We start from the raw sequence: 71367 nt of genomic DNA, 5'->3' as shown, positions 1-71367 counted from the left end.
AGATCCAACAAATTTATCAACTTGTAACCACTCAAAATAGTTTGGATTTGGTGTTTGGGTGTTGTTGATCATCACCATAGGAGATTCAGGTGGAACAGTTCCATCAACAAAACCATAGAGGTTTGTACATATAAGAATGGAAGAAATCTGATCTTTCCATACAAGATAATTTGAGCCATCTAATTTATCAGAAACAAAATTATTTATGTTTTGAAAAGGAATTGTAAATCTTGGCTGAAAAACAAACTGATTGTAGAAGGAAGACTGTAATGGAGGTTGTATTTGAGGTTGTTGTGTTTGAAATTTAGGAAAGTAAAAACGATGAAGATTTTGAGAAGGTAATGTATGTTGTGGAATCTGTATTGGTGTGTGATGAAGATGTTGTTGTTGTGGTGTAGTAAAAGGCGGTCGTGGTGATGATTGTTGAGTTACAGATGGTGGTGGTGGTGGTGGTTGAGATGAAGAAGAAGAAGGTAAAGAAGTTGATTGTTGAGGTTGTGGTGATGATAATGGTGGAAACAGCTGTGAATTGTTGATGTTTAGTGTGTTGTTATTGACAGCGGAAGATGATGCGGTGTTTCGTTGAGTGGTTCTCACCATTTTAGGGTTAAAGTTGCAGGTTTAATGGTGATTTGAAGGTTGTTACAGGTGAGGATCAGAGAGAAGTTGAAGTTCCCTTTTTGGTATCTGATACCATGTAAGAACTTTGTTTGTATTCAATGAATGTTAACTTTACAATAGAACAGGACTAAGTCTTATATAGACGCACAGACTCAACTACAAAACAAATTTTACAGGAGGTGACTGATATTACAGGCGGTGAATGACAGACTGTAACAGCTGTAACAAAAACTAAATCATGTGGCTATGATAACAGTAAGAGAGTAGTCCGTACAGAGTACGGATGCTTGACTCAGTCTAACACTTGTGGAAAGAAAAAAAACCCACAATTTTGAATGTATTATTTTGCTCTCTGTTTACAAGGAAAAAAAAGGAAGAACGATGAGTTTGCAACTTATCTCTGCTCCTACGCACTGCACATGCCTATTACACCTGCTCCCGCACCTACTTGTCAATTATACTCTACTGCAACATGACTACACCTTCATCAATGCCTATTGCGACAACAAATGCTTTCTACAACTGCACCGACTGCAACTACTAAGACAATCTTCCATATTCCATCTGCAACAATGACTACCAGTCTACCCATCTGGCTTGTCCAATTTTTTGTTCATGTCTGCGACAATTCAATTCGTAACTGTATAGTTTTGAGACTTGGATGTATAGTTAAAATGTTAAATTTTGAACAAGAAAGGGTCTTTTTAAATCCACGGAACCAAATAGAAATGACTATTGCATTACTGTACAGAAGGAAATTGTTGCATTACTGAGACAAGCATAGTTGTTTTGTTTGAGTTCCATTAGGTAATTTATTCATTTTGACATCAAGTTCACACTAAATACGATGCAGAGTGAAGTACATATCCGTATTAATTCGACAAAGTAAAATTCAGTACATATGTTTTAGCATAAGTTTCTGAAAACAAAATGGTTAAATTGAACCATAAGAAGTCTGACAACAAATGTTGAGAACAACACTTGCTAACATTTCTTTGGGAAATATTTGACAACTCACTGTAACACTGTCTAGCAGATGGGTCGTTGTCATTTGGGATTAAATCACCAGAAGTGTCGAACACAACTTCGCTTGTAGCTATTCTAGACCATCTTTTTAAGTAGTACTGCGGAGGCATATTTTTGTACTGCAAGTCATGGAAGACTATTGGTGCATGGGTGCAAAGAATTCCACTAAATTCGAACTTCCTACAAGAACATGAAACTGAATTCTCGATGCTATTGTATGTGGGTGTACGTATCCTTCTCAAATCGTCAATATCGTTTTCCTTATAGATACGAATGCCTCCATCTTCTTTTTCCATTTCCAATAACAACCCAACAATTAACTTAAGCTCTTCTTGAAAGATACTGAACATTTTCTCCTCCAATACCTTAGAATTTAGCTGCTTCACGCGCTACATTCTAATAAAAAAAACACATCAGGTGATGTTTGTTGCGTTTTAAACTGCTCCTCCAATACCTTTTCTCGTCGATCAGTCATGGCCTTCGAATATTTATGAAAAATTTGTCGCAGAAGAATTTTCCATCACAGAAATAGGAGGAAAGAAAAGAAAAATCGTAGGAATTACCTCCATTATTGAATCTTCATGAGGAACATTATCGGCATTGACTTCATAAAATTCTTTGCACATCATGTTGCTGCTAGGGTTTTGAAAACTGATAGAGAATCAGTCGACCTTCGGTAATCTTCTTCCTTTTTTGGGGGCGAAAAGAGAGATAAACAAGGCATTAATCGGAGATAATACGGCATTAATTGACTTTAATTTCTCTCTCATATTTTAAATATAATTCAAGATAAAGAAAATCAAAACAAAAATTAAAAGGGACAACCAGAAACCAGACTAGGCGACGTGGAACAATGAGAGGAGCAGGAACATGCACCTCGGTATTAAAGGGGTGCACAAATTTGCACTCTCTTCACAGTCACAGACAGTAGAAAGAAGTACTGATCATCACTTCACTTTTGAGAGAGAGAGAGGGGGGGGTTGTTACTGAACATTTCAGTACACTGAGCAGCAGTACTCTCTCTACTTACTTATCTCAAGGGCGTTCATATACCCATCATACATCATGTCTCAGTAGAACATTAAACCAACACAAGTTAACTCGATTACAGTGTAGATAGAAATACTCCATTTCTCTCCAAATTACAATTCTACTTTTTTGCTCATTTTTCTATAGTTTCTCCTCTCATGAATCATGACCTCATCATCTCTCACCCTTCCTTTTTACTAAGTAAGAAAAAAAGTTCAGACTTCATACACATGGTAATAGCATCTATTTTAACCTCTTATATCTAAACTCAATTTCATATCTAATGCTATCAATATTAAATTAAGACTAAGCTCGCCATATTAGAGAAAAATACAAATACAAAAAAAGGAAAATGAAAAGTCATGCTCATGACCCATCAGTGGTCAAATAAGAAATCCTTACTCCATCCCATCATAGGGATCATCATTTGGCAGAGTAAATATCCAGCCCCGTACATTCTACATACATTCTATATAGGCCGCCGATTAGTAGCACATAAAAAATGTAGAGTCTTTCCTGCGGCATTGCACTTTTTCGTGTCTCCACTCTCCAGTTCAAATGAATAATCAAATTAAAATAGTGGGAAATGGAAAAATATACTCCATCTTTCACTAATTGAATCTAAAAAAACATAATAATCATAATATATTTCTTGAGTAATTAAAAACAAACACAGAGAATCAATACTCATTTACTTGTCATTATTCTAGCTAGCTAGCTATTTCCTCCTAAACTTTCACAACAAAAGCACAACCAAAAGACTGTGTTGTAGATTTGGTTCAGTTCCCCTACTACTTTTACTCCTTCTGCCCGCTGTTCCGACAACTACAATAGCTAGCTAGCTAGCTAGCTAGAGACAGAAACTAGAGTGGAGACAAAAGAAACTAATTAAAACAGAGAAATTAACAATAATTAATCCATTCTCCAATGCCTGAAACAAAAAGTACTACAATGCCTTAATGATAAGAAGAAAGCTTGAGAGACAAATCAAGAAATTCATGATCATGAGTAGTAGTAGTATTAGACTGTGATGATGATGATATATTATCATGAGCAGCAGCTCCATTTCTAACTGATGAACATGCAGCACCTGATTCTTCCATGATACAAGAAGAAGACGAGTAATTCGATGAGTAGTACTGCTGCTGCTGATCATAATAATCTGCTTTCTTATAACCTCCTATAGCAGCAGTATGATTACCTTTTATACCACCAGTTGTTAATGATAAGAATTCGTAAAAATTACTCGATGAAGATGATAATGATGATTTCCCCTTAGTAGTAACTCCAGAATAACCGGTGGTGGGTACTAATCCTGGTGTAGCAGCTGTAGAAGAAGAAGAAGTAAATTCCTTTTTGAGTTGACGTCCATTAACATTATTATAATTACTATTCCAGTTACGTCCAAGATCAGACTCTAGGAAATCTGATTTGTTATTAGGTCTTGTAAATCCTCCTATATTCTCGCCATTGTTAAGATTTTTCTGCAACAAATAGTAAAAAGATATAGATATATTCAGTACAAGATAATATTTATAATTAAGCAAGATTTTAAAACAAAATAAGAAATGTTCAAAATGACCATTAAAAGTTGATTCACCTGGTTATTGAGCCAAATATGATCAGAATGTTGAGATAAACAATAATTTTGGTGCTGTTTTTGGGTTGAAGAGAGCTCTGCGACTTCCTGCCGAGAGTTATAACCAGCACCAATACTATTATTCCCATGTTGACGAACAGTACCAGAACCTGCATTTTGATTATAATAACCAGCTTCCTTGTTCCCATGTTGCTGCTGCTGCTGCTGATGAAGAACATAAGATTGTTGAGCATGAGAGTTGAACATCAGTTGATTATTAAGACCTCCATTACTGACATTTGTAGCTGTTGATGACGAACCATATTTCATAACTTGATCATAACCTTTGTTCTCATGGATATTTGCATTAGGTACATGGTTCAAGTCCAACTGACCACCATCAAAGACATGTTTTGCATTAGCATCTCCATTAACGACTGATGAGGATGATGAAAATATAGTACTAGTCTGTTTCTGTTGTTGATGTTTCAGAAAGGGGTAGTTATGATGAGATGGAATAATGGGCTGATGAGAATGATTGTATGTTGTTGTTGGTATTATTTCAGCTACTGCTGTTGTTGGATATCCATGATAAACTTGTCGATCTGCTGCTGCTGCTGCTAACAGTGAATTTTTCTGCTTAATAGTCTCTTCTAACTTGGCAATACCTACTCCTCTTTTGGGGGTTTTCTTCTCTGGTTTCTTCTGGCAGGTTCTACCACCACATTTCTTATTAGCTTTAGTTTTCGTAGTAGCAGTAGTATTTTGATGATGATCATCATCTTCAAACCTTGTCATACTCCTCATCATATTCATCTCCTGTTCTTGACCACCTTCATTATATCTTCTTCCTCCAATTCCTGAATAATTCTGCTCATCAAACTTCATCGCACTCCTGCTCATCATATTCATCTCCTGTTCTTGACCACCTTGATTATATCCTCTTCTTCCTCCTCCTCCTCTTATATTCTGGTCGTCATCAATAATGGATGAAATATCTGTAATATTACTCCAAAACCAAAATGAATCCGCCATTAAAAACAAAATCGATCTCAGATACTACAACCACAATCTTTCCTTATATTTCCAGAGAGAGAGAGAGATTTTTGGAATGAGAAAATTTTAGAAAAACATGCCTTTTACAACTACAGAATCCTTCTCTCTTTCAAAACTCCCCAGTACAAAACATGCCTTTATAACGTTTTTTTTGTTGTTTCAAATTTACGAAATGTTCGATCTAACGGCTGAAATTACCACCGAGAAGTACTGTAGTGGTCCCTGCGTTATTCCTGTCGAACCCACCACCTATTTCGACCACCCAACCTTGCCATCTCTGGTCGCCGGCCGGTTGGGACATGAATATGACTGCCCATTAGAAGTCACACTTTGTATGATGATGATTAAATGTGTGACCAAATTGGACGGATCATTATAATTGTATGGTATATATGTATAGATTTTAGTACTAAGTTTTTGTATCCAAAATTCAAGGCTAAATATAATGGATAATATACTTGAAGATTTGGACATTTAGCTTATAATTATATGGCAAGTCTTTATTAATAGCTGATCTGCATGAGATTAGAATAAGCATAGATACTTTCATATTAAGTGCATAATAATAAATGATTTCCTAGGACACTTTTGGTATGACAACTCTGGTAAAAAAACTGCCATAAAACATAGTAATTGAGTTTGTTTTGGAATTTAATGTTTTGGGTTTTGATCAGTGTAATTGGTCGCATTTAGTGTTAGTTAGCATGCAAGGAGAGTGCCGTCCAGTGGAATCATCAGAAGAATTATGCATGACACACCCACCTAACAACTAGCATGAATCCAATCCAAGCCGGTAAGATTTCATTACAATACATAAAATCCCTCTCCTAGATTTTTCTGTTTTAAACCACCACCGCCACAATCTACTACCGTTTCCACCGCACCAGTCTCCTCCTCCCCAACGGACCCCACTGTAACTGGCTTTCCGAAGTGGTCCCCGAGGTGGCACGACGCGTGGGATATAGAGTCCGGCGTGGCAGTGGTGGGACCATTCTCGTACGAGATTATGAAGGAGCTTCATATTATATAGCCTCTCCTCTCCTCTCCCATTGTTGAAGAAGTACACAGGCAGGAGAGAGAAGAAGAGTATCATTGTGATTATGAATTTAGCTGCTAGTGTGTACGACTAAGTAGTTTTATGGCGGCTAAGCAAAGCGACAGTTTGAATTCCACACCGTTGGATTTCATGGGATTAAGGGGGGAGGAGCAAGATTTTTCATAGTTTATTGGTTTTCTTGTTATGAGCAGACAATGGAGGATTCTTTGTTTTCTGTGAACAGATCGTATCACTGCATAGAATGATTGGTTTTTTGTAGCTTCATTTTTTTTTAGTCAGAGAGAATTCAGACTTCAGAGGCGGAAGAAGAAAAAAAAAACAGCGGGACCCACACACGTGATGGGATTCCGGAACACCTTCTGCCACCTCTCTTACACTCTCTCTGCCTCCTACACTGTTGGTCAATTACCATAATACCCCTTGATGTTGTGAAGTGAAACTAATAATCCTGTACCAGGTGTTCTTTCAGGTGAGTAAAAGAACAGTGTTCTTAACTACTTAAAACCACCCTATTTAAGCAGCTATGTGTGGAAAAGGAGGTAGGGATAGTTTTGGAAAACAGGGGAGGTGTAGTAAGTTGTAAGTTGTTTTCCTAATGGTGGGTCTATAATCCTGGGTAGATTGCTATAAAGAACCTAGAGGTTAGGGGACCTAAGAGTAACAGTTTAGGTCTGTTTTTATGCAAGTTGTTGCAAAACCTTTTATCTACTTTCAGGGTTAAAATCGCAAAAGACCTGTACACCCTTCAGCTTAAGTAGATGACCTTAAAATGGGAAAACACCAGGGAAACTGTTTTTGTATTGAAGGATTGATTTATAGAATATGGAAAAGAGACAAAGTAAGAGTCTGTACTTGAGAGAGACAGAGATGGAAACAGAGAGAAAGAAAGAGAACCCTTGAGAGACACGATTTTTGGATCAGGGAACTGAGATACGGCCTCTAATAATCATCATCATAACTCACTATCTCTCTCTCTCTCTCTCTGTTTCTCTGTAAGTGTCCTGAACCTGGAATATGAATGAGCAAGTTAGATAAATACCCACGCCACAATAATGATCAGACAAATATATAGAACCAGTCAGAGTTAGCCAGTCAGACTTCCGTTGTTGTTCATTTCTCATTTTCATCTCACTATATAACAAGAGTAGTCAATCTGCATAGTGGGAATCCCAAATACATTTTTGATACAGAGATGTCCTAGATGATGATCCATGAGTTCAATAATTCAAACATATAATAGAATTTCAAAAATTAATAGGTATAAATGTCTATTTGTTTTACTCTTGTTTGCACAGGGTGGTAAATGTTAAATCCTGAAAAGAAACAAAACCCGAAAGACCTACTCGAGTGCATGGAATGCTCAATATAGAAAACTCTTACTAGTTACTCCTTTTCTTTTGAGGGAGAGGAAGAGTAGCAAACTCTTATGCTGGAAGGAATTTAAAGAGTCTATGCTATCATCAATATTGGATACCAGAAGAATTGCTACAATTGCGTGCCTGTATAAAACATATCGTCGGTATTACTAAATCTATGCCTACTTGGTGATCACTGATCAGACAGATTTTTCCTCTCCGGTCCACAAAGATTTCGCAAGAGTGGTTGTACATAATAAGATCACAATATCTTGCAAAAAAAAATATCGAGTAATAATAAAAATGAAATAGATTGAGATCTTACAGACTACACAGTTATCTATCTAACCATACATAACGAATTTATCAACACAAAATCTTCATCTGGGTGTTGATGGAACTCGGCTAACTAATTGTACTTTCTCGCATGCATTGATTGATTGAGTCATACTCCTTGTATGTCACCTAGAGTACTAAAATATTAGTGTAGTGAAAAAATAATCAGAATAACATGACTTTACCACAGATATGTATGGCAAAAAAGTGAAAAAACTCGAAAAACAAATTGGAAACTATCCATAAGGAAGCATTTTCTATAATTTATAACTTGCATGGAATGGCACGTCCAGAGATTTCGAATAAATCCCTTGGTGTACAAGTAGATTGGGAACCACAGAAAATGTGGTCCAAGTCTGTACAACGAGTCCTTTGGATTCATAATATAGAGATGTCCTAGATAGATATAAGTTCAATAATTCAAACACATTTTACTCTCAAAGCTAGCACCATGAAGAAAATTGATGAGATCACCAACACTAGAGAAGTATGAGATGTTTTATAAGATCTGGACTTTTCTGTGTTTTGTGGTCCTATGATGTAAGAACAAGCTCTAAGAATAATAGCTAGGGTATCCAAACTTAGTAACCTAATTGTTCATTGTTTTACATTTGCAGAGTAAGACCTAATAAATCAGTTGTCTAAGGATATGTTATTTTGTCCCAAAATACAAGTTGAGGTGATCACATCCTTATTCTACAATTGGGTATCATCATGCTAGTGTTTCCAATATGGTACGAACTTGGTCAAGTTTGTTCCATTTGTCTCAATCAAAGTATGAACATCATAAGTGTTATAGACTCTACTTTCGATGATGGGACATTGTTATTACCAGTAAGTTACAAAATCAGAACCTTTATATAAATACACTAGTAGAACGGTTAATATATCCACATCAAGTGCTGAACATAAGCAATTTCTATGTGTTGTCCCATAGTCAAAGTAACAGCTCAATGAACTCACTACGCAAAACGTCAAATAAACAACTCAATATTTGTAGACATTAAACATGTGGACCACACTAGAACATTTGTAAATAGAAAAGGTATCTCGAGTTTTTCACAAAACCTAGGAAAAGCTTAATATTTACTCAAACATTTCCATTTTACAGTGAGTAGAGACACCAAAGGAAGTGTTACTTACCTGTATTAACTATGATTTGCAAATGCTATAATCTCTGGAAGAAACAAATGAAGCACATAGCATCAATTTCCTGGCGGCACAATGGCGGACCCTATGCATGTCTACCTCAACAAGAACCTCCTTCAGCGTGATCCTTATCCTCTGCAGTAATAAAGAATTACTCCTATAAGTTATGCACTTGGTGGTGTTGAAACTGTCCAAAAGCAATATATAATGCACTTGATTTCATCTAGACCCGGTGAAAGCCAATCTTGGGATCTAATGCATTTCCATGTATACGGATCATGGGTATTGTTAAAATCATCCCCTTGGCCGCTTTATGAATATGACCCTAACTGCATCTACAAGGAAAAAAAGAAAAAGAGAGAGAGAACAACTTCATCATACTCATTCTTGGAGGTGAGTCCCTAAGTTCAAATTTATGTATTTAACTAAGGCAAACGGCCAAACAAATTTGGCCTTGGGAAAAAAAGTACAAGACAGAAATTCGATAATTAATTCATCAGTCACGAAAAATGACAAAGATGATCGAAGACAAAGTACCAGCAGATATCCAGAAAATAGTTGACATCAAGATATGAATTTTTTGTCCAGGGAATTGGGAACTCACATGAGTAATCAGGCACCAATAAAAAGGAAAGACATGGTACGGGGCTTGTTCGCCCATGCTGTCCATGGATAAAGTGATTGAAGTCCATAACAACTACTCGTACATTCACCTCTCTATCACCCGAACAACAGGATCCCTTTCCATAGACTTTCGATGACCACACTAGGCTACATAACTCTAGCTTTACATTACTCTGCAATTCAATTTGAAAGTATAGACAAGTTAGACAACTAACTCCATTTCTGAACAACTAGAAAGATACTACAAGAAACTAAGTTTATATGAATCATGCCCACAACTCGGGTGCTAATTATTGAATGCTACTTGCAAGAATATGAAACAAAAATTTAGTGACTCCCAGTTAGAAGGTCAGTCCTTTAATTGCACTCAAATATCGATTTCCGCTGTCTACAGGTGGAGATAGAGCATCTTTTAAGCTGACTTAAACTTAAACACCACAACTATATCAAAAAACCAAAATTAGAAAGCAAATAACATAAAAGCTGTATTTCGTTCAACAATTTTTGGAAAACCCACGTAGCCAAGACTTTTTTTAAGTGCAAAAGAACAAAAAAAGAGTTGAATTCAGTACCCAAATTTAACATTCAAAAAGATGGAATAAAAAACAACGAAAATAATCAATTAAGTACAGGTGATATCAACGAGAAAGGACGAGAATTCAGAAGACAAAGAAAAGAAGTAAAATAAATTATCATCGTTGAAGGATGAGAGCCCAAACAGCTTCTGAGAAAAGGCAGGTGAAGGTGGTTTTGGGCAAGGGTGCTGTTGTGGGATGCAATCCATGCAGAAATTTATCTTTTGGTGGGATGAGGTTGTTCCAGATGAATTTTTGAAGGGAGGGTTGAGTTTGTGGGTTTGTTGAAGGTGGGTAAGAAGAATAAGGTAGGCAGTTTTAACTGAAAATCAACCTTTGGGTGATGTGACCAGGACATGGTATCAGGTAAATTGGTGAAAGTGGGTGGGAAGAGAGGTGAGTGTTTAAGAAAGTAGCAAGGACTTAAGCTCATCTCTAAGATCATCAGTCTTGTTTTAATAAACCATTTTTGAGATACGCTATTCTAAAAAGAGAATAAGAAATTCAAAATAATCTTTGAGAGAAAGCCAGGGGTCATCCCAAGAGGATAGAGATGCACCTGATTCAATAGAGAAAGAGCAGCAGCTGTAGGTGAAAGGGACTTGCATTGTGATTCCTTTCCAGTATGAACACCTTTGAGAAACAGAATTCATCTGATTATATGTATTTCTGAGGGAAACAAAAAAGAAACTGTTGATGGAACATAAACAAATGAATGCTCAGTTACCTGGGCTTCGAATAATACGCAGGAACTGCAGGTTTACTGATAAAAATTAAGAAAGTTTTCCTTCCAAAAGATGAAGAACGCACCGATCCATCAAAAAACTTGTTTACTCCGCACTGTGAAATTCAGGAGAACTGAAACGGCTATCTCCATGCACTATTCGAGTCTGATCAACCAAGGACTGGTGGTTTTAGTTTCATTCTGCAACATAATCTCACCTTGTACAACTTTCACCAGTAATCTCCACAAGAACACTTCCCATCCTTGAAATGGTGAAATCTGCTAACATCCCTCATAACTATTTCTCTCCCAACAATTTCGGATATAAACTTAGTAGCCGTGTGACAATCCACACATACTCGAAGGTTCTTCGTAACCCTAATAGTTGTTCCAGAAGGTGTACTAATGATTCCGAAAGCAATTGCCAACCTCTCACTATGACTACATAATAAGTTTCTTTTCTGTTCCTCTTCAACATCATGGAGCACGTTATCAGTGTTAAGCACATACCCTTTACGCTCCATTCGCTCCAGCATAACTTTCAAAGCCTCATTTATTCTATCATAATATGGATGTGATTTGTCTCCTGCCACAAATGCGTGTATCTTATTCTTAACTTCTATCCAAGTGCAAGCTGGTTTCTTTGTCATCCCTCTGCCCTTCATAGCCACCCTCATTTTTGCTGCCTCTTTCCATCTCCCAGCAGATGAATATATGTTTGACATAAGTATATAAGCTCCGATATTCTCAGGATCAATCTGGAATACTTTTTCTCCAACCCTTTCAGCCAGCTCAATGTTCTTGTGGACTCTACAAGAAGATAGCAGGGTTGCCCAAACAGAACCAGTTGGTCTTATATGCATTTTAGAGATGAACTCATACGCTTCCTCCAACTTTCCGGCGCGTCCAAGGAGATCTGCAACTGCTGCATAGTGCTCTAAACCAGGACAAATGCCATAATCTTCAGTCATGCAATTAAATAGCATCCGAGCTTCATCCACTAATCCACCATGGCTACAAGCAGTCAAAGCAGCTACAAATGCAACATAATTTGGTCTCACGTTCTCCATCTTCATCTTGTGGAATAAAAGCAGGGCTTCATTTGCATGCCCATGTAACGCATACCCCATGATCATGGCCGTCCATGAAACCATATCAGGTGAATCCATCTTATCAAAAATGCTTCGAGCAATTCGAATATTCCCACATTTGGCATACATGTCCACTAAAGCACTTGCAATAAACACGTTTTTATCAAACCCATTCCGAGTTATGTACCCATGAAGTTGCTTTCCAAGGTGCAGGGTCGTCAAGTGAGCACATGCTGGCATTATACTTGAAAATGTTAGACTACTAGGCTTAACTTTTGCTGTTAGCATCTGACGAAACAATTTCAGACCTTCATCAAACAAGCCATTCTGCACACATCCAGCAATAATAGAATTCCATGAGATCACATCAAGTTGAGGTAATAAATGAAAAATTCGAAGTGAATCATCCACTCTAGTGCACTTTGCATACATGTCAATCAAACTACTAGCTATAAAATCATCGGAATCAAATCCATGTCTAAGTGTGTACCCGTGAATCTCTTTTCCTCTAGAGATGTCTACGTACTCTGCAAATATAGGAAGGATGCTAGACAAAGTGAAGGAGTCTGGCATTAAATTAGTCTTCCCTATCTCCCTAACCGTTCTTAAAGCTTCTTCACACATTCCATTATGTACATACCCTGCAATTACAGTATTCCAAGACACAATATCCTTATGGGGCATCATATCGAAAACTTTCTTTACACTCTCTATATAAACCATATCTCTCCGTCGCCGCGGAGTAACACCACCACTTACCAAGAGTTGATTCTGATTTTTTCCAAGAACTTTTAAGGACCTAGGATGAGGGTCCTTTTCTATATCGACCTCACTATCTAAACTCCTCTCAAAATTTCTTTCAGGAATTTTCTCATACACTAAGTCTACACTCCCAGAACTAAACCTCTGACTATCAAAACCTTCATCCATACTTTGGAATTTAGAATACATGTTCATAAGAGCATTACCTGTATACAAATCAGCATCAACACCGAGTCTGATAATACTCCCATGAACAGACTCACCAAGTTTGAAATCCATTAAACCAGTACAAGATTTAAGAACAGAAGGAAATACATTATGATCTGGGTGTTTTCCTGAAGCCCTCATATTTGAAAAACAAGTCAATGAATCTTCGAATAAACCATGGTAAGTGTAACATCTAATGATTGATTTCCATGCAATAACGGTAGGAAGAGAAGTAAAAGTGTTGAAAATGATAAGTGATTCATGTAAAAATCCTAAATGTGAGTAAATTGAAAGAATGGTAGCCATAAGAGAGGATGAAGAACCTTCAGTTTTCAGGACCTGGGCATGGAGTTGCTTAGCGTGGTGTTTTGATTTTATGGTGGATGGGTTTTGCAAGAGTGATCTCAGAGGTATCGCAATAGAGCTCATTTTTGCTGTTTGAAATTGCAACTATTCCCACAGCTGCACCATTTAGCAGTAACTGCAGATGATGTTGTCGCATTTCTTAAATGATGTGTTCCATCAGAGCTCCAATAACCAACAAGTCAGTTTGGCCGAGTGGTCTAAGGCGCCAGACTCAAGTTCTGGTCTTCGAAAGAGGGCGTGGGTTCAAATCCCACAGCTGACAGTTTTAATTTTTTTGCAAAATCAAAGCTTTAAAATTTTCTGTCCTTTCTATGTTGATTCGCGCATGCTACAGATTCACTTGCCAGACTATACTTCTATTCTCGGAACCTCCATTGTAATCTGCAGTTAGGGCTGTCAACGGATAAATGTCCGTCGGATATTAGACAATCCGATAAGGTTAAGGTTAAGAATTATCGGATATCCGATATCCGTTAACATCCGGCGGATATCAAAAATACAAACCGATATCGTTAACGTTAATCTATCGGATAACGGATATTTATCCGTTAAAATCCGATAACGCCTGTCACAGAAGCAAATGCAGAAATGCTGAAAATTTAGGTTGTTTTTCAAGTTTTTTGACAGTCTTTTTTGTTCAGGTGTAAGAAATACAAACCACACAAACACCTCAGTCACATCACACATGAAAAAACAAACAACAACAGAGTCTGCAACTACAAACAAAAAACTACACTCAAACAGGCTAGATCTTCTTTGCTGGTTTCATTTTGCATCAACTTCAGTCGACGACTTCCATATCTGCATTCACAATCACAAAAACCTGGTTAGGGTAGCTCAATACTTGGACACTATATTAGCTCATCTACTAGCGTATGAGATCTAATATGCTTTTACATGTTACAGTTCTAATTACAGTTCTGGAACAAGTGCAATATGGTAGCTCATCTAATGTTACAGTTCTAATATGGTAGCTCATCTAATATTAATATTGTTACAGTTCTAATATGGAAAAGAATTAAGTAAAGGAAAAGAAACGAAGATTTACCTGCATCAAAGAAGTCTGGCAGCCAATCACTTAAGCATAGCAATGCTTGGACTGCCTGAAGTTCCAACTCTGTTGGATGCTTTATGACTTTCAGACATTCTGAGAACAACATGAATAAAGTATTAGTAAAACACAGAACATGAAAGTCATAAAGCATAAAGCATGTTGTTCAAGAAATAGAAAAACTCTGTTGGATGTTATCGATTTCAACCAATAATAAAACTCTAATCCTTTACCTAAACTCATACAAGTTATACTCACTCACACAGACACACTGACCTTGGTATTTCCAAACTCCGTGTTTGCAGATCCTGCTGCAGAGTTACAAGCACCAGTCTTCAGCCCTGCAAGCAAGTAAAACATCAGTTTACCTATATATCTCCAAGAAATCCAGAAAATACAACAAATCAAACGTTGAAGACAAATTCTATCACAACATAAGATGTTTTAACTTCCCAAAATCTCAAATCGAACTAGAGGTTAAATGAAGTTTTAACCCAAAATACACCCAACATTTAACTGAAGAATCAATAATTGGAACTTAGCATATCATTTCACACGCACAAAATGAACTAAACCGGTAACCCCTAAATCGAAGTTGAAGCTGCTTCATACAAGAATGAAAACATCAAAACAATTGAAAGAAACCCTAGCTTACCTTGAGGATTTTCGCACAGCTGATTCAAACAACACAAAAAACTAAATCAGTAATCCCTAATCGAACTATTCAAAATCCAACTATTCAATCTCACTTTCAATTACCTAAATCAACAGAGAAACAAAGAAAATAAACAAAAAACTTACAAAATCATACTCACCAAGATCCACACCGACCTCTGTTCAACTTCTTCAAATCTCCTTATCCCTCCTCGAGTCCTCGTTTTCTCCTCCAAAAATTCCCACTGCCAAAATATCTAGAACTCAGAAGATTAGATTACGATTAGGTCCTCCCTGTCGGCAGCGGGCAACATATATCTAGGGGTAGGAAATTACAAGTACACCCCTAGACTATCGGATATCGGATATTAACCTAACGGAAAGGCCTATTCCAATATCGCTATCGTTAAGAGAAAATATCCGATAAAATATCCGATTCCGATATCCGATATGTCGGATAAAATCCTATAGGATGTCGGATTTCGGAAATGGATATCGGATATCGGTTATCCGTTGCCAGTCCTATCTGCAGTTATCCTGGATTGGATGGTTAGCAGTCAAGTGTGTGTTCCACCAAATACTACATTTTCTACCATATGTGAAGACAAAGGAGGAGTTGGAAGCCTGTGTGCGTGTGCAGTTAAATAATGGAACAATATTAGCTTTTGAATTCCTAGGTTGTACACAGTATGCACTGACAAGAGTGCTAGAATTCCTGACTGTTTCAGGTTTGCTGGCGACGTTTAAAAGGCCTCTGAACCCAGCAGAAAGCATCGATTACTTAGAACTCTGATACGAGCTCGGAGATGTTGGTGTTCAGCAAGGAGTTGCTCTTATGGGCGATTTTACTGTCGCTAACATGTACAATTCACCAACTCAAGAGGAAACCAAAGCTATCAAATTCGAGAATTCCACCTAAGGTACAATTCTTTATTTGGCACTTCATCATTCGATTCCCACAAGATGTATGCTTAGTCATTCAAGGCTTTGTGTAATGTGTGGGATGCAACAGGAGAGCGCTGCACATCACTGCGACTTCGTATGTATATTTCTAGTAATACTAGTTTTTCACCCGTGCGATGCACGGGTCTGTTTTTTGCAAAAGAAATATTGGAAAATGTTTTAAAATTAAATTCATTATAAATAAATTAAAATGATGAAAATTCAAGAAGTCCAATGCCTTAGACACTGACAAAAAAATTTGTACACGGATAAGAAACCAACACGACATCTTCCAGACGCCAACAATACTTATTCAAAATTCAAAGATTAATTAAAAGTTATGTCGCTCCATAATTTTTTCAAAAGTAAATCTTCTTTAACCCCTTTGGAGTTCATACTTCTATTTCTTATATACTCTTGTCTCTTTTGGTCCATCGAATTATTGTGCTCGTTCACTCCATCTGTAGAAACACCATCAAATTCACGTTAGATCATATCTTAAAAAAAATATCGTTCAACCGCTTACCTTTTTATAAATTTCTCTATTTTGTTTGTGTCATGTGCTTTTGTTGGTATTTTATTAAGGTAAGTGGAAATCTAGAAAGATATATTTTACTGGTTAAATTCCTTATTTTTCATATTTTACTTGTTATTATGCATGGACCACTTTGAACACATATAAATATTGAATCCAATGGCAATATCCGTAACGGCCATTTATTAAAATAAAAATCATATTCTATCTATTTTTAAAAAAGAAATACTTTAAATGAGAAAGTTGTTCCAAATATACTTTAAATGGTTTATAAGCAAAAGTTATATTCTGAATTGAATTTAGATTCCTAAGTTTTACATTTTACATACACAGGTAATGTGCAACACTTATTACCAGATTAGGTAAACTTTAACAATAAATTACATGCAGCCCTGTAATTTTCCAAATATAGCTTCTGCTAACTTTAATACTTAAGAGATTCAAGAGGGCTGGTACCAGTAACCATAAAAAGACATCATCTAACTGCATTTTAATCTCTAAGAAAAATGAAAAATACAAATACTATAATCCGTGGGAGGAGGTGTAAAACGTGTTGGCACAGCCTAGCACATCCCATTAAGAGGCGAGCCCGCCGTGCTACTGTCGTGCTGTGTTGTGCCAGAAATTAAGGCGTGTCGTGTTGTGTTGTGCTTGAGAGCGTGTTGTGTTGTGCTTGACATATTTATTTTACATTTTTCAAAATAAATACTTTCAACATATTTAGATATTGTATGTGTTTTTATCGAAATAATTTGACATAACGAAGATAGAATATCAAAAAATGGTTAGAATAAACACTCTTTTGTAAAATATACAAAAGAATGTGTTGTTTGTACGTGCAATACTTTTATACATATTATGACGTGCTTTGTTAGCGTGACGTGCAGTGTTGTGCCATGTGCTTATTCGTGCCACGTGATGTGATATGCCACTATGCCGATTATCCTAACCCAACACAAAATATTAAGCAAACGTGATGTGTCGTGCTCGGCTAATTCACGTGTTGTGCTGGGTTGTGTCTGTGTTGGCACGACCCAGTTTATACTTCTAGGCGAATACTTAAAGCAGAGAAGGGAATGGCTTCCTCCCACCGGATATTTTTGTATATCTCTTGCCTTGGGAGAGGATCTTCCAGGAAGGCTATTAACCGACATTCACTGTAGATAAGCTCATATTTGATATCATTAAAATTTAACCCTATTTTATAGGATTAATTTTTAAGAGACTCCACTGTGCCGGAAATGAAAATATAAAACCAATGATGATAAACGATTACCAATAAAATCAGATAATAATGTGTGACACCTTCCTTAATGAAGGATTAATTGGGGGATATGAAAAGTAATGGGGGAATATTTTACTGTCCATGTCGGTATGGAAAAATCATGCCGATTTTAGTTGACGGCATCGAAAAACCATGCCGACATGAACAGTAAAATATCTCCCAATTACTTTCCATATCCCCCAATTAATCATTCTCCTTGATATCCCTTATATACGCAAATTGTCGTTGTCGCACATTCCTGACAAAGAAGATAAGACCTTACGTTTGCCATGGATAAACAGACCCTGTCACCATCGTCATCACTTGTAACACAGGAAAAATATAAACAGGAAAAATGCCAATGTATAACCTCAGCAAGTGCCTGAAAGAACTTCGACATCACTCTCGTTTGGAATGTCACAAAGAGACATTTTGATTAGGATTAAGTGAAGCCACCGAGAACTTCTCAGCGTAAAAATCCTATCACTTGGTGAAGCCGAACCCGTGACACTTGAAACACAAAAAAAAAAACATTTAAGTAATTTTCTATAGTTCATATAAGGTTCTTTATAAGAATTAAGCTACAAAAATGTAAATAACAATGAATGATATAATTAATTTACCGTATGGATTGCAAATGAGTTCCTTGAATGTCTTAGTATTTCATTTGGAAAAGCCAGATTCCAGTGAGATCAGTATATTTTGTATTACCGGACTTTTGAGATGGACAGTTTTAGGGTGTCTGGATTTCATTAATTATTCATTAATCAAGATCTATCATAATTTAGGGTGTCTGGATTTCTAGCTGTTGTAAATTCGCTCAATCCTCAATATTTTTAAACACAGGGTTCTACTGAAAATCAAAAATAAGTAAGAACCCATCACCACAGAGAGTGAAATAGACACTGACAATCTCAAAAAAAAATTCCAAAATCACAAATCTGTCATAAATCAACAAAAAGTAAAACCCTTCATTTTATCAAATCAAATACCATATGCTTCAAAAGATTAATAAAAAAAATAAAATCAAATACCCTAGAATCTCAAGATTGTATTTTATCAAAAGATTGAATTGAAAAAAAAAAAAACCGAAAGTTAAAATACTACCTCGTTACAAAAAAACCCGTCTCGCTTTGCTTTGTGTTCAATTTTTGATATCAAATCTCTGCGTATTATACAAAATTATAACCAAATCAAATCTCCTATTATAAAAAGATTTAATAGGAAGAAAAAGAACGACCGAAAATGAAAATACTATCTCATTACAAAAAACCCATGCCGAGAAAGGGACAGATGTGCAATGTGTATAAATTGGGCGTCATAACACAGTTAAGACAAAAAAAATGCCAAGCGAAAAGAAAGTATACGTGTGTGTTCAAAATCGATATCATCAAGCTTCAAAAGGACTAATATTATCCACCTGTTTTACCTCAAGTTAACGCTCAAGATCGCATTAGAGCCGATTGATTGCACGATACTGCATAACAACAACAAAAAACACCAAAATAGATCAGGCAACAATCATTAAATCGCAAGAGAAGGAAAGAAAAAAGAACGTAAGAAAAAAGCTCTTGCTCGCCGGGTTTATATAGGGAGACACCCAAAACCAAAAATCCCATGAAAATGGAAATAGATTATTTCTTGCAATATTTGTTGCAGTATTTTTTTTTATATTTAACTTATCCATTCTATATTTAAAATGCCGAACATTTATTTGTTGCATTATTTTTGTCCAATAAAATATTGTGCATATCCTGAATCGTCTTGGAATAAAATTCTTTTATGAAATGAGGTTTCTTTTACTAAAAACAAATGAAAAACTCCCCAATTGTAGAGTTTCCAAAACCTCACTTTTGGTATATTGAAAATTTTCATGTTTTTTAGGAATCTTCTAGAAGATGTCTAAGATTTTTTACTTTTGTAATTTTTTTGTAAAATAAGTAAGTAATATTAAAAAGAACAATATTTAAATTCATTATGATATTGAACTTTTCTATTATGATGATTGTTTTGCTTAATATCATGTTCAAACACTTCAGGCATTTGTATTAATTTGTTTTTTTTTTTTTATAATTGGACAAGATTATTATATGGAAGAAGAACCTTTCACTGGATTCATTCGGGCCATTCACAAATCAGGTATTTTCTTTTAATCAGTGATTTAAATTTTTACTTTTAATAAGGTATATTCTCATGAATTTTTTTAAGTATTTAATACCAACTGAAAACGTAATTGCAAGTATTTTCTTTTATTCGTAGTTTGACGTTGTAATTAGGTGATTTTATTACAAAAATTGTAAATGGACATTGGACATTGATTTTTTTTTTATTCGTATGATTGATTTAATTTTACGATGAAATCATGATGAACATTGCATATTTTATTTTTCTTCATCATGATGAAATCGTTTTATGGTAAGATTTATGAAATTGTTTATGGTAATGTTGAGGTTGTGTATATTTGTTTGATATGTTTCTAAGATTAAATAAGATTTAATAATTTTAGGAAACATTTTCTAAAAGGTGATTGGCCAAATATTCCCTCCGTCCCACTATTAAGTGACCTAGTTCAAGTTTGCACAATTTTAAGGCAAGCAAGGGGAAAAGTATTTTTAATCAATTTTTACAATTATACCCTTATGGATAATAAATAGTGAAATTTTGTAATGATTTATCTCTCAAACTACACCACGATGCTCGCAAACTTCATACCGTTGAAAAGCATTTTAAAACACCTACGTAACGAATATAAACAAGACTATCAAATTATGCATATTTCTTATAATCAATTAAAAGGATAATTTTATGAATACTCCTTGTTTAGTGATATAGGTCACTTAATGGTGGGACAAAATCTAAAAGTAACTAGGTCACTTATTAGTGGGACGGAGGGAGTAATATTTTGTGGGACCAAAAGATTCTCTTGGAATTCTATTGGCTAAAATTTAGAATGATGGGGCCAGAACTAACCAGAAGCTCTGGTTAACCACGTAGCTCGAAAAATCTCTGTTTTTATATAGTGAAATGTAGTGTTGGTAGTGGTGGTATGCTAATGCTCCACTTCACTAGATATACTTGGTGAGCTAGGGCATCAACAAAGTCAGTTTGGCCGAGTGGTCTAAGGCGCCAGACTCAAGTTCTGGTCTTCGAGAGAGGGCGTGGGTTCAAATCCCACAGCTGACACATTTTTGCCAAAAAAAAACATTTTTGCCAAAAAAAAAAAAGGTGTTCTGTAGCTCTTTAGCCTTCTGCAGCTTTACTTTCCCTGTCAAAAATGTAGTACTCCCTAGAGACAGATCAACAAAGTAGAACAAAATTATACTTTCATGTCAAGGCTGATGACAATGGTTTGCAACTTATTGACAAAATCTCAATTGTAATCTGCAGTTATCCTGAATTGGATGGTTCAAGTGTGTGTTCCACCTGATACTACACTTGTAATCTCATTGTTGACAGACCATCAGAGAGCAAATAATAAGCTATCAGAAGTAGTTGTTAGACACCATACATGACTGGAAGAGGAAGGCAGTGAACTTATGTTGCAGAAGTTTAAACTTGTGGCTCAAATATGGCTGCAGCAGGAGATGCAGTAGTAGTATATATCCGTGCCAACTCTTGCAAATGAAGGCACAATGAATAAACTGAAACATAACATTTCAGCACAAAGCAGCACCAATATCACCAATCCTAGAACCATGACATGTCCCGAACCAAATGCAGAATTAAGCTATCAGACTTGCAAAGAAACTTGTATTTCTGCACTTGATGATAAATTTGCTGCATAATTTGAACATGCGAGATCTAGATGTTGGAGATGTTGAATCCTTGTCGCAGAAATTAAACATGTACATAGCTATCAACAACAAAGATGACACCAGCAAGGGGAATGATAAATCAAGCAAATCACAGAACTATGTTACCATCAGTTCCATTAGACCAACACTTCCATCACTTGGTACCCTTGCAGAAAAAGGAGTTACAGCATAACATGAATACTAACAAACTTCAGCTTGTAATGCCAATAAGCATTCACTGATAGAAACAAGCAGCTATAACCAACAGAAATGGCAGCATCAAAACAAGAAAAGAAAAAGAAGAAGCAACTAAACTAACCAATAGTGAAGAAGCAAGAATTGCAGCTGCACTTGGTAATATTTATTCATTCACATAAGAATATTACAAAGTGAAATCTAAGATAGAAATTGAACAACATACTGCATACTCTACTGAAGGACTCACTAAGAAGATGTTTAGAGCTGTAACAAGCAGTGAAGTCTAGAAAGCAAAATGCTGAGATCATTTAATCAAACAAGCAGTGGTTCTATGGTGCTGTAACAAGCATTGAGGCAATCCCTTGCAAATCAATGAAACTACAAGAATGGTGGCAGCTGTTAGTTACATTATCATCAGTCATGCAACATGAAAATATCAGAAAAGGAAATTCATCAACTTTCAACTTCTTAAGTCTTGAATAACAGAAAAATAAACCATAATGTGATGACCATCATCTTATTTACTAAAACAAACTAATCTCTACTTCACTGAAACTATGTTCAAGAATGCTCTATCTAACTTCAAAACAGCATCATTACTGGGAGAATTCAACAAGGCAAACACTTGAGGCTCTTGGAACATTACGTATCTCTTCCACAAATTCTTGTCGCCTTTCCAGACTTTCTAAGGAATAACAAATACTCATTTTTCCAGAGCTATGGCATTCTTCAGAATTAGTTTCATCCATCTCAGCTCCCTTGGATGTCCATCATGGTCCTCGACCTCGAAGCTAACTGATTTGAGGTGCGAAAATGAAGTATGAAACCCCTCAACGTCGCCATCGGTATAGTCTTCATCCACGAAAAGGCAAAATACAAGATACTCCAGATAGGGTGATACTTTGAGCAATTCAATAACTGTTCCATCACTCGTTACGTGATACAGTTCCAACCGATTCAATTTATGAAATGTAGGCAGCTTGTTTAACAAATCTTCTGATACAAAGAGATGATGAATTGGTGGGGCAATTACCAAGAGACACTTGACATGTGAAAATGCTCCAAATAACTTACTTACAGCAGCATTTTGATTTACCTTTTGATCCATGGTTTCATCTCCGGTAAGAGAAAATTCAAAATGTGCTTCCACTGGAGCTAGAAAGTTGGACAAAACATCGTCCTTTGCAACAGCAGTCGTGTATTTGAGAGACAAAAGACCAGGTGCATGAGTTTTGAGAATGCAGTCTTCCATTTCAGCTGCACGTCTTTTACTATTGTCAATTACCAAAGTTTTGAGCAAAGGAGCAGAAATACAAAATTCCCTCTTTGCAAAAGTGCATTCCCATAGATTTAATTCTTCGAGCACATGGCAACCCGCAAAGAGTTGCTCACACTTACCACTAAAGGTGATCTCATTCAATGTTAGAATCTTTGAGTGTTGGCAGGGAGATATATTTAGGAAATCCTACACGAGAGGTCACTCTTGTTTCTTTCAACTCTAACGAAATAAGTGACTTAGAAGTAAATAGAGATGCAGGAATAATAGAGAGTGATTTTGAGCCTAAATGAAGTTTCATTTAGGCTCAACACAGCAAAAGTTCTGGAGGAAAAAAGAGTCAAACAAGGGAAGGCAACTGATAACTTGGAAAAGTGTGAATGCTCCAAAAGAAGAAGGAGGGTTGGGCTTTAGAGATCTGCATCTGTTCAATAGAGCTCTCTTGGCAAAATCCGCATGGAGATTGTGTACAGATCAAACTTCTATATGTGCTAAATCTTTACAGGCAAAATACTTCCCTGATGGCCAAGTTTCTAATATAAAGAAAAGCAAAAACACCACTTGGTCTTGGACTAGCATCAGTTCTGAGATTAACTTCATCCTCAAGTTCAGTTTTTGGTCTCTTGGTAATGGCCATAAAATTCTTATCTGGAAGCATAACTGGGTGCATGGAATGCATGAACCGCCAATTCCTAAACAAGGTGCTATTAATACTTCCCATTATACTCACGTTTATCAACTTATGGCTGCTGACAACTGCAGTTGGAATTCAGATCTGCTATTCTCACTTTTTGAAGACCAGACTGCAAATGCTATTCTTAATATAGATATTTTTCCAGACTATGAAGATAAACTTGTTTGGACCTTGGAGAAAAATGGAGGTTTCTCAGTCAAGTCTGCCTACAAGAAAATGTTTCAAGAGAAAAATGCAGGTCAAATAGTTAGTGATGTTATGAAGAGTGTTTTTAAGAGGCTGTGGAGGTTGCCATTATTGCCAAGAGTCCAGCAATTTCTCTGGAAATGTGTGAGGGATGTTCTGCCTTCAAGAGATAAACTAACGCATGTTATTCAAGATGGTGATTATAGTTGTTCTTTCTGCAAGCAAGTCACTGAAACAGCTTCTCACTGTATTCTGGAATGCCACATCGTTCACTTGGTCTGGTTTGCTGTGTTGGGTGTAAGAAGTCCTTCTGATGTCACTCTCAAAGACTGGATAATAAGTCATTTCACGCAGTTTCAATCTGGACAGATTAATGAAGATATAATCTGCAGAATAGCTATTGTAGCTTGAAGCATATGGTCTCACAGATGTGATACCATTTTCAAGGGAGTTTCAGTGTCACCTGAAACTATCATTCAAAACTGCAGGAAGTATCTTTCTGATTTCACTGACATGTGTAGGAAGAAAACTGTAAACCCTCATAGGCAGAACAGACATAATTTGCATTGGTCTCCTCCTCCCAGGGGAACAATTACTATTAATTCAGATGGTTCTTATCTTAACAACAGTGGTGGTATAGGACTAATTGCTCGTGATTTTGTAGGTACTCACAAAGGGAGCAAATGCATCCACTTAGCAGTTTCAGATAGTCCAGAACACGCAGAGTGTCAAGGTCTGTGGCAGGCGATTATATGGGCTAAGGAGATGAACCTACAGAATGTTAGATTTGAATTGGACTCAAAGATGGTGGCTGATGCAGTGAACAATGAGCAAAACAACTGTGACTGGAGATTACACAACTTGATTTGTACTATTAAGAATTCTTTTTTAGTTTTTAACTCTTGGGAATGTTCTTATGTGCCCAAAGAGAAAAATAAAATAGCAGACATGTTGTCTAAGCTATCTAGAGTAGAAAAGCTAAGTAATGTTTGGTCATCTGATCCCCCTAGGTTGATTATTACTCAACTAGAAGAGGATGCAAACTATGTTCATTCTTAACTTTTCAATTTATTCATTTTTCAGTTTCAAAAAAAAAAAAAAAATGAAGTTTCCTCGTTTCAACATTACAATCTACTACATAAGAGATAGAAGATGTTACCGAGATGGTTTCATGTATAATCTACACTTGAAAGTGAATTTCTTTATATTCGCTTCCTGGTTACGATCACGCAAAATCTTTTCCACGGATTTCATAAACTTCTTGACCTTTGAAGCATTGCGTAATCCACAAATCGTATTCTCAAAATCCAGGACCGGGACACGATTCCAAATGTAATTCCACCTTTTTGATAAAATGGAAGTACGAAAAGCAACTTTAGTTGAATAATCAGAGAGGATGTGATGTAGTATCGGATCTGGTAACTCACTGATTTGGTCTCTTTCACCCATCATATATGATTTTCTCAAGTGAATTTGTTTTTGTTTTGAAGATAGCAAGAATGGAAACAGAAGTATTTTTCTGAAGATATGCAGGGTTTCAATGAGAATAAAGAGCTGTTGCCTGACCATATTTATCGTGAAAGTTTCTATTATTATGGGGGATTTTTTCACAGATTTTTACGGGCGTTGAGTACGTGGGAATGAACTGGGGAGAAAATGAGTCGTGGTTATTTGAATTTTAAACTGAATACTGGACTTAACTGAACCGGCAAAGGAACTCAGTTTTGCTGAACTAGATCGGTCAAGAAAAGAGATGTAGAAACCTCTACTGAAAAAGAGAACAAAAAAAACAAATGAAGATGGAAAAGACAGCTGAATTCCTCTGTAACAGTTAGAGAAATATTCACGGCCATATACAACTTAATGAGACTGCAGGAAGATATGCATCATAATAAACCAACTCTTCATTAGTAAAAATCCCTACAGAGGAAAAAAATGCTCATATAATTATGTTGTACAGCCGAAGCTAATCTTAGCAGATTCTGTTTCAGAGATCCCAGATTCTACAAGAAACAAAACTGGATTTCGTTATCAAACAACCAAAACAAAAAACCACACCCTACTGAAAACCAACGATTTCCCCCAATTGAATTGACTCAGTTTCAAGTCTTCTTATTATTTAGCAGGCTATAGTATACAGATTTCTCTGGGGTAACAAAAAAAAATGAACAAAAAGAATGTTATTTTTGCGACCTCCCTGAAGTCATTCTCCGCTCCAGGGTGCATCATTGTTTTCTGTTGGTGCCCCAGAGAACTAGTAAAATCATTGCGTAAATCATAGATGAGTAGCCAGGGTTAAGCATCATGGCTTTAAGAACTGAATTTAGGCTGTTACTATTTCTTGGGTTAGAAATCAAGATCCAATTTTCTCTTCAGATGTGATATATCAGCACTGCACAGATTAGAACAAAACCAGTATCAATTTTGGAAACTCACATGTCAAACAGATTTTTGTAGGATTCTGAGACAGAACCTAATGAAGTCTTCTTGATTGCTTGACAATCGAATCAATATATTTTATGAACCAAGGAAAACCTAAAAAAGATTAATACATTTGCATTTTACAGCGAGTAGAGACACCAGAGGAAGTATTTCTTACCTGTATTAAATATGATTGGCAAATGCTATATCTCTGGAAGAACAAATGAAGCACATAGCATCAATTTCCCTGCGGTACCATGCCGGACCATATGCATGTCTACCTCAACAAGAACCTCCTTTAGCGCGATCCTAATCCTCTGCAGTAAATAAAGATCACTCCTATAAGTTATAAGCACTTGGTAGTGTTGAAACTGTCCAAAACCAATATGTTAATATTAAAAAGACCTGTTGAAAGTCAACCTCGGGATCTAATGCATTGGAGAATCCATATATGTGGATCATGGGCATTGTTGAAATCATCCCCTTAGCCGCTTTATGAATATACCCCTAACTGCATCTACAGGCAAAAAAGAGAGTTTTGTATCAAAGAACATGAGTAGGAGAGAGAACAACAAGGATCCTTTGAACTTTCTAATGGGAGCCAAAACATGTGACAACTCATAATGGCACCACGACGCCATTATAGCGAAAGGGGTCAAATGAGGACCTCCTAGTCACCCATGCTTGAGGCACAAACTAATAGTTTCTAAGGATTTAAGATGTTGGGAAATATAAAAACAATAACATGTATACTACACAAAACATATTACTGGCTCTGTGTCTGCCACTCTTTAGCAAACACAGAGGAACATAAGACCTTCCCAAAAGTAAGGTCACAAGAATTTCTTTCTCCCTATGTCTGCTCTCCAGCCATCATGAAGATATGCTGAAGACCATCCAGGATATTGATACTCTAGGAAGCATTTATATCTATAAGCACCGCAAAGATATCTATAATAATTAAGGAGACTTGTACTATCTATCATGGTAGAATCAAGAGATGAACGCTTATGAAAGTTTTGGTGCAAACGCATCAAGTTCTAGAACTGGAAGGGATCATTGAAAGGTAATAGATGATCTATACTACAATTGTGAGTTGGTAAACGATGAACTACAAGACAAAGTTGGCATTGACAACTTGTCTCTAGTTAACTTCATCAATATAACATACTAGGACCAAATATACTCAAAAACCATAAAACGCTACCTTAATAAAAACAGACTTTATTGTATATAAATGTGGAGCATACATAATAGGTTTTAAAACCAACTAACCAAGATGTCCACTGCATCATTAAGCAACTTCATAACTGCTGGTGTGACAGGTTTAGTTTTATGGCTGGTAATATTGCAACGACGAACCTCCTGGCATACATGTTAGAAACCTGAGGTGTGATCAATATCAGTTACACTTCTGTCAAGATTGTTAAATCACCTCCTCGTGATATAGGTCTGAACATCTGGTCTGGTGTAAATGATTTGGTGTTCTGTAACTCTTGTTCAGGACTGCACCGGCACTAGCAGTACTAAGGAGATGATACAATTGATAGAGGCAGGCATATATGCAAAAAATATTTCTCAGGGATTTTTCCAATCCAAGTTATGATAGCTCTCGCCATGCCTGTTGGACCTAACTAAAGTCAACAAAGTCATGTTGAAATAATGAGGTCCACCAAGTTGGTCCATTTTGGCTCTAAGCTAGAACCTAAACACTGTAATCTGGAGCTTAATCTGAGGAAATTCCCTAATTAGAACTCTTATGCTGCAGCACTCAATTTGATGAAAACTTACATCAACACAATAGCATTGCAAAAGATGTAGAGGTGCATAAAACAGCAGATGCGAGGTAAAGATTCTGATGTACACAGCTGACAGCTCTAATATCGAGTATTAGATTACTAATGATTAATCTTTCAATGTTAACATCCACAATATATCCATCCTATCCATACAATTCATCATCAGTCAAAAACAATGTGCGAACCTAACGTGTTTACTTCCACTTTTATTGATTAGTTTCTCAATAATATGTAATAAATAGTTTCTGATGTACCGCAAGATAAACCAAACGATCTTAAGATTAAAAGACTAATTTACGATAACGAAATGTAAGAAAAATTCTGAATTGATGTAACACTGCCAAATCGGATTCACCCAAGGTTCAATTCAGGTACCTTAACTGGTAATGTTAGCCACATGTTTAGCTGGTAAAAGTACAGGTAGCAGTTAAAGCTGGCCGAGGAAGCAGACAAGATAGATATAAATGTAATTGAGATAGAGGTGAGTCCCAAAGTTCAAATTTAAGTATTTAACTAAGGCAAATAGCCAAATAAATTTTGACTTGGGGGAAAAAAGTACAAGATAGAAATTCGATAATTAATTCATCAGTCACCGAAAATGACAAAGATGATCAAAGACAATGTACCAGCAGATATCCAGAAAATAGTTGACATCAAGATATGATTATTTTTCCAGGGAATTGGGAACTCACATGAGTGATCACATAGTACGAGGCTTGTTCGCCCATGCCGTCCATGGATAAAGTGATCGAAGTCCATAACAACTATTTTGTACTTTCACCTCTCTGTCTTTGCGGACGACACCCTTCATAGCCTTTCTACGTTCACTAGGTTACATAACTCTAGCTTTACTTTACTCTGCAATTCAATTTGAAAGTATAGACAAGTTAGACAACTAACTCCATTTCTGAACAACTAGAAGGATACAACAAGAAACTAAGTTCATACAAATCATGCCCCCAACTCAGTTGTTTTTTTTTCTGAAGCAAACTCAGTTCCTAATTATGAATGCTACTTGTGACAATATCAAACAGGAATTCAATAATTCCCAGTTAGAAGATCAATCCTTAATTGCACTGGATTCTACTGTCTACTATTGGAGACAGAGCTTCTTTTAGCTGACTTAAACACCACAATTATAACAAAAAACCAAAATTAGAAAGCAAATAACATAATGCTGTATTTCTTTCAACAATTTTTGGAAAACCCACGTAATGAATACCTTTTCTAAGTACAAAAAAAAAGAGCTGAATTCAGTGCCCAGATTACTATAAAATCCATGATTCTATCAAAATTTTTATATGAATCAAAACAAGCCCAATTCTTTCTTAACATAAGTAAAATAAATACAACCAAACAACAAAGCAACAACAACGACAACAAATCCAACCCAGAGTGCTCTCCAAGTCCACACATAGTTGATTGATACCAAACAAAATTTGGAAAAAAAAATCAAATATTAATAATTCCATAAGAATCTTAGGAAATCTATTAAAAACAATCTCAAAAACTCAGATTTATTTTTATTAAGGAACCAAAATGGATCAAAAACATTCAAAAAGATGGAAAAACGACTAAGAGAAGAATCAATTAAGTAGAGGTGATATCAATGAGAAAGGATGAGAAGTCAGAAAACACAGAAAAAAGTAAATAAATTATCATCGAAAAATACAATAGGAACGTAAGAGCACCAAGGCCAGTGTAGAGGAAGGATGAGAGCCCAAACAGCTCCTGAGGAACCGCATATGAAGGTGGTTTGGGCTAGGATGCTATTGTAGTTCTGTGGGGATGAGGTTGTTCCAAATGATATTTCGAAGGGAGGGCTGAGGTTGAGAGTTTGTTGAAGGTGCATAAGAAGTAAAAGGTAGGCAATTTTTGACTGAAAATCAACTTTTGGGTTACGTGTCAGACATGGTATCAGGTAAATTGGTGAAAGAGGGTGGGAAGGGAGGTGAGTGTTTAAGAAAGTAGCAAGGGCTTAGCTCATCTCTAATGGGTCTTTTGTGCAGATTTTTCTATTGAGAACCATCAAGTTTTGTTTAAATGAACCATTTATGAGAAATGCCAAAAAATAATCTTTGAGAGGAAGGTCAGAAAAACAGGGGTCATTCCAAGAGGATAGAGATGTACCTGATTCAATAGAGAAAGCGCAGCAGCTGTAGGTGAAAGGGACTTGCATCGTGATTCCTATCCAGTATGAACTAAAGCACTTGCAATAAACACGTTTTTATCAAAACCCATTCCCAGTTATGTACCCATGATGTTGCTTTCCAAGTTATACTTGAAATCCATCTAAACTTTCTCTCAGGAATTTTCTCATACACTAAGTCTACACTCCCAGAACTAAAGCTCTGACTATCAAAATCTTCACCAATATTTTTAAAAAAAAACAGTACATGTTCATAAGAGTATTACCTGTATACAAATCAGCATCAACACCAAGTCTTACAATACACCCATGACCCATGAACAGCCTCACCAAGTTTGAAATCCATTAAACCAGTACAAGATTTGAGAACAGAAGGAAAGACATTATGATCTGGGTGTTCTCCCAAAGCCCTCATATTTGAAAAACAAGTCAATGAATCTTTGAACAAACCATGGTAAGTGTAACATCTAATGATTGATTTCCATGCAATAATGGTAGGAAGTGAAGTAAAATTGCTGAAAATGATTAGTGATTCATGTAGAACCCTAAATGTGAGTAAATTGAAAGAATGGTAGCCAGTAGAGAAGAAGAAGAACCTTCAGTTTTCAGGACCTGGGCATGGAGTTGCTTAGCGTGGTGTTTTACTTTAATGGTGGATGGGTGAGCGAAAACTCCTTTTCCTCAGTACAAGTAAGATGTATTTGGAGTTTAACCAACAAGTCAGTTTGGCCGAGTGGTCTAAGGCGCCAGACTCAAGTTCTGGTCCTCTAACGAGGGCGTGGGTTCAAATCCCACAGCTGACACAATTTCTTTTTTTGGCCAAAGAGTGGTGCTTTTACCTTACTAGCTTTTGTGCTGGACATCCAGGAGGAAATGAAAGAATGCCATTCACTGTTCTGTCTGTTTACCATTTTTTGTTCTTCGGCTTTGTATATTCTTCAAACCTTGATAATTAAGCTGTAGAAAACCTGATGATGCAGGGATTTTGGGATTATAAGTGGAATGCTTCTTCAAGGATCGTGTCTACTAGTCATAATAACTTAACTTTACGTACTAATTGGGAGGAAGAAGTAAATCAACTGAGAATGCTTTTTTTTTTCCAAAATTTCTCATACTTTACTTACATTTAGTAGTTGATTCTACTTTCTTGTTATCTTTCTTACTTGTTTAGGACAAATGCCGCGCGAGAGAAAGAGTACACAATTCCAGTATCCCTGTAGATATGTCATCATAATGCGTTCCCACAACTGTCTGCACAAGTACTATATGGATAAGGATGCACAGAAGGCCAATATACATCCTTACCGCTTTGCTTTATAATACAGGTTGCAGATTGATTTGCCAAATTATATTTATGTGTTAAGGCTGATGACAATGGTTTGCAACTTTGCAGTTATCCTGAATTGGATGGTTCGTAGTCAAGCGCATGTTCTATCTAGCACTACATTTTCTACCATATTTTGAAGACAAAAGGAGTTGAAAGCTTGTGTGGGTGTGCAGTTAAATAATGGAACGATGTTAGCTTTTGAATGACTGGTGGCATGACAAAGTCATACTCAAAGAGAAATAGACTGCACAAGGTATGCACTGACAAGAGTGCTAGAATTCCTGACTGTTTCAGGTTTCAGGTTTGCTGGCAACGTTTAAAAGGCCTCTGAACCCAGCAGAAAGCATCGCTTACTTAGATCTCTGACACGAGCTCAGAGATGTTCGTGTTCAGCAAGGAGCTGTTCTTATGGGCGATTTTACTGTCGCTAAGATATACAATTACCAACTCAGAGATGTATGCTTAGTCCAAGAGGCATAAATGTTCATTCAAGGCTTTATGTAATGTGTGGGATGGAAGAGGAGAGCGCTGCACATCACTGCGACTTCGCTTTCAAAGTATGGAGCTACTTCACATCAGTCTGCAAGTTATATTGAGTCTCGTGACTCTCGTCAGGTAATATTAGAGAAGTAGTTCACTGAGTTGGAGACAGACCTTATGTTGCAGAAGTTTTAACTTGTAGCTGGAATGTGGCTGCAGAAGGAGATGCAGTAGTAGTAGGCAGGACAAAAATTGTCGGTGCAGCAGCGGCAGCTCGAAAATTAACTTGTGGCTGAAATATGGCTGCAACAGGAGATGCAGTAGTAGTAGGCAGGACAAAAAATGTTAGTGCAGCAGCAGCTGCAAAATTAACAAGGGAAAAATCTTTGTAGTAGCACTGGCAGGTCCTGAAAAATTCAGCACCAACAAAGTTGGGATATCTGCGCATCTCCCCAACTCTTGCAAATCAAGGCACAATGAATCATAAAATTTCAGCACAGCCCAGCAGCAATATCACCAATCCTAGCACCATGACATGTCCCCAACTAAATGCAGAATTAACCTAATCAGACTTGCAAAGAAACTTGTATTTCTGCACTTGATGACAAAGTTGCTGCATAACTTGAACATAGGAGATCTTCTTGAACTAGATGTTGGAGATGCTGAATCCCTTGTCCCAGAAATTTAACAATTCTAATAGTAGCACCACTGCCATCACACAGTTATCAACAACAAAGATGACACCAGCAATTATGTTGCCATCAGTTCCATTATACCATCACTTAGTACCCTTGCGGAAAAAGGAGTTACAGCATAACATGAATACCAACAAACCTCAGCTTGTAATGCCAACAAGCATTCACTCATAGAAACAAGCAGCTATAACATCCTTGTTTGATTCACTCACATATAACCAGAACAATAGATGGCAGCATCAAAACAAGAAAAGAAAAAGAAGAAGCAACTAAATTAAGCAAGCAAGAATTGCAGCTGCACTTTGTAATATTCTTTCATTCACTTTGCAGCTGCACTTTGAATGCAGACTTAACAAAGAGAACTCCGACTTCTAAACCAGTACCAACATCAAAAAGCAGATATTTAGAGCTGTAACGCAGTGAAATCTAGAGTAAAGCAAAGTGCTGAGATGATTTGATCAAACAAGCAGTGGTTCTATGGTGCTACAACAAGAATGGATGAAACTACAAGAATGGTGACAGCTGTTAGTTGCATTACCATCAGTCAAATAACACGAAAATATCAGAAAAGGAAATTCATAAACTTTCAACTCTTTAAGTCTTGAATAACAAAAAACTAAACCATAATTTGATGATCATCATCTTCTTTACTAAAAAAAACTAATCTCTACTTCGAGACAGCACTATTCCTGAGAACACTTCAAGCACGCAGAAACTTGAGACTCTTGGAACACTATGTATCTCCTCCATAAATGCTTGTCGCGTTTCCAGACCTTCTAAGCAATTACCAATATTCATTCTTTTCAAAGCAATGGCATTCTTCAGAATTAGTTTCATCCATTTCAGCTCCCTTGGATGTCCATAATGTTCCTCGAAGCTAACTGATTTGAGGTGCGGAAATGAAGTATGAAATCCCTCAATGTCGTCCTCGGAATAGTCATCATCCAGGAGAAGGCGAAATTCAAAATACTCCAGATTAGGTGATCCTTTGAGCAAATCAACAACTGTTTTATCACCCTTTACGCGAAATACTTCCAACCGGTTCAATTTATGAAATATAGGCATATTGTTCAACAAATCTTCTGATACTAAGAGATCCTGAATAGGTAAGGCAAATATTGAGAGATGCTTGACATGTGAAACTGCTCCAAGAAACTTACTTGCGGCAATCTTTTGCTCCATGGTATCGTTGCCCGGTATCAAAAAAGTGAAATCTGCTTTCACTAGTGCTACAAATGTGGACATAATATAATCCTCCGCCAAATTACTCCAGTAATAGAGAGACACTAGATTTGGTGCATTAATTTTTAGAGCACAACCTCCGATAAGAGCTTCCTCTCCTTCACTATTGTTAATTATCAAAGTTTTCAGCATTGGACAAGAAATACAAAATTCTCTCAAAGGAAAAGTGCATTCACACAGACTCAATTCTTCAAGCACATGGCAACCCGCAAAGAGTTTCTCACACTTACCACTAAAGGTGATCTCATTCAGTGTTAGAATCTTGAGTGTTGGAAAGGAGATATATTTAGGAAATCTTATACGAGGGGTTACTTCTGTTTCTATCAAACGAAATAAGTGACTTAGAAGTAAAAAGAGACGCAGGAATAATAGATAGTGATTTTGAGCCTAAATGAAGAACCATCTCTTCAACATCACATTTTACTACATAGGAGATAGAAGATGTTACCCGAGATGGTTTCATGTATTTTCTACATTTGAAAGTGAATTTCTTTATATTCGCTTCCTGGTTCCGATCACGCAAAATCTTTTCCACGGATATCATAAACTTCTTGACCTTTGAAGCATTGCCTAATCCACGAATGGCGTCTTCAAAATCAAGGACCGGGACAACATTGCAAATGTGATTCCACCTTTTTGATAAAACGGAAGTACAAAAAGCAACTTTAATTGAATGATCAGAGAGGATGAGATGTAGTAATGGATCTGGTAACTCACTGATTTGGTCTCTTTCTTCCATCAGATATGATTCTCTCAAGTGAATGGTTACAGAAGCTTTTTTTTGTTTTTTGTTTTGAAGATGGCAAGAATGGAAACAGAAACAAAAGTATTTTTTTTTTTTTTTTGAAGATATCCATTCAATGAGAATAAAGAGCTGTTGCCGGACCATATTTATCGTGAAAGTTTCTATTATTATGGGGGATTTTTTTCACAGATTTTTACGGGCGTTGAGTGCGTGGGCATGAACTGAGGAGAAAATGAGTCGTGGATACTTGAATTTTAAACTGAATACTGGACTTAACTGAACCGGCAAAGGAACTCAGTTTTCCTGAACTAGATCGGTTAAGAAAAGAGATGTAGAACTAAAAACACTCTACTGAAAAAGAGAACAAAAAAACCAAATGAAGGTGGAAAAGCAAGCTGAACTCCTCTGTAACAGTCAGGGGAAAACATTTGATAGAATATTATAATAAAATAACTCTTCATTAGTAAAAATCAATACAGAGGAAAAAAATGCTCATATAATTATGTTGTACAGCCGAAGCTAATCTTAGCAGATTCTGTTCCAGAGATCCCAGATTCTACAAGAAACAAAACTGGGTTTCGTTATCACACAACCAAAACAAAAAACCACACCCTACTGAAAACCAACGATTCCCCCCAATTGAATTGACTCAGTTTCAAGTCTTCTTATTATTTAGCAGGCTATAGTGTACAGATTTCTCTGGGGTAACAAAAAAAATTGAACAAAAAGAATGCTATTTTTACGACCTCCCTGACGTCATTCTCCACTCCAGGATGCATCATTGTTTTCTGTTGGTGCCCCAGAGAACTAGTAAAATCATTGCGTAAATCATAGATGAGTAGCCAGGGTTAAGCATCATGGCTTTAAGAACTGAATTTAGGCTGTTACTATTTCTTGGGTTAGAAATCAAGATCCAATTTTCTTTTCAGATGTGATCTATCAGCACTGCACAGAATAGAACAAAACCAGTATCAATTTTGGAAACTCACATGTCAAACAGATTTTTGTAGGATTCTGAGACAGAACCTAATGAATCTGTTCTTGCTTGCTCGACAATCGCATCAAAATATTATATTAGTGGGACAGTGATTCAATTCTTTATGCACTAGAATGGTTTATATTGGCAGTTCTCAAGTCAACAAGTGGTTTGATTAGATAACATGTATCAAATGCTTACCTGTTAAGTGTAGGTCTGGGCGGAGGTCTCGATCCAAACGCAGAAAAGTCTACTGACATAGGTATAGTCTCACTCTTTCCTGTGTTCCCACCAGTTGTTTGTCTGTCATGTACATGATCATCAACCATACTAAGTCCGTCACATTGAGCCTTTAATCTTTTTCTTGCTGGAGACATAACAGTAGGAGCTTCCTTTGGTTGATTGCCATCTGAAAGTTTGTCTCCTTTAGGGGGAGGTCGGGGAAGCTGAGCTGGTTTTGTCGGTGCAGGTACAGACGAAAAATACCTAATGATTAAGTAAAAAAAATAAATATGTACATCCAGAGTAAAAGAAAACATAAACATTTGTTATTAATCATCAATATCATATCGAATGTATTACACCTGTGTTCCAACGCCTGCTCTGCAGTGATTCTTACATTTGGATCGTAGGTGAACATTTTTGACAATAGATCTAAACAATCATCACTAGCCATTGGGAACAATGAGCGAAGTGGGGGTGCGGGAACAAATTGATACTCCACGTAATCAGGAAGATAAAGCATGTCAGGCCACTGGGCTGTCTTTGGAGTTCCAAAAGCTGCAAATATCTTTCCTAGTTGATCTATATCACTAGAACCCTGTAACAAAAAGTCAAAAGTTAACAAATCATTCTACCGTTGAAGAGGATACAAATTCTGAAAGTAGCTATTGCTGATGAGCATGTGAGCTTTTAAAATGTACTGTTTAAGTATCTCTTAGGCTTTAGTATCATAACGAGACATATCTGTGGCATGCGAAAACCATAAAATCACCTCAGGATGAGGGGAACATGGCCAAAAAGCTCTAGTAATATCTGCACAATACTGAAGGGTGTTTGTGCAGCTGATGATAATTTGACGAAGAAGAAAAGATTTAAGATTGCTTCTAGGTGTTGATTCTGTAGCAACTCTGAAGGGACGATTGAGCATCTGCTATGGTATTGTAATTTTAGTGAGGTGATCTGGTTGGGTGATATATTCTCCTTTATTAATCCAAGATCTTATGATGATGTTTTGGAGCTTGCTAAGCATAAAAGTAAAGCTGTTAAGTAAATATGGTTAGTGTCAGCCTCAATTACTTTAATTGAACTATGGTTCATAAGGAACAAAATTGGTTTTGAAAAAGCAGTACCTAATATGGATGCTATTAAGGGGAGAATTTTGGCTTTTACAAAGGAGTGTGATATTAGAATGAAGGAGGGGATGTGTAATAGGCTATGTCAGGTGGTTTGGAGATAGCAACTAATTATCTTGCAGGGATGATGGATGTTATTTGTGCAGCTGAATGGGCTATGAAGATGCAAGAAAGATGCGGGAAAAATAGCTGCTTTCTTGTCAGGAAAACTACCTAGGTTTGTGAAATCTAGATGGAACAGAATCAGGGCTGTATTCGCAAGGATTGGGCTTGCGCATGGATCCCCTGAAGTTAATTTTTCTCTGAATAAGTTAGCAAACCAAGGAGCTCGCCTAAACAGAGGGGAGGTACTATAATACCCAAACCTACATTTCTGACAAGTCTGGAGTCGGTCAATCAATTGTATTATAGAGTTTGTTGACTTTTTTATAGATTCTCGGTAATAAAGGGGGCCTTTCTTTCAGTTGTTTTTACTAGGCTGCCTAATTGTGGGTAGTTGGTGTTGTAATCTTGGGCTGTTACTTCAGTTTTAATGAAAAAAATTTATTGGCCGAGCAAAAAATGGGCAACGTGGCCAATTCATTTTTAAACAATATGAAAACAATTTATATGGGAAAGAAAGGAGAGTGTCATGCAAGACGACAATGAGTCGAGATTGTGTTATGAGGCATAGATTGCTACTAAAGACAAGGAGTTATAACACACAGATGCAGTACCAGATATAAATGGGGTGCAACTAAGATGAATAACATAATGTATCTGATATTCAAATGCACGAAGAAAAAGTAACAGCCAAGAGGAATCTAGCTTCACCTGTAGAAAAGGTCGTCGAAGGAGAAGCTCAGCAAAGATGCAAGCAGCAGCCCATACATCCACAGCCGACCCATATTGCTTTGTACCAAACAACAGTTCAGGTGCTCTGTACCATCGAGCAAAGACCTAAAGCCATAAGGAACTGATCAGTTACTATCCTCATCTTAGTTTTTTCTTGCTTGCTATTGTTTAATTGCTAACTCAGTATCATCAATCCAAAATATTTATTTGTTTGCTTCCTAGAAACTACACACTGGAAGGGCGGAACTTCATTGTACCAACCAAAATAAGAATCATGCACAGTGAGACTAACCAAAGTATTGACAGTTAAAAAGCACGCCCTTACACAATACAATCAACAAACTGATAAGGAAACGTAATCATCAACATAAATCATGCAGCTAGGCACCCAAACGCGAAAACAGTAAAACATAACAATACAAGTTATTTACAAGTCCCAGACTTGAAAGAGCAATAACAATGTTATTACCTGATGAGTGAATTTGCGACCAGGGCTCCCAAATAACCGCGCTAAACCAAAATCAGCAAGCTTCAACTGCCCATCAGCTCCAATCAATAAATTATTAGGCTTCATATCTCTATGTAAAACCCACTTCTTATGACAAAACGCAAGCCCTTTCAATGTCATCTGTATGAATGATTTGACATCACCAGGAGAAAGAACAATATTTCTATCACGAATAACAGCTTCAAGATCACTCTCCATAAACTCAAACACAAGATGTAAATTATCCTTATGAGGGAATGCATCAATCAATTCAATTATATTCTGGTCTTTTAACTCTTTCAACAGTTTAATTTCTCTTAACGCTGTAAAATTCACCCCTTCTTTCTGTGCTCCTAATCGAATTTTCTTTATAGCAACTACTTGCCCTGTCTAAACAATCAAAAACAAAAAAAGTTAGGTTAAACCCTAAAAGTGACAAAAAAAACAAACTAAAATTAGATATCGGCAAGTAGATTTCCGGAGTTTTACTTACTTTGGAATCGATAGCTTTGTTGACAACTCCATAAGTACCTTCACCAAGCTGGACTCCTTTGATGTATCGATCTGCGGGTCTTTTTGATAATAACTGATCGACTTCAGACATTCTGTGAGAAATTATGGTGAGAATTTGATAAAATTAAGAGGGAGGGTTTCAATTCTGAAACCGTAGAGATGGATTATGTGGCATGGCTTTCTTGAAGCTCCGACGAATGAAGCTTTGGGCAAAAGAGGAGGGAAGTTACTCACAGCAGCGGAGTAATGTTTACAATTACAGAGGAAATAAAGGTAGGGGACAATGCCGTTTAAAGAGATTCATAGGGGTTGTACTTGGTCATTTGTGCTGCCCTTTTTTCTCATAGACATGGCACCTTATTTGGCTCTCGGGCCAGAGATGTGAGTAAAGTTTGGCTCTCGGGCTATTAAACTCCTGGAGTCTTGTGTTGCCTGCTTGGATGACCGGAACAGAATCACATCCAGGGACGGAGCCAAGTATTCAAGGTTGGGGTGAAAAAAAACTACGATTTTGTGCCCGTGCTATGCATCGGACGGACCAGAACATCCACCATCATTTTCTCTTTTAATCATAATTTTGATTTGGTGTGTTGTGTTGTGGCTTCACCTTGCCTCATCGTGCATTTTTGATTTGGTGTGGATTTGGGGTAGCTCGCTTCGCCCCGTCGCGATGCAATTTTGATTTTGTGTCGCGAGGCTTCACCTCGCCCCGTTCCATGCATTTTTGATTTGATGTGGCTCGGCTTCGCTTCGTTTCACCTCGCCCATATGCAATATTGATTTGGTGTTTGCATTTTGATTTGGTGTCGTGCAGTTTCGCCTCGCCTCGTCGCGATGTAATTTTGATTTTGTGTCATGCGGCTTCGCATTTTTGACTCTAACTCAACAATATAATTATGTTTTCCGGAACCATATCTATCCGTTTTCATGTTTAGAAATCTACAATTTCTGAAAAAATTGTGAGAAACTAAAACTCCAAATATGAATCTACCCGATGAAATCAAAGATTACCCTGAAACAACATTTAAAATTTATTGAATGAATAACCCTGAAGTTCTAGGGGTTTGCATACAGTTGTGTAGCTTAACTCAACTCAGTCTGATTATCACACTTTGTCCCACATTCGACTATAATTGGAAATTCGAGCTTAATGTTATTATCAGCTGATACTGCATAACACCGAATTAGACAAACTAAACAATAAAGACATAGTTTTAGGATAAGAAATGGAGATAAATCGAGCCCTTACCATCATCCAGTATTACTCATTAAAGCTCTGTTGCATATTACAACACAACAGAAGATCTAGTTGCAAGTTCTGGTGCACCAATGACCCCAATTTGTAACCTTGGTATCGTTTTTCCCAAATTATCATCATTCATTAGGTGGTCGTCGCGCATCATTAGGTGGAAAAGCCACATGCAATTTTGGTTGGGTGACACTTTTCAACCTGGCAGCAATGAAGTGGTGGTACTCCTTGTTGTCGATCTGCATACACAAACTTAAAATGTTAAAAACCATTTTTGATGATTATAGACTTTCACATATTTCTGAAGTACTTGAATTGTACCGGGTCTTGTAATCTCGAATGAAGATCATGTTATCAAGAAAAATATACCATTAATTAGGAAGAGCTTACCCATGAAAAATAAGTCTACCAAGATTATTCTAAATTCCAAGTTGGTTCTGGTTTGCAGCATATTAAAGGATCAGAACAATGGTGTTTCTTGCCAAAAATTCTTATCACTTGGAAACCTGCAAGTGGTGAAAATGCCAAAAATGCTTGAAAAGGTTTTAGCCTATAAAAGTTATTAACAACGCTATCTGTGGGAGTCGAACCCACAAATACATGGTTTTGCACCATGCGCTCTTCCATTTGAGCTAAGACAGCAAGCACAATTTCTTAATATACAGACACTTCAGCGCATATGAATCATAAGCATAAACAGATATATAGCAAGCAAGAAGAGGATTTAACTGATCCCTTGCTTGGTGCAGACACTATATACCCCCAACAGCATAATCCCAAGTCAATAGTGTATACCGTTTGGTGAGAAATTAGTAATCTACTTCCCAGATATTTATCAAATAACTTCGTTTGTAATGTACCATGATTAGTCAGCTTATTTGCGAAGAATCAAAACAAAAGTCCAACCTACTGATACCAGCATGATCGTAGTAGACGGGCTGAAAACAAAAACAAATACATGTATACAGTGAGAAAATTTAATCATGCTTTAAAGAATGCAAAATTACTGCTACATTCTAGCTTGAGAGTTTAAATTAGCTAACAATGTTTTTTATTGATCCAAAACTAATTACCTTCCCATTATTTCATTCGACTGCAAGTAAAAAAAGAAAATACCAAAGTATATGTAGCAGAAAACCATCCAAGATCATTGTAAGGAAACTATAAATTCCTAGGCTTCTAACTACACAATGCAACGTTGGTAAAGTAAAAAACAAAAATATATATAAGCTCATTTTTTTTATCATGATTTAGCTACAAACATTCAATAGACACAGATAAGAAGAAAAATTCAATCTGTATGTCGAAATGTTAACAACTTAGTATCAATCATAGTAATTAAATGGATATGATGCGGAAAAACAGATTAGAGAAAGGATCTGCTGGTAGTAATACAACCAAATGGTATGTGAAGAGAAAATAGTTGCAGCCAACCTGAAGCCACTATCAATACTATATAAGTAGAGTATATTTATTAACAGCTTAGAAACCAATCACAAAAAGTAAAAGAATAGACTTACCAATCAACAAAAGTGGCTACTACGAATGCCAGTGTGCAAGATACACAACAACCCCTGCAAGGAGTAATAACTTAGAAACCAACAAATTCTTTCGATGCCACTATAATCAGCGGGCATGTAAGAAGATCAGAAATCTCAAGGTTAATAAAAAAAAAGCAACATATAACATCGTAAACTGAACACAATTTCAATATTGACCATGTGTTGTGTCCTTCAAACTAACTAAGAAAAACCAATTTCCATCCATGATTACTCCCAGCATAGGCACAAATATCAGCCAATATACAAATACAGGGGAATAGAATTACTTGAATGACAAACCGTCGTCCAGAAATACTTTTCCCGTCGTCCAGAAATAATTTTCTCGTGCTCTCGAAGTAATGCTTCTGTTGCAAAGAGTACACCTCTTCCGGTGGCCGCATCTCTACCGAGTGATCCACCAAGATCCTAACACAAACAATTATAAACATTTTCAACCTAAATTCTGAAATTCTACCAATAAATTCAGAATGTCTTTGATTTCTAGAAGTTTGGAAACTAAAAAAAGAGTATCCAGTAGATCAATTCCAAAAGCCAGTTTTAATTTAAGGTCAATAAAATGTTGTTCTATTGAAGAAATATATATATTAGAAAAATAACTTTTCCTTAAGTGATGCAAGCTTTTGTAATCTTACAAAAAAGAAATCCCAACTATTGTAAAGAAAATAGAGTTATGATACTACAACAGTTCTTGTGAGTTGGTTTATACACAATACGCAATGACTATCCAACTTCCTAGCTTAATTTGTAGTTATACATATAAGTAAATGTAATGTCAGTAGATGCATGATTTGATGGATTTGTTCCAAGTACAATTCCCTTGGTTATCATGGAAAATCCAGTTGGCGCTAATGCAATCTATACGTAGAAATTAGTGGTAAAAAAGATTACTAGATTCTCTATGTGCAATGAAGTAGAGAGACATGGATCTCCATTTCAAGCTGAACAAAGGGTGGAAATTATAAGATATGAGTGGGATCATTTATATAATAACCAAATCTTAAGAATTAAAATAAAAACAACTTGGATAAGTATGTCAGAAGAAAAGTATAGCAGTAGTTTTTCAGCCGTATTTCATTGTGTGAATCAGAACAGGATATGTTGGTATCTTAGTTAGATTTAGCTTTAGGTTCAGAACAGGATATGTTTCAGTACGCAAATTTGGAATACAAATTTTACACACATCCAAGAAGAAAACCACTAAATCCAAGAGAGAAACTCACTAAATCCAAGAAGAACTGTGACTTTATACAGTTCGATTAGATCTCAATAACTCTAGCCAAGATGTTGTACCAAGATAAATAGACAATTTATTTACGTGAGCTCAAATTTTGTATATCACATATTTCCATGACCAAAATGAAATAGAGAAAGAGAAGAGTGTCCTATTCGAAAAGAGAAAAGAGTGTCATACAAAGTTACGACTATTCATATTGAACCGCATTGTAAAAAAAGAATTATTATGAAGACTTTGTGTTGTTACAAATATAAATTCAAAACCTCCATATTAAAAGGATGTTAACAATGAGGCCAGAATACCCACCAGCCATGCACCAGACACAGATGCAATATTAAACATCTCATGGTACTACTGTTACATCTTTCTCTGCTTACTACCTCAGTATCAATTTAGAAGTTAGGATGCTCTCCAGTCGCAAACATTAACAAAATATTCCTTGAGAAGCATTACCAACAAAACACAAATAAAAAACAGAAAGAAAAACATTGAGAAGATTAGATCTACGAATGTTCATGGTCAACCAATTGCACAGTGGCAAACTTGGCCAAGGAGCGAAAAGTATAACTCAGTACATTATGGGTGTTGGAGATGAAATTGACTTTCAAGCTAAGAAATATCTCAGGCTAAGAAATGCTAACCTAAGATGGAATTCGCATGCCCATAACTGTCCACGGAATTATGGTTAAGACTATTTGGAATTCTCATGGGTATAAATATCTCAGGCTAAGAAATCAAACAAAAACAGTGACGTATTAAACATTGTATTCAAGGAGAAGAAAAACATAATTTCATTTTTTTTTCATGATTTAGATACAAACATTCAATTGAGAACAAATGAAAATCTATAAAGGAGTATAGTGCGGTTTGCCGGCGTTTTTCCTAGGCATTATTAGAGAGACAAAGATGGGAGTAAGATCGCATTTTCGTAGAATAGATTATCCACCATTTAGGGAGCACAAATATTTATCCTGCTCAGGAAAAGAATAAATGAGAGCACAATACGCTCTTATACTTTTAGAAATATGCAATTAATGGATGCCTAAATTCGTGTACAGATATCATTGTGGAATGAACCTATTAGTTCATGGTAACTTTCATGTTTTTCCTAAGATTAGGTCCAATTTAGAAGAAACAAACACACATCTTTACGGGACCCTAGTAAATGGTTAATTGTCCACAGTAACTATCCACTTGAATCTCTGCCATACAGAAAAATAGCAATCCGAATATGTCATAAAACTGGAGTTGAAATTTTGTTGATACCACCATGGGATCATGAGTAGCTTACACAGGGTCAGATGAAAAACAAAGTTGTTTAAGTCCCCACTAACCAAATAGGTGGAGTTTTTCTTAATGTTCTAAATGTGGCTAGATAAAGTCACAGTAAAACATTTGGGGAAGAATTTTACCAATATAGAAAATGCAAACCAATAGCAGTCTTACCCTGCATTCTTCGTAGGACTTGTCCATGAGACTCCACAAGTTTGTTAGTGCTTCCCAAGTTTTGTAATGCTTCAAAAATGGAATTGTACATCATTAGTGTGTCCTAAAATGAATAAAATCCTAAAATGAATAAAAAAGTGAAAACAATACCTTTTCAAGTCGGATTTGCTTTTCTTCCTTGAGAGACTCAACAGTGTTGTTAGGTCTAGCGAGTGTAGCACCACTTATGTATTTCTGTTGATTTGGTTTACATGCTCCATCCAAGCTAGGATGAACCAATTTTATTATTTCCGAAGAATCCATCCCTAGAGTTGCCAAAAGATTGTTGACATCATGTAAATATCCTACCACTTTCATCGGTCTATCACCCTTTCAAAGTCCACAAAACAAAACAAAACCAAAAACATCGAAATCAGTATCTTGAATTGGTAAAATACAAAAATTCAACACTCATCTTTTTCTAAATTAAGTACATAGAGAAAAAATGTCATTCCTTCTGATCCAGAGCATTTTTAGAATCGCCAGTCACGATTAGAGATACAATAGTACATGGAAACAATAATAAAAAGTTCTAAGAGTATCCCGTAACTTTTAGGAACTTACGTGGGGAAAGATCAAGAGCCTCAATCTGAAAGAAAGCTTGACTGAAGACAAAATCATTGAAAGAAAGCTTGTAGGATGCAATCAATAATCACATAAAAAAACCAAGAATACGATGGAGATTCGCAAAGGGAGAAAGTGGAAGAGAAGATGGAAAGTTAGGGTTGTGGATTTTCGGCTATATAGGGTTTAGGTTTAGCTGTTTTGCTCAACGAAGAAAAGAGAGACATATATAATGCCTGAAGGTAAATCAACGAAGAAAAGAAGAGGGGTGAATATATTAGGATGATACAGATGTGTAGATAGTGGAGAAGAAGGTGAAGGCGGAGCTAGATCGAATAATGGAAGAGAGGTTTTGTTTTAGGTTAGTTGAGTTTTTTTCTTTTTTTTTTCGCGGGATTATTAAAGAAAAAATTTATTTTGTGAAAAAAAAATCCTCTTTTTCTCTTCTTCGAGGAAACGTGGAATAGAGCAATTCTAAGAGTGGACGAGGGTCACCGTTCAACGTGGGGCTCGAGTTAGGATTTTAAAGGAGTTAGATATATAGATAATTTAGGCGCAGAAATTAGGAAGCAAATTAGGCTTGTAGATAGTGAAAACTACCACCAGACCCATTTTTCCAATTTTTTACACTCTTAAACCACCGCCAGAAAACTTGGTGGGCGCACCCATGTATTATGGGTATAACACTCGAAAACCCGTAATTTCTAAAATTCTGGTTTTTATTCTTCTTTAAGTCTAAACTACCCTTTTTAGTTTCAGAAGTTGTGAAAGAGAGAAGGAAACCCAAATCACGTTCCAGTTAACAAATTCATCGAGATCAATTCATATTCTTTTCAATCTGGAACGACTTTCGATTTCAGGCAAAATAAACAAGTTGACATCTATTAAGATTCAGTTTGTAAGCATTTCCGTTGAAATATCACAGAAATTGGTTTATTTGGTCAATTCGAAATTAAGGTTTTCTTGAGATTTTAATGAAATTGAGTGATATTGTGGTTAAATGAGGCTGGGAAGTGTAACAAACTAAAGGAATTCACAAATTTCTCCAAAGAGTTTAAGGTATGTTACAGAAACCGTAAATGGATCTCATAAATTTGCTATACTAGGGTTCATTTGCGAAAGGATAAGTTTGGACATCATTGTTCATTGACATGGACAGAGCTCTATAATCGATCAATATCAGGTAACAGATCGATTTTTTAAAATTATTTTGCGGGTTATTTTTCCTAGATCTGTTTTTTATTTTAGCTAGAATGTAACGGAATTGGAAGAATTTGATGAGTAAATAGGCAATTATTGAAAATTCAAATTTTGCTGAAATATTGTGATATAAAAGATGGAAAACTCAATTTTTGAAAATGTTATTGTGAACGGAGAGCAGAATTTTACAAAATTTTGAAGTAGTAATGTGCTTGTGGCGGAGGTTATATGCGTTGAGAGTCCTATATTAGTTTCTAATATTTGGGTTTTAATTTTCAGTGCAACTTGTGCCAAGAATTGATCAAGTTGTTGTTTCCCAATAGAGAAGCAAGAAGACCCAAGGAAGAAGAGTAAAAGTATGGCGAAACCATGTTTGTATACTACTGCGTGTTACTGGATTTTGGCTGAAATTATAAGCTAAAAATCAGTTGAGAAACTGATGTTAATGGCGATGGAGTTTGATGATTCATAAGGAGGAAGTTGTGGATGTTTACAATGGGTAAAGTTCTTGCAAGAATTTCTTGTCGTGAAATAGTAGGCCATCGATGATTGTTCTCGGAAGATTATGAGATCTATTAGCCTATTTATCTCAGGAGGAGTTTGTGTTGGTTTGAGCTTTGTCGTGGAGACGGCAAATAAATGAGTACTGAAACATCTTGGCCCTTTAAAATACAAACATAAAAACCATAGTACAAATATTTACGGGTACAATATCATTATATCAATTCATGTGATTCTTCGTGTGAGTAACCACATTTTAAAATATTCTCCCTATGTTCCGGTGTCTTTTCACACTCTAATAAAATTGTCTTTTGATAATTTCTGCGTTTGTTTTTCCTTTTCCTTAGAACTGAAATCAACCAAAAAAAATGTCTTCATAACATGTTATGCACCTACAAAAATGTTTGCATAACCAGTTATGCAAGACAAAATGACTGCATAACTCATTGTGTAATCAATTTTTTGTTAGCACTAAAATAGAAAAATTGTTGCATAATTTTTAATGCAACCGAGAAAATAGGTGCATCACCTGTTATGCATCCAAAAATGGCCGCATCACGTATTATGCATCATTTTTTTTTCTCCGTAAGTACTAAAATCAACCAAGAAATGGTTGCATAACCTGTTATGCGGCTACAAAAACGGATGCATTACCTGTTATGCAGTTGAGAAAATGACATCATAAATCGTTATGCGTCCTTTTCTTTGTTGGAATGTGATTTATATGTTATTTCGGCTTGGTTTTGTCACTCATGATGGGAAGCATGAGCATTTGCAGTTACAAAAATGAGTGCATAATCTTTCATGCAACTTCAAAATGGCCACATGATCTGTTATGCAACTACAAAAATGTCACAAAAGGACCGTATATTCCATTATGCAGTCATTTTTCTTTTGTTAACACTTAAGTCAACCTAAAAATGACTGAATAATATGTTATGCAGCTGCAAAAGTGCTTGCATAACCTGTTATGCCTTCGAAAAATGGTTACATAATGTTATGCAACCACTTTTTTATTAGCACTGAAATAGAAAAATGGATGCATAATATGTTATGCAGCAATAATAATGGATGCATTACTTGTTATGCACCCGAGAAAATATATGCATAAGCTATTAGGCATCAGAAAAGATGGTTGCATAATTCATTTATGCTAGTTAACACTTAAATCAACAAAAGAAAAATAATTGCATAACCTATTATGCAGCTATAAAAATTACTGCATAACCTATTACGCAATCTAAAAAATGACTGCATATTTTGTTATTCATTTCTTTTTTTTTTTGTAGAAATGTTAATTTTTAAAATTATACATGTTTTTAGTGGTACATAATCAAATTAGTGGATGCATGAAGCAAGATATGGTTGCACAATGTGTTATGCGTCTATTGTTGTGACTACATAATGTGTCATGCATCATTTTGTTTTATTAGAATGTTATTTTTAGGCATATACATCGTTTTAGTGGTTGCATAACCTAACTAGTGGATGCGTAAACCAAAATATGGTTGCATAATTTGTTATGCATCCTTTGTGGTGTCTACATAATGTGTTATGCATCCTTTATGGTGGCTGCATAATGGTAATATATCCAGTTTTCGAAATTTCTCCCTAAAATGATAACCACCTCCGATTTTTTCGTAAAAAATTCAAATTTGATATTGTTGTTTGTACTCGTTTTGTAAAGCTCTTTAAAAGATTTCCAACGAGATAAAATTTGTAAAATTTCAAGGCACGGTTTTTTAGATGTGTTATATTCAAGTTTGCATACCAATCATACCCCTGAAAAAAATAGGACGCATAACTCGTCATGCAGACTCTTTACTGAGCAGATAGAAAATCCAAAAATTCTTCCTTTTACAAGTAAATATATTAAGAGTAACTTTGTCTTCTTACCCTCTTTTTATAATTTTGAATAATTATGGGTGTCACGGTAGCTGAAAATAATTTTGGGCCTACCAATAAGAATAATAATTTTTTTGGGCCTTAACATAATTTTCCCTTGTAAATAACCTTATATTTCCATTTGGGCCCAAAATAGGTTTTGGAGCCAGTTAGGCTTGGTGCAAATGCGCATTTTTGCACTAAGTTGGCTCGACTGCTGATCACAGACAAAGGATTAGGTTCTTGAAAATAAGGAATTTTAAACAAAAGTGATAGGTTTACCGAAGATTCCGCTTCAATTTATTCCAAAACACTGATATGGGCGAGCCCCTACTAATTTTTTGGGATGGTGGATCCCACCCTATATGTTTCGGGATAAACCGAAGTGAAATCTTCGGCCAACCTAGAACTGCTGAATTTTAAATCCACCATTCAAATGTCCCTAAGTATGGGAATGGTATCGCATTCTCAAAAAAAAAAAATCATTTTTCTCTAAACAAATGCACTCCTAAAGTTATTTATAGTCTTGAGGTTAGGATTCATGTTGGTTGTGCTCCGTAAGAGGAAGTCTTAGGCCTATTGGCTCTATTTATATATGTCGCGGTTCTTTTCATGAATGATATATTGGGGGTTAATAGTGAGTTGAGATTTATGATCACATCTGCCAATCCACGATCATTTCGGCGAATGGGTGGTCAACCCATTCATGTGGATTGACGTGGATGCCTTCTTAAAAATCCAATAAATATTAAATTGGGTGTCGGCGCTATACTAGAAGTTCATTGAACATGTGCACCTGCTAGGTTTAGGATAAATGGGAAAATATGGAAAATATGGAGGGGTATTCTAGTAGTTCATATGTGATGTGTAATTAAGATTTAGTGTTTGTTCTTACTAAGGTTGTGTCGATCTATTACAAGAAGCAAATAGCAGTGAAGCACTACATGACAATGCATAATCTACTATATTGATAACTTAGGGATGCACACAAATCGGACTTGGTCAAGTTTCCACCTTATCCGCCGAAGGCGGATGAAGATATAAGAAAGAGTTTTTTCACATATCCAAAAATCTTAGCCTTTAGTCGTTGGTCCATATACGAAAAAATCAAGTGACTGTGTGAGTTTTTTCACGCTGAAACCACTCCTCCCGGATTAAACAACTACTGCAGACTGCAAATGCTGATGGAACATTGTCAAACCTAAAAAAAACAGTATCATAAAGCTACTGAAAGAGTTGGATGCCTCATGCATCAGGGGGAAGGAGCGAAGCTTGATTCTTGCAAAGAAGGTGTATTAGTATTATGATGCAAGCGTTCTTGCCACTGTTGGAGGAGTTGTGTTGATGTGCCAATTTCATTATTTGAGATGCGAAAAATGTGAAGTGGTACAAATAGAAGATGATTTATTGGGAATGGTGGGGTTACGAGAGGCCTGATGGTGATAAGGTTTGATTAGTATATTTGGCATATTTATGGAGTTATTGAGAATGACTGCTTAGTTTACTTTTTGTTAAAATTATCACTGGCTTAGTTAACATTATTATAATTCACTTTCTGTTGAAACTATCATTTGTTTAGCTTTTTAAAATTATTTTTAATATCGTTGCCAACTGAGATGTTACAATAGGCACGCGAGCCGCTGGGAATTCGACCTTATTGTGATGGAGCTTAATTTTTCACATCAATGACAATTGACAGCACTGCTGTAAAAAAAATACAAGCAAGAGGATCAGTAGAAGATTTTATTTTTAATTACAAAATGGACTAAAACAAAATTCTAGATTGATTTTTGACCATGATTAACGCGACAAAACGTAAGATATACTTACCATGTGAGTCCTTTTCTGGTCGATGTCATTTAATATTGCATGTAGCAAAGATAATTCAGAAGAACATTCTTATTTTCATAAACTTTGTTGATTGGATTCTTCTTTAAAAAATGGTATATTTCTTCGAACTGATGGCATGTTCTATTTGATTTTTTTATGCATATAATCTATTATACAAAATAACATGGGGTTTTGAGTTTTGGACGAACATATGATATTTTGAGAGAAAAACGTTATCCGTCCATCCCAGTCTCATCCATACCAAAATCACCCGACGAATGTAAAAGTTATAATTTTTATTTATGATTATACACACATTGATTAGTATCATAAGGTCCATAACAAACATTATGAATTTATATTAATTGGATTTCTTGATCAAGAAAAATATATTAAATGCCAATTTTTCAAAGAGTATTATTTATGTTTTTTATGGTTATAAACATGATATAATCTACATTGTTATCTACATCAATCAAGTTGAATTGGAAAAAAAAATACTTTGTGTATGTTAGCAAGAATTTTTATACTGACAATGTCATGTCCTTCCACATTTTATATGTTTGTAAGAAGAAGCCATAGGTGGATCAAAGTTTTATTTTTGAAGATAAGAATATGGGAAAGAAAAACATGACAAAGAATAAGGAATAACATAAACATTTATATGCTTTCTCTTATTTAGTACAATGGCTAAGGAATAAGAAATGACACATTTATGGGAAAGCAAAACATGACAAAGAACAAGGAATTACATAAACACTCTCTTCATATGTGGTGATAAGGTGATTAATTCCGAGTCTAGTGTAACACCTACTAGATAAATACTAAATTACTGAGATAAAGTTGTTGTAGATAAACATAATAGGTCTGCAAAACTTACCAAGTTGCTTAATATTATGCAACCTGCGAGGCAATGTAAAACCAAATAATCAAACATAGAAAGATTCCATGACAAGCATATGTAAAACGGAAACAGTACTAAGAAGCATTCACAAAACACTTTTATAACCACACTTGCCTCTGAAACTCATAAGTGTTGAAAACCGCAGAGCGAGCTGCAATCATCGAGATAACAATGTAAACAAACTTAGACGAACAAATTCTGAAATCCACTTCACTAATACCTATCAGAAACTAAAATCAAATTAAAATCAAAGATAAAATTAGTGCATACTGGATCCACATAAGTGTTAACATGAATTTTATCTTGAAAACTTTTAAAAGATCGTTCATTAAACACAAGATCCCCACACCAAAGGCTAGGATCAGCAGCATATACAACTAAAATTTGGGTACATATCCCCAGATCAATTGGTAAGATTAGAGGCATAACCATATTTGTTAAACACATGATATTGTTTATGAGTTAGTATTGAAATGCCAAGTTTTGTTAAATGGATCGATAATCCAAGCTTGATCGAGCTTATGATGTTTTGATTTGATTCATCAAAAATAAAATAATATAGCATAATAAAATAATTTAACTAGCACGACCTGATTTCAATAATTATTTTTTTATCCATTGCAATACAAAAATCGAATTTAAAAAAAAAATAATAAAATGAGAACTTCATCAAACTGAAGCGTTATGCATCATTGTATTTTATCCCTTTGAAAATTTTCCTTATATCTTACACTTCAGAACAACAATCGGAGGACCGTTAGATACAAAAAACCAAAGAAAGCTTTTAGAGCCACAAGTTTTATGTGTGGAATTCGGTCTAATAATGGTTTCATTATATATAATTAAATATAATCATTAAATTAGATAAATGTTGAATTACTCTTTTCCAATGACGTTTACTAGAATTCCATGTTGCACAACCATGTGTAGTGCCATCAAGGCACGAGTTATTTATAAACATTTTTGTTAGTTTTTCATTTGTTTCTTAAAACTATATTCATTTTTGCAGCAATGTCTTGTGGCTTACGATGAATTCAATAAACCAAAGCTAAAGGACCTTGTACTACTCAAAGATGCCATCTTTGACCTCCTGAGGCGTGTATGCATATTCTTGGTGTATGTATGAATATAGACATACAATAAAAATTCTTTTTTGTTGTGTATATTTTTTTCTGATACAAAATGATGAAGATTGTGAAGAAAGGCCTTATGGACAAGATTAGGCCATAAGGATTGTGCGAATGAATATCTTTTATGAATATAAATTTTATTTTGTTATATGAGGGTTTTCCTTTGTTATATGATCACTTGATATATTAGTATAGTGTAAGTATTTAAGTATTCAAAACATAATTGAAAAATAATCCGGGAAAAATTTGATAATGCATTTGTAATATCTTAACGTATTTACGTGGATTAATATTAATTTAATTATAAAAATACATGTCATTCTTAAACACACAATAGAAATATAATTAAAATTAACTTGATTTTTATTGTTAGATATGGATAATATTCATAGAGGGAAAAAGTGGAATGTCGTTTGGTTGGAAAAACATGGATACTCTTTAATTTAGTGATAACTATGCTAAGACCTAAGAATGTGGGCGAACCCATATATTGAAAAGTGTTTTCTATTGAATCATATCAATTTGGGAATTTCGTAACACTAGTTTAGATCACCAACCTAAAATGGCTTATGTTTCACAAATTTCAATTCATCTTTGACATCTTATTCAAAATTACACATATACTTCAAACTAATAGAGCAATGCCTAGTTGAAGTTGATGACACATATAAGTTTTTCTTAACCAATAAGATTCAAACCCCAGTGTTGACGGTGGGTTTTCGTCGAAGGCGAAAAGCGCAAACTTACGTCTACCACATGTATCAGGAATATGAAATATATAAAATTTTATCTGACCATGTATCAGAAATATATAGTATGTATATTTAACTCTGTCTCGCAAGGAAAATTAGAAATACAAACTCTAATAAGTGGTTATACAGACTCTAACACCATGTAATCTCTCAACAAGATCAGAAAATTCATAGTAGTAGTTTTACAACGATGTATAAGAATTTGATCTTGAAAATTCAAAGACGTTACCTATATTACCACCGATCTCTCACTTTTTCTCTGCTTCCCTCCCAAAGATCAACCATATCTTCTCTTTTTGAGAGCAAAGCGGTGCTCGAACGGATATTTCTTGGTTTAGGAGAGTTCCATACAATTTTGATCTCTTAAAACTCACATAAATACCCTTGCTCTCACTTTTTTTACACCTAAAACACACTGACATAAACTTCTTCACTCCTCTATTGAAATGCCAAAAGGTTTTTCAATTTCTAGTTAAACCGAAAGAGAGAATCTATCAGAATGCTCGGTTTACTTAATTTCTAGTTGAACAAAACGAAGAGAATTAGATAAATCCAAGGTACCACATGTCCGTTAGTGTTTAAGATGGAGTTGATCTTCTTTCCAGATTCCCTATCTTCCATAAAGACGAGCCTCATAACAATCATTATCATATTCTGTTATTGAATTTGTTGCTTATTGATTTGCTCTCTCGGCATTTATTACCAACGCAATATTGACACAATCTTTGAAAAGGTTTGTTCTTTCTTGGATATACATGTCGTGTGTTGTAAAAAATCTTAGAATCTGTCGTGACCATGAACTTGATAAGAATAATTCTTAAGAAAAACTTTGTAAGCATATTGAGGGTCAGTGAGATTCTTCTTCCAACTATTGCAATTCAATTAATTTAGGTATAATAATACCAGTATCCAAACCACACATCCAACAAGGATTCCAACCTTTAAACCTTTACGGCTTTTACCCGGACACCTATTTATCACTAACATCAACCATTTCCACGAGGATTTCCCCCTAGTCTAACAACTTTGTATACGTTCTGAATTTTATTGATAGCTTCGTAAACACCCTCATTGAATATTTCCTTACCACTCCTCTTCCAAGACTTTCATATTTTGATGTTCATATTCTTTTTGACATTCGATAACATGATGTCTTCAACAAGCACAATAAATTAAATTATTTATTTTCCAATAACAATAACAAGTAATATAATGGTAGTAAAGATCGCTCCTACAAGGAGTTGTGTAATTAAGATGTTATTCAGATTAACAAAGTAAAAATAAAAGTAAATATTAAGGGGATTTGTTTATTAACTACAACAATAATAATAAAATATGATTAGCGCAATCATGAAATTATCATATCCATCTATCCTGTCAATAACATATTATTAATCATTGTAGAGTAACAAGTATGTTTTGTTATCCCACAGTTTTTTAATATCACGAATAATGTGTACGCTCTACCACCATATTCTATTCACCAGCACCAAGAAGTACACTCTCAAGGTGTAGCCCAGTAAAATGTAGGTCTTATGAATTTAGGTTGAACATAACATCAAAACTCTTAGCGCAAAGTCTTGCTTACAAGTGTCGTATTTATACATGATTGCTCATTTGAATCTCTCTACAGATCTCACGTTTTTCACTTGTCTAGAAAATCGACTGACAATTAAAGATCTCTCAATTCCTTAACACTGATAGGCTAACTATTAGATTAATTTATCATGCACTCTAAATAATTTAAAAATCAAACCTATGCATTCTAATTATATTAGTAAAAACAAACGACAACACGTGAAAAACTCAAACTAGAACCATCCACCAATTTAATTCACGTTTAGAACATTGAAGTCATCCCTAGTCAACAAATGGATTTCTCAAAACCCATGAAAATACACAAAGAATGGTTTCCCATGCGAGGAGAAAACGTACCCTAATCTTTTCGTGCCAGCTTCAATTGTTGGTCCTTTGTTCTAAACCTTCTGAAATGCCTTTTTAGTGCTTACAGAGTCTTCTTATATAGTGATTAGTCATGTTATTCGAGTCATTTGAGACCCACATGTTTCCTCGATTTAGAAAACAATTTGGCGTATGCAACAATACGAGAATCAACTAGGTCTTTGGATAACTTTTTTAGAGGATTCTGACAAGTAAAACTGTCCTATACAATCCCACAATCAGTTAGGTTCTTGACTCCACAACCTAGACAATTTTACTCCTGGATATATTGTGTTGTGTTCGTCGCTTTGCTCATAATTTCTTCATTTTTGCATTGTGACGACCCCAATCTTTCTCCGTCAGAATGGTATTTTTGTTACCTACAAAATGAATATAAAACTCATGGATTTGGTTAAGTTACACTTGGTGTTTGATCCTTTTTCACTTGTGGTATTTCACTTTCTTAATTCTTTTAAAGTTATTTCCATTGTTTTTGGACATTTCAACTTACACGAGAAATAAAATAGAAAACAAGAATAATATAATGTAAAACCCAACACACCTAGATGCTAGCATGAATTATTTGACATAAATAATATGTAAATTATTTGCTTATCACAACATGCTAGTCGCATCCTCCTTTATTTGACGTCTTTCAAAATCACAATAATTGTGTTGGTATCTCTCTCATTTCCAAAATGAAAATTTTGTGCATAAATTATACAAGTAGTGAGCACGTGCGATGCACGTCGGCAACATTAATTTTTCAATCCATTTCTGAAATGTGGTACCTTCATTTTACTTTTCAATTTAGCCTAATATTAGGTAAAAATGGAAAGAAAAAAAAATAAGATATCACTTTTAATGAAACAGATGTAATCTTTCATATCGAAAATAAAATCTATAGATCTTCTAAGTAATTATATAGTATATCATGTGAGGTATCTGAGCATTATATAGGCAACATATAAGCTCTTTCAATTTACCTTTAAATTATAGCTATTTTTCCGAAGAACTATAAATATATTAAAAAGTAAAAATTTGATATGGTTGTTTATACTCGTTGCGTAGGTGATTGAAAGAGCTTTTCAAATATACAAAATTCACTAAAAGCCGACGTACCATTTGGAAGATACGAAGTTTTAAAATATTTATCTTTATTTTATAAAAATGGCATTTTTGTAAATAAACGATTTCATATATTATTATTTTTAAGTCCCTATTCTGTGAAGCATTTCAGTCCTTATTTATATTTTTTAACTAAAGAGTCCCTATTTTGTTGTTTAACATTTTAGTCCCTAATCCGTTTGGTTAACCATTTTCCGTTTGGTGAATCAAAAAAAGAATAAGGATTTCAATTAAGCTTGCTTGCCTTAAAGTGTGTGTGTGTGGGGGGTGGGGGGGGGGGGGGGGGGAGATTTACTAGTTTCATACATAATAATATATTTAAACACTAATTTTTGTATGGCTGCTACCTAATGTTGGGTGCAGCGGGTGCGCCAAATATGGTATCCAAAAAACATTTAATTATCTTAAGTTTTTGTACTTAAAGTTGTCTATCTAGAAGACCCAGATGGAATAGCTGGGGGGACTAGCAATTGCATGGGTGGATGGATTTCATTTTGAAGTAGTTCAATGGAACCTTAACATGATTAACATCAAAGTTAAAAATAACTTCCAGTCTCCGGAGTGGCTTCTGACATGCTTTTATGGTTCACCCAAACATGATCATAAATTAGAAGTGATGGGTTATCTAGAAGACATAGCACAAAGAGTTAACTTCAATAAGATGCCATGGTTAGTAATAGGAGACTTAAACCTAATCTTCAATAGTGAGGAAAAACAAGGAGGATTACCCTTTGATAGGAAAAAAGTGGAACCAACTTTAAATCTAATTCAGAGAACAGGTTTAGGAGACTTAGGCTTTAAAGGGAGCATTTTTACTTTGAGCATTAAAAGGGAAGGATTAGCTAACATTAAAAAAATGCTTGACAGGGCCTTGGCAAATGCGGAATGGAATATTGAATTCCAAGAAACAATTCTTGAAAACTTGGTGGCTATAGGCTCTGATCATGGGCCTATATGCCTCTATTTGAACTCAAATAAGGTGTATTTGAGTCCTTCTTTTAAGTTTTACGATACTTGGTTGAAAGATGATTCTTGTCTTTAAGTCATCAAACAGTCTTGGAACAACACAAGTTCTGTGAATCCGGATGTTGACCTGATAAACAACATCTCTACTTTAGGAGAAAACTTAGGCATTTGGAAAAGAGATATCTTTGGAAAATCGAATAAAAAAATCAAAAACATTCTCAAACTCATAGAAAACCTACAAGTAAGTAACTCAGAGGATGCTAACAATAAATTGATTGGAGAAAAGTTGTTAGAACTAGAATCTATTTATGACACTCAGGAGGAGATAGCCAAACAACAATCTAGAAATAACACAATTGCTCTAGGAGAAAAAAATACGAATTTTTTTCATGTCACCACTTTAAAAAGGAGGAAAAGAAATAATATCGACTGCATACAGGATAGTCAAGACAAGGTTGTCTCCTCTAGAAACGACATAGAAAACGTGTTGACTGATTACTTTTCAAAGCTTCTACTGAAAACTCAAAAAATGAAATCTTTTCTCACATAAAACCATGCATATCACCAGAAGAAAACACAAAATTAATGGAAACCCCATCTGCGAATATAGGAGGTAGTTACAAAATTAAAAGCCAATAAAGCGCCAGGGCCAGATGGCTTTCCTGTTAGCTTCTTCAAGCACAACTGGGAAACAGTTGGTCCACAACTGGTGGCAGTTGTTCAAAATTTATTTCAAACACAAAAACTCAATCCAGACCTAAACAAAACTTTCTTGTTTCTTATCCCTAAAACTAAAAATCCAAAAAATCCAGCTGAATTTAGGCCAATAGGGCTTTGCAATACACCGTATAAGGTCATTGTTAAATTAATGGAAAATAGATTCAAAAAAACTCTTGGAAAAGATTATATCCCCTCTTAAATCTGCATTCCTCTCCTCTAGACATATCTCTAAAAATATCATAGTTGCCCATGAAGTAGTACATTCAATGAAAAAAGTAAAAAGAAAACTGGGAATATAGGCGTAAAAATAGACATATCGAAAGCCTTTGATAGAGTCAGTTGGAATTTTTTAATCAAAACCTTAACAGCTTTTGGTTTTTCTGGAGAATGATGTGAGTTAATCTTTCAATGTGTTTCCTCCTCTTCTATATATGTTCTTCTTAATGGTTGCCCTTGTAAGGAATTCAATCCTTCAAGAGGGATTAGGCAGGGGGATCCTCTATCCCCTTACCTTTTCATTCTCTGTATGGAAGTCTTTTCACGTTTACTTTGTCACCTGGAAATTGTCAAAAAAGTTCAGGGCATTAAATTGACGCCTAAATCCCCACCAATCTCACATCTGTTTTTCGCAGATGATCTTCTGCTATTTACTAAGGAAAATCTAGGAAGATGTAAGAACTTGATAGAAGCTATTAACCTCTTTAGCAAAGAATCAGGGCAAGTAATTAACTTTGCCAAGTCAGGTTTATTTTTTAGTAAAAAGGTTCATAACAAGCATCAGGGTATAATCTCTAGGCTCATGAAAATAAAGAAAATTAACATAAAAGACGCACATCTGGGGGCTCCTCTCTTCATAGATAAGTCTAAATTAAAAGCTTTCGATAACATAATCGAAAAAATGGAACAGAGGATAAAACTTGGCTTGGGAAAATCTTATCTCAACCAAGTAAAATGGTATTAAACAAATCAGTGCTTTCTAGCATGCCCATCTTCAGCATGGGATGTTTTGTGCTACCAAAAAAAAATAACTAAGCGTACCAACGATATCCAAAGAGATTTTTGGTGGGGAAAACACACAAACTCTAAGGGTATCTACATCAAAGCTTTTGACTTCCTTTGCAAACCTGTGGAACAGGGAGGATCGAGGTTCAAAGAAGCCAATAAAATGAACCAAGCAATGATTAGCAGAATCGCTTGGCGGTTAGTTAGTCACCCTGACGATTTATAGGCACAAATTCTGAAAGGAAAGTACTTCAAAAAAACTGGTGCACTACATTCCAAGAAGAAATCACAAGCTTCTTGGGTATGGAAATGCATCTTGCAGGGTATCGAACACATCAAAAAATATACCATTTGGGAGGGGGTGATGGAACTTCAATAGATATCTGGAAAGATAAATGAATACTAAATAGGAGAGAGACTTTAGCAAACTCTTTCCCAAATAATAACTCCAACATAACACTTGTATCACAGTTGATTGACTGTGAAACAAAGAAGTGGAATATTAACCTGTTAACTTCTATGTTTGATTCTTCTTTGGTCAGGGAAATCTTGAACATAAGGCTTTAACTAGAGAGGGATCACTGAAAAAAGACAAAATTAGATGGCTTCTTACTGCTAATGGAGAGTTCTCTGTGAAGTCTCTTCATGCCAAACTTCAAAACTTGAATGATTCAACCACAATTCAGACAAAGAAAATTTGGAAGAAATTATGGACCATAAACACTTCTCAGAGAATCAAGCTTTTCATTTGGAAATGTTTACAGGATTTGTTACCAACTAAAAGAAACTGGGTTCAAGTAGAGACGGGGATAGGAATTATTTGTTTTGTCGGCATACGGAAGAATCTACCTTTCATCCGTTTTTTTGAATGCGCCTATGCAAAAGAAATTTAGACACTTCAACCAATGCCTGCACGGGGAGTATCTTCTAACACTGTTTCTACACATACTTCTTTCTTAGATATGTATAATGAATGGGTGAGGGGAGATCTGAACTCAATATCCATGGCTTTACCTGCAACTAAGTGTTGGTTCATCTGGAAAGAACGATGTCTCAGAGTCTTTGAGGATAAAAGTAGAACACCAGTTCAATTGGCTAAAGACATACAAAGACATTATGAATATTGGCACCCAATAACACAATTACCAGTCATAACACAAAACAAGATTAGAACTCAGAATCTGATTTATTGGACTCTGCCAATAAGAAACTTTTATAAATTAAACTGCGATGTTTCTTGGGTTTCTGCTACAACTAATGCTGGTTTTGGATTTATTTTGCACAACTGGACAGGGACCTTCAAAGGAGCAGGGATGGGCAGTTGCAGGGCAGAATTACCAGAAGAAGCTGAAGCTTAGGCCTGTCAATGGATACCGATTTTTCGTTAGCCGACACCGATAATCCGTTAGCCGTTACCGCTACCGTCCGACATAGCGGTAAACGGATATCCGATACCGATAAGTTAACGGATAATCCCTTCTTAACGTAACGGTAGTGGAACCGTGCATTTCCGTTAGGTTTAGTTCCGTTATCCGCTAACGTGCGTATTGCACGTGTAAATTTTTTCACTTGTGTTGTGTTTGTGTATCGTCGAAAATGGAGATGGAGATGTCTTTTTCTTTTCAAAAAACATGATTTTTTCTTTTGCTAGAAGCCTAGAACATCTGAATATTTGTATGTCTGTTTTTGTGTGTGTGTGGCATGGATTTAGAACCTGTTTTGTTGGATTTAATAGCTGATATGTGTTTTTAGCCTATTTTCTGTTTGTACCGGATGGTAACGATAAATATCCGTTATCCGGTAAATCCAACGTAACGGCAACGTTTTTGATTTTCCTATTTCCGCCGGAACTTAACGGATAATGGATATCCGCTAATTTTTAATGGCAGCGGCAACGGAAGAGACAATATCCGTTACGTTAACATCCATTGACAGCCGTACTGAAGCTGTAGCATTGCTGCAGACTACAACTTGGGCTATCAACAACAACTTGCAAAATCTGGCAATAGAAGGAGATAATCAAAACACTATCAAGTGTCTACGAGGCAAACAAACCTCAATCAAATGGCAATGTGTAGCCATATTAGATGAAGTAAAGAAGATGGCAGCTGGACTAGTTTCTTTTGGGGGATTTCACTGTGTGGATAGAAGAGTAAACAAAGTGGCAGATTTGTTAGCAAAAGAAGGAAGAACTTCAACACAGCTGACTACTAGCTTCTCTGTTACGCCTTCCTTTTTAATTCCAGCTATTACTTTTGATTATGTTAAAGCTCATGAGCAATATAATATGAACTCAAACTTTGTATCTGTTTCGGAAGTAACTAATCACACAGATTCAGTCATCGGACGGACAACTCTACCAGAGTTGATTCCAAATGAGTCTAAATCTACAGATTATTTTCTTCTCTGTTCTATATATTTGGTTATTTTCAACAACAAAAAAAGTTGTAGGTAAGACTCCAGTACTGTTGTATCTTTCTTATTTTTATTTTTTTTAAGAATAAAACACAAACTAAATAAAGAAAAACAAATTAACCAGAAAATTAAGATTAGCTACCTTAAACCCACAAGGTTAATTTGTTCTGTGCCCCATTCTACCAAAGAGTGCTACTTTTTATTCTTCCAAATCCATAAATTAGTATAATCCGAAGATGATGGATTTGGAGGAAGAAAAAGCACGCAACATTGTCAAAAATGACATGACTGAGAAAAGAAAAAAAGGAAAAGAAAAGGGTGCTACGAATAATTACTCGATTTTTTTATATTTCTTTTGATGATGATACACGAGCTTTTCTTGATTTCGACAAAAGGTATACAAGCAACAAGGAAAATTCAGTCAGCTGCGAATTTGTGCAGCAGCAAAATATTCCCTGCATCTCAAGCTGGCCACGGTAATTAGTCTTTTGGGAGAACCACTCATAGTCTCATACCCTATTTTTGGATAAGTGTTACTCCAATATATGCAGATACTTTATGACACAATATATGCTGGAATTGTAGCTTCGTAAACTCTGCTTGTTGCCTGTTTTGCCTGACAATGCAGAGTTAAAAGAATGAAACAAGGGGATCAATTAAACGTTTAACCAACAAAAAAACATATAAATGAGCTAAAAAAGTCGAATATTGTTCACTTGTTGCTCCCAATCAGTACGCCAGGATACAACTAGAAGCGATACAACTTGTACAATCAAAGCGCATATGATCCCAAATCAAAGTCCCTGCACGGCATTTTCCAATTTTTGCATTAACAAAACACTAAAACAATCATGTCTAGATTCAGCTGCCAAAATTCTACAGAAAAACAAAATAGCATATGCCAGTAGAAATAAATCTTGAAAGAAAATGTGATCATCACCTTTCCGCCCACGTTTAGTACAAAAGCTAATAAGATAGCTGAAGGAATGCCAACAAGGTAATTAGCTCCAAGATTTATGGAAGCTCCAATCTTTTGCCAACCACATCCTCTGGCCGTACCTTTTAAGAATATTCAGGCAACCAAAGTGCTTGTGTCGTAAGAATTCTAGATTTTTCTGATTTAGTAGATAGCATTTTTGATTCATCTATGACAATATCAATGTTAAACAGAACTGCAATCTGACCTGAAAGAACGCATTGAATTGCGTCGAGAAAGGTAGAGACTGCAATTATTGGAACCATGGTTGCAACATAAGATACCACCTCTTCATCATTGCTATAAGCATATCCCCAAAGCCGACGAACTAAAATCATGATCGAGCCTATTACCATTGCTTCCGTGACAGTCATGATCAACACAACTTGAACTGCTAAACGTGCGGCTTGGGAGTTACCCGCTCCTAATTCATTTGAAACCCTTGTGCTGTCAAGTTCAAGAGTCTAGTCAGAATTTACTTAAAGCAATACGATCGGACGCAGTCACATACATAAATAATTCAATGCACTTATCTTGCTAACCTTATAGCTCCACTTAGTCCGGATGAAATCATGAAAACACAACCGCTTGTGTTAAGACTGAAAAACGAACTCCAGTGAGTAATATTTTGAGTTTGATAGCACTAGTAGCTAGCTAATGGGTTCGAGAAACTTAACCTGATCGATAGCACTGAAGCTTCTAGTTTTGGATTAGGAAGCAAACCCGACAGCAGAACCATCATTTCGAAAGACCACGTCTCTAAGCTGGTTGAAAGAAGCAAATTCGATTGCAAATACAGCATCAAGATTCAAGATAAAGAATGCTTGAAAATGCTCAACTTAAACGCAAAATTGGTTATCTAAATTGAAGAAGTGTAAATTACCACATCATAATAGCTGATGGAATAGCAAGTCTCATAAAGTTGGGGATATCCTGAAGTGCTTCCTTTGAGAAACCGGTCCAACTTAATATAAATTGCTAGTAGTAATGTATTTATCCAATAAGAGATGGCATTGGCCATTGCAGCGCCTCTAAAACCAAGACCAGTTTTGAAAACTAGAACCCAACACACAAGTATATGCAAAATAGCGGTTATTGCGGAACTTAGCATCATTGGAAAGACAATACTTTGTGTCTGCAGAAATCTAACTTCACATTGAAGTAGTCCATGTGCAAAAATGGAAGGGATCATGAAACGAGCATAAACTCCGGCTTCGAAAGATATCTCCGGATCTTGTCCCACGGCCAAGAGAATTTGTCCTACGTTTGCCCAAACAAAAGCAAGAGGAATACTAACAAGTGATAGAACAAACATGGCTCTCTGCATATGCAGGGACGGAGCCAGAAATTCCATATAAGGGGGGCGAATTTGAAAAAAAAATTATTTAGGAGAGAGTTATTAAGAGATTTTTTTTAATTAGTAAGAATTTTAAGGGATCAACAATGAATTAACCAGAAATAGGGGGCGGGGCCACCCCTGCTCTACATAGCTCCGTCCCTGCGCGTATGTATCCCGAGCATATGAAACTGTTTCGCTCCGTATGATTGACCGCATAAAGTGTCTAATGCACTTCCCATCCCCATCTAAACAACAAAAACAAAATTACCAACTCATAAACTTCAGACAAAATTAAAAATAACTGAAGCACATTGGAAAACCAAGCTCACCAATAAGCTGAAGCCGGTAACTGATGCAAGAGAAGTGGCCATTGATGCACCAGAAAGAGAGAGTTTACCAAGATGGCCAACAAACATCACTGAAATTAGTTGTAAACAGTATTGTAAGACATTAACTGATATAAGAGGTCCAGCTAACCATAACTGCTTCTTCACTTCTACAAGAATCTCAGAACTCTCCTTACTGATGATAGCACTAGTACTATCATTCTCTCCAAACAATTTAAGCCCATTTACTTCTTCTTCTCTGCTTTCAAGCAGAGGAGCATTAAGAATTGATTTTGGTGTTTCACTTCCCATTCTGGTTGGTTCTCTGTTTCTGCTTCTTTAACAACTAAGAGAAAGTAAGGTTTAGACTGAAATGAGACCAACAAAAATTGTTCAATTCTCTCAATCTGATATTACTTCAGCATATGCTGCACCATTGACAAGATTATTAGTCTTTTTGGTTGCATCTAATTTTAAATCCAAAAATCAGCAGGACCTTCTTATCCTAGCTAAGTCTGGCATTTTGCAACAAATATCTAACTCTGGGGTTGATGCTTGCAGCAAACTCTTTTGTTTGGTAGTCTTCTGCTTTTATCCAAGAAATAATAAGCCGTTGAAAATATGGCAAAATAAAAGCTAGCTTATCTATTTATCGATTTTTGTGCTTTGCCGGTGTATTAGGTAGAAATAAAAGCGGGTCACATGTTTATGTAATTGATTCATGGTTAACTTTACGTACAAGTTTATTGTACAGTAACTGCACTAGTTTATCTATTTTCGAAGTGTATTTAATCGAGCATAGATTAAATTACACCGCCATTAATGCTGTCTAACCCAGCATACGTAAGGCACACGGCCCGAAGTTAAGATAATCCAAGTGCTAATTGCCTAATTTGCTCTGACCATGGGAATCGTTTTGAGTCACAAAGATAAGAGTTGACAGATTTTACTGAACAGGATAGAAACAAAGGAATCAAGGAAACGTAATTCAGAGTAACCATCTTAAAAAATGAAAAGCGTATGAAACGAAATTGTCTTCTTGCTCTAAGTACTAGTAGTATCAAAAGATATGGTTCCGGGGCCCCCGGCCTTCTGGAGAGTTTTATTGTTGGTAGACCATTCATCCGAGATGTTGACTGGTGGACTGGTTAAGTGGGATTCAGAGTTCGTTCGAGTATTTAATTATGTACTTCAAATTTTCTGTTAGCTTTCATGGGTGTCAGCTACGGATGGCAATCATGTACTTTTGCATTTAATCCCAATATACGACCACAGCCCTGAATGCGAAGTGGATAGGCAAACGATTAGGGCAAGTAAAACATTTAACAATACTCCTTTGGTTTGACAACAGTTTGAGCTTTTCTTTTCTTTTTTTTTGTTCCATGAAAGTTGCACAAAATTGGTTAGAAAGACCAAAATCAACAAAACCTAGGTAAAATGGACAGTTAGATTTTGATACTGTTTAAATGGACAAAAATGTAAAAATTGGCAGGATGTAACCAGTTTTATCGTGCCCATTTTCAAATATTTTTTCTTATTTTTAATTTACACAAGATGTATCCAGTTTCATCCTTGCTATTTTTTAAATTTCAGCTAGGATGAAACCAGTTTCATCCTTACTATTCTTTTTTGGCCATTTCACCCAAACTATTTTTTACTCGTCCATTTGAAACGTGATTTAAAAATATTTGGACAAACGACCCATTTTCCGTAAAAGTTGAGTTATTCCATCAAAAGTGGAGCCATTTCATTTTCATGTGATATTTCTGAAGTAAATTGTGACTAATAACTAATGTTATTAAAATGTGGTAGTTATGTTTATATTTGTTGCTTAAGTTTTTTAATAAAAGTTTATACTCCCTCCGTTACTTTTTAATAGGCCAGTTTCTATAAATAAATATTTCAAAAAAATAGGCCAGTTTTCTAATTGGGAAAGTCAAATGTTACTTTAATTTTCTGGGACCACTTTTCTTTTAACTTCTTTTGATGACAAGTGTTATGTGGACCATTTCACTTATTTCTTTGGCTGACAAGTGTCATGGGGACCATTTCACTTCACTTCTTTTATTGACAAGTGTCTAGAGGACCACTTTCAATAATTAGTTCTCTTAATTTCCTTAATTTTCTCAAAAAAAAAACTGGCATATTAAAAAGTAACGGAGGGAGTATAATTTAAAATTTACAATTATCTTCCTTTTAGTCTGTGTGTTATGTCATTTTAAAGTTTTAACATAAAAAAATAAATAAGGAAAAAAATTACTAGAAAATAGTTCTCTCTCGTGTTTTTCTTAAGAATTATATAAACTTCAAATTATTTAACTTTCATGATACGAAAAAAGTAATACTTTGCGGGCAATAGAGATCGTAAATCTACCAATAACATAGGGCATGATAATTCTCAATCTTAACTCTACATTGTCTCCATTATGCGATGGCAATACCTCAACGTAACACTAGTTGCAAACTCATCTGTTGGCCCTTGCAACCATGATTTGAACTTAACGACTCTTTCCTTCACGCATTTCTCGTACAATCGTAAACAAACCCCATTTTAAATAGTTCTAAAATTCCTGGTAAAGATAATATCAAATGGTTGTTAACTACGGGCAGGGGTGGATAAATCCCTGTCTACAGCAAAAAAATTCTTAAGTGTCCACTAACGCAGTTGAAGCTCCGTGGCAATGTTTTTAGAACCAGACCATACATCTTCCAAGTGAAAAAGAAATCTCTAGGCTTCAGTTACTGTGTTATAAAGGACTTGATGATAGAGAGAGGAAAAAAGAATTTGGGAACTCGTGTCGTGCTTAATTTTGTAAATCAATTTTTGAAGCAAAATAAATCCTTTGAAATTTACCACACGGGTGTTTTGTTTTCAACGAATACAGAGGGGAGGAATGTGCACCCCTGGATAGATGCACTCTAGTTCTCTTGAGTCATTTGAACTAGTTATGGTTAAGATGAATATGGTTGATATGAAAGTGCTCATATGGCTAACCATTTGGTTAACTACTGTTGAACCAACCAAGTGTACATGTTTGGGTACGGTTACACAAACCTAAATAAACATGCATTTCATTTGTGTGTAACAAGCTAAGTTCGATCTAACGGTTGAAAGATATTAGCTTGAATCTAATCAGGTTTTCATCTAACAGTGAATATTGAATGCTTTGTTACTAAGCTAACATTGATTGCAAACCCTGATTTGAAGACTATATAAGGGAGAACTCTAGCAACTGGGAAACCTAATCCCCACACCTCCTGTGTGATACTAGTTGTATTAGCTAGAGTCGATTCTCCTTTAACCTTAGGTGTCTATCGAGACCCTGTAGGTTAACGACTTGAAGACTTCATTGGGATTGTGAAGCCAAACCTAACTATTTTCTCTGTAGTTGCGTGATCTGATCTTGCTGTTTCTATCGTGTTTGAGTACAATCGTAAGATTGGCTTGAGATTAATTTCTCCGATAGGCAAAATATAAAAGTAGTCACAAACACCTTCGTCTCATCGTTTGTGATTCCACAATATCTTGTTTCGCTAGTCGATTAATATTATTCTGAGGTGATTGATAATTCTAGGCTGTTCTTCGGGAATATAAGTACGGGTTATCAATTGGTTCCTGTTCAACTTGATTTATCAAAAGACGGAACAAAAACTCGTAGGTATTTCTGTGGGAGACAGATTTATCTATTACCTATACTTTTCAGTGTGATACAGATTTGTTTATTAAAGTCTTCGACTTTGGGTCGTAGCAACTCTTAGTTGTGGGTGAGATCAGCTAAGGGAATCAAGTGCGTAGTGTCCTGTTAGGATCAGAGATTTAAGGAGCGCAATTGTACCTTGTATCTGTGTCAGATTGATTGGGGTTCAACTACAGTCTAGACCGAAGTTAGTTTGTAGTAGGCTAGTGTCTATAGCGGCTTAATACAGTGTGTGTTCAATCTGGACTAGGTCCCGGGGTTTTTCTGCATTTGCGGTTTCCTCGTTAACAAAACTTCTGGTGTCTGTGTTATTTCTTTTCCGCATTATATTTTGTTATATAATTGAAATATCACAGGTTGTGCATTGAATCGATCAATTGGGAAATCCAACCTTTGGTTGTTGATTGAAATTGATTGATCCTTCAACATTGGTCTTTGGTACCGTTCAAATGATTTCTCTTGTATTCAGTTAGACTCGCAGATTTCTATTTGCTTGAGTAAGTATTGAATCGAGAAGCTGAGATATAACTCTTTGATATACATTTATTAAGATTGAGTCTGACTATCTAGTTGATTCTCTTAAAAATACATTGGAGTTTGTCCATACAGATTGCTAAGCGAAATATTGGGTGTGGTTGTTAGACCCCCGCTTTTTCAGATAGGTTGTGTGGTTACATAAACCCTTATTTATAGTGAATGATCAAGGCTAGATTGCTTAGAAACAAAGCTACCTTGTCTAGGTTAGGAAACACCCAAATGCTTGACCAAAATAGGCTTTTGGTCACGTATTCACGATTTAGGTTCGCGAATTATTGCCAAAATTTCGTGTACAATTTCGTATTCACGAAATCAACCTTAGCCACACTTATATAAGTTTAAGAGCATCAAGAGTTTGTTACTAACCTTTAATGAGTTCTCCAATATGTCTTCATGTATTCTTCAAGGATAGCTTTGATTTAATAGTCTACTTCTTAAACCTAATCTAGTCCGAAACTTACTTTAGTAAACTAAATCAAGAATGCGTTTTGTCATCTAAATTTGACAGCTAACTTGAGACACCAATGCTATTGAGTTCAACCGAGCATTGCTCTAACACAAACAATTTTAGCATTCCCATGAACAAAGCTCACCGTATAACAAAAATCAAATATAAGAAGTAAAAGTAGATACAAAATAATAGAATACAGGGGAGTATTGTTCCATGTGTAACCATTTTTTATCTGGTTATAAATATGGTTGAAAAAAGTCAAATGTTTTGGACTGAAAAATTGTTTATAGCTTGTTCCACGGAGGAAGACATCCTCGATGGCAAAGCTATCAACATTGTTTGCCTTTGTTTGTTTTTTAGCGGTTTTCCTTGCACAACTATCTCATTAAGGCGGCCAACTAAAAAGTTACGTAATGCATTTGTGTTGTAAAATGAAGTACAATATAATAAGCACGAGCTGCACTAACAGATGAAGACATCATGGAATCAAGTAGCTGGCAGCCTAATCTGGATCTGCCAACCCCCAAGGATCTAGCTTTATTAAAGATATAAACCAATAATGTCATCAATTTATATTTCTGTAGTCTCATCTGAACCTTAACTTCAACATCTAATTCTTGTGATTTTGGAGAGAAAGGGGATAAAATGGATGAAGGTCTATTGTCTCCGTTGAAGAAAGGAGGAAAGGAAGATGATGTGAGATCATTCACATGGGGTGTGCTTGCAGAGGAGGGGAAGAAGGCAGGTTACATTGCTAGTCCGATGGTTGGAGTGGCCTTAGCTCTAAAGCTCATGCAAGTTATATCAATCATGATGGTTGGTCATGTTGATGAATTGTCTCTATCTAGTACTGCTCTTGCAACTTCAATCTGCACTGTTACCGGCTTCAGTGTTATGGTACGTCTACTGCTGCTCTCTCTCTCTCTCTCTGTACGCCAATTCAATCTCTAGTTCTATATATCCAATCTTTACACAAAACTATATAATTCGATCATCACATGGTGGCAAGGTGTTTGCCGACAGTGATAAAAGAAAGAAAATCGCCACTTCCAGTTGTCAATTCGATCATGTCGATAGAAAATGTTGTGTGTATGGTTTTGTTTCGGCAGGAGTCGGGATCGGAGCATAGTGATCAGCAGCTGATTTTAGATCTAGTCTAATGGTTTGGGCTTTGGAGGAATTCTATTCCAAAGTTTGGTCGGGCTTTAACGTCCGGTTTCCCCTAGGTAGAGCGGCGGTCGGATACTCGGATTGTGATTGCAAAAGGGTAACCCACTATTTATTTTCATGAGAAATGAAACTTAATACACCTCAAAAGTGCCCCTAAAGGTAAAGTTTAAAGACGCTAATCTGTAAAAGCCACCTGGTCCGGATAGTGCTCGTCCCAGCACAAATGGGGGGTATTACTATTAACGCCCTACCACGCTCCAGACAGGACAGCTGCCGAAAGTAGAGTTCGGCGCAATTAGGAACACAAGCACATCGCTTGATTTCGCCTGCATACACATGTCAGAATAGTTTACCACCACGGCTTTTTGATATGCTGCTGGTGGGTTATTGAGATCAGAATCCTGAGTAGATAGATAAGTATATTCGGGCACGTTTACCCGGGGGTCCGAGCGCCGGACAAAAAGCGAAAGGCCAAACAATCAACAAGTCCCGTGATCCTATAATTAACGCAGTGTTGTCGGTCTTTGTTCCGATAAACAACAAAAATTGTTGAATCTCGAGTAGCACGAAAAAAAAACAAATTCCCTCGGAAAAACATAATAATAATAAAAAAAAAAAAAAATCGGCAAAGAAAGGAGATTTTTTCTGATAAAGACTAGTCTCGTCTTGTCTCTACCCTTTCCAAAGAGGTCTTTCCTTTCTTCTTCTTTTCTTTCTCTGCTGCGTCTTTGATTTTGTTTTGGTGGAGAAAGAAAAAAAGGGATAGAGAATGAAGGGAGATATGGAGGAGGAAGCACGGTTATTGAAGGTAGGAGAAGATTCGAGAAGAGAGATTGGGTTTACATGGGGTGTGTTTGTGCAAGAAGCAAAAGTTGCAAGTTATATTGGCGGTCCAATGGTTGCTGTTACCTTATCTATGTATCTATTACAAGTTGTATCTATGATGATGGTTGGTCATCTTGGTGAACTTTCTTTATCTAGTGCTGCTCTTGCTACTTCCCTTTGTGGTGTTACTGGTTTCAGCCTTATGGTAATCCCAATCCCATTTATCAATCAAATCTTTGCCAATCTTGTTTTTTTGAATGAATGAATTGAATTGACTATTTGCACCTGAAAATGACTTATTATGCAACTGTTTGCTCTGCCCTGTAGAGGTTCTGTAATAATTGTTATGGTATCATTGTCATGGCAAACTAGTTCCCTTCCTGTTACAATAGTATGGAAATTTT

The 71367-nt window shown here is 35.8% G+C and overlaps 5 protein-coding genes, 2 long non-coding RNA genes, 3 other non-coding genes and 1 pseudogene across 16 annotated transcripts in view; 4 read left to right on the top strand and 7 right to left on the bottom strand.

The window, feature by feature from the left end:
* Positions 1 to 8002: 8002 nt before the first annotated feature.
* On the bottom strand, positions 8003 to 13620 carry LOC113282181 (putative pentatricopeptide repeat-containing protein At3g23330). 3 transcript variants are annotated; one of them, XM_026531139.1, is made up of 5 exons: positions 11135 to 13620; positions 10967 to 11040; positions 9813 to 10005; positions 9203 to 9543; positions 8003 to 8188 (listed from the first exon to the last, which is right to left on the bottom strand). In XM_026531139.1, exon 1 carries the CDS (start codon positions 13618 to 13620, stop codon positions 11362 to 11364), a length of 2259 nt encoding a protein of 752 aa, XP_026386924.1. In that variant the 3' UTR covers positions 8003 to 8188; positions 9203 to 9543; positions 9813 to 10005; positions 10967 to 11040; positions 11135 to 11361. The 3 variants fall into 3 exon arrangements, with proteins under 3 accessions (XP_026386924.1, XP_026386923.1, XP_026386925.1); XM_026531138.1 differs by lacking the exon at positions 8003 to 8188 and having other exon boundaries at positions 8997 to 9543; XM_026531140.1 differs by lacking the exon at positions 8003 to 8188 and having other exon boundaries at positions 8997 to 9537.
* Positions 13621 to 13735: 115 nt separating this feature from the next.
* On the top strand, positions 13736 to 13819 carry TRNAL-CAA. The gene has a single exon. It is a non-coding gene; the product is annotated as a tRNA-Leu (tRNA).
* Positions 13820 to 14884: 1065 nt separating this feature from the next.
* Positions 14885 to 15476, bottom strand: LOC113277634. Its single transcript, XR_003325028.1, has 3 exons — positions 15424 to 15476; positions 15264 to 15282; positions 14885 to 14949 (listed from the first exon to the last, which is right to left on the bottom strand). It is a non-coding gene; the product is annotated as an uncharacterized LOC113277634 (long non-coding RNA).
* Positions 15477 to 21102: 5626 nt separating this feature from the next.
* Positions 21103 to 21186, top strand: TRNAL-CAA. The gene has a single exon. It is a non-coding gene; the product is annotated as a tRNA-Leu (tRNA).
* A 617-nt stretch (positions 21187 to 21803) lies between these two features.
* On the bottom strand, positions 21804 to 31118 carry LOC113282179. 3 transcript variants are annotated; one of them, XR_003326665.1, is made up of 7 exons: positions 30787 to 31118; positions 30502 to 30580; positions 29064 to 29229; positions 26993 to 27089; positions 26751 to 26889; positions 25311 to 26543; positions 21804 to 22373 (listed from the first exon to the last, which is right to left on the bottom strand). It is a non-coding gene; the product is annotated as an uncharacterized LOC113282179 (long non-coding RNA). The 3 variants fall into 3 exon arrangements; XR_003326666.1 differs by lacking the exons at positions 30502 to 30580; positions 30787 to 31118 and adding an exon at positions 30063 to 30354; XR_003326664.1 differs by lacking the exons at positions 30502 to 30580; positions 30787 to 31118 and having other exon boundaries at positions 29064 to 30353.
* Positions 31119 to 31239: 121 nt separating this feature from the next.
* On the top strand, positions 31240 to 31323 carry TRNAL-CAA. The gene has a single exon. It is a non-coding gene; the product is annotated as a tRNA-Leu (tRNA).
* Positions 31324 to 33682: 2359 nt separating this feature from the next.
* On the bottom strand, positions 33683 to 35003 carry LOC113279288 (F-box/LRR-repeat protein At3g58900-like). The gene is made up of 2 exons (XM_026527988.1): positions 34713 to 35003; positions 33683 to 34651 (listed from the first exon to the last, which is right to left on the bottom strand). Exons 1-2 carry the CDS (start codon positions 35001 to 35003, stop codon positions 33683 to 33685), a joined length of 1260 nt encoding a protein of 419 aa, XP_026383773.1.
* A 433-nt stretch (positions 35004 to 35436) lies between these two features.
* On the bottom strand, positions 35437 to 39464 carry LOC113282178 (cyclin-dependent kinase D-1-like). Its single transcript, XM_026531137.1, has 6 exons — positions 39155 to 39464; positions 38644 to 39051; positions 38154 to 38279; positions 36570 to 36805; positions 36187 to 36471; positions 35437 to 35954 (listed from the first exon to the last, which is right to left on the bottom strand). Exons 1-6 carry the CDS (start codon positions 39263 to 39265, stop codon positions 35909 to 35911), a joined length of 1212 nt encoding a protein of 403 aa, XP_026386922.1. The 5' UTR covers positions 39266 to 39464; the 3' UTR covers positions 35437 to 35908.
* Positions 39465 to 40548: 1084 nt separating this feature from the next.
* On the bottom strand, positions 40549 to 45616 carry LOC113279287 (65-kDa microtubule-associated protein 8-like). Its single transcript, XM_026527987.1, has 7 exons — positions 45269 to 45616; positions 44816 to 45034; positions 44666 to 44734; positions 42265 to 42390; positions 41497 to 41516; positions 41340 to 41361; positions 40549 to 40662 (listed from the first exon to the last, which is right to left on the bottom strand). Exons 1-7 carry the CDS (start codon positions 45323 to 45325, stop codon positions 40549 to 40551), a joined length of 627 nt encoding a protein of 208 aa, XP_026383772.1. The 5' UTR covers positions 45326 to 45616.
* A 16204-nt stretch (positions 45617 to 61820) lies between these two features.
* Positions 61821 to 64821, bottom strand: LOC113282177 (annotated as a pseudogene).
* Positions 64822 to 69450: 4629 nt separating this feature from the next.
* LOC113282176 (protein DETOXIFICATION 12-like) overlaps positions 69451 to 71367 on the top strand; it is a 4844-nt gene continuing 2927 nt past the window's right edge. The window contains exons 1-2 of one of the 3 annotated variants that reach the window (XM_026531136.1): positions 69451 to 69669; positions 70982 to 71168. In XM_026531136.1, the coding sequence (XP_026386921.1) occupies positions 69614 to 69669; positions 70982 to 71168 (243 nt within the window). In that variant the 5' untranslated portion in view covers positions 69451 to 69613. Of the gene's footprint in view, positions 69866 to 70077; positions 71169 to 71367 lie in introns of all 3 variants that reach the window. The other 2 variants (XM_026531134.1, XM_026531135.1) reach the window with 2 other exon arrangements.

The sequence above is a fragment of the Papaver somniferum genome, chromosome 5 (genome assembly GCF_003573695.1).
Source record: "Papaver somniferum cultivar HN1 chromosome 5, ASM357369v1, whole genome shotgun sequence".
Taxonomy (NCBI): domain Eukaryota; kingdom Viridiplantae; phylum Streptophyta; class Magnoliopsida; order Ranunculales; family Papaveraceae; genus Papaver; species Papaver somniferum.
Note: the sequence above shows the minus strand (reverse complement) of the source record. Positions and strands in the feature narration are given on the sequence as shown.

What these genes read in the sequence shown, in the direction of transcription:
- LOC113282181 (XM_026531139.1), bottom strand. Translation starts at nt 13,620, where the DNA reads ATGAGCTCTATTGCGATACCTCTGAGATCACTCTTGCAAAACCCATCC.
- LOC113279288 (XM_026527988.1), bottom strand. Translation starts at nt 35,003, where the DNA reads ATGGAAGAAAGAGACCAAATCAGTGAGTTACCAGATCCATTACTACAT. An exon ending in AATACATGAAACCATCTCGG is followed by an intron (nt 34,652 to 34,712) that starts GTAACATCTTCT and finishes TTCTTCATTTAG; the next exon opens with GCTCAAAATCACTATCTATT.
- LOC113282178 (XM_026531137.1), bottom strand. Translation starts at nt 39,265, where the DNA reads ATGTCTGAAGTCGATCAGTTATTATCAAAAAGACCCGCAGATCGATAC. An exon ending in ACAAAGCTATCGATTCCAAA is followed by an intron (nt 39,052 to 39,154) that starts GTAAGTAAAACT and finishes TTGATTGTTTAG; the next exon opens with ACAGGGCAAGTAGTTGCTAT. An exon ending in GTCGCAAATTCACTCATCAG is followed by an intron (nt 38,280 to 38,643) that starts GTAATAACATTG and finishes TTATGGCTTTAG; the next exon opens with GTCTTTGCTCGATGGTACAG.
- LOC113279287 (XM_026527987.1), bottom strand. Translation starts at nt 45,325, where the DNA reads ATGATTTTGTCTTCAGTCAAGCTTTCTTTCAGATTGAGGCTCTTGATC. An exon ending in AGCAAATCCGACTTGAAAAG is followed by an intron (nt 44,735 to 44,815) that starts GTATTGTTTTCA and finishes CCATTTTTGAAG; the next exon opens with CATTACAAAACTTGGGAAGC. An exon ending in TCGAATGAAATAATGGGAAG is followed by an intron (nt 41,362 to 41,496) that starts GTAATTAGTTTT and finishes TTTTGTTTTCAG; the next exon opens with CCCGTCTACTACGATCATGC.